A 68,743-nucleotide genomic window follows, 5' to 3' on the forward strand; every position below is an offset into this window, starting at 1 on the left:
TTGATTCCAGCAGTGTAACTAATTACATTCTGCCTGCAAAAAAAAATCTCATTGCTCATGGCTTTTTGGAGAGTTGCTGGCTTGAATTCTTGTATGTTCTCTGCAGCCTGGCTACACGTTTTTTGATGCTAATGGAAAACTGCATTTTATGACTAAGCATCTCTCCTCGCTGAAAGAAAAGCCATCAGGCTTGCTGAACAGATCCAGCGTCGTGCTCTGCTGGTGAGTGATGGGTGTCTCCTGTCTTAGCAGTTGTGTTACACACTCCGCTCTGTGGTCTCAGTGCACGGGAGGTGGGACACGAAACGCCGCATAAATCCCAGGCTCATCTCCATCCAGCAGGTTTTTACACCGTGGCGCTTGCCTCGGGGCCATTCTTCTATCCCAATGCTGAGCCTGCCAACAGTTGAAAAGCTGTTACTCCTAACAGTTTCCTGTCGTGTCAGTCTGGTTAAGGACGATAAGGGGACTGCATATTTCTGTCCCCTGAGAATCACAAGGAGCCAGGTTGGAGTAACATCTAATGTGCCAAAGCTTAGACACCAAAAGCAGAGCTGCCTGCCTTGGAGAGCGTACTGCTGTCTTACTGTTGAACAACAGAGGGATGGGAAGCAGGAGAGTGGTGGGTATTGATCTAGAAGTAGCAGAGAAAGTCACAATATTTAGTCTTGCATAATCAAAAAAAAAAAAAAGAATTCATATAGCACTAGAGAACCTAGAATGGGTTTAACTGATTACAAAGCTATGGAACTTCGTACTTTTCCACACAGAGAGAGTCAGGGAAAATGGTACATACCCTTTATAGCTCCAAATTACTTTATTGGCTCTATGTGTGTTGCAATTCTGCTTTGAGGAAGTCTGTTCTCTGTATGTAAAATAGAGTCCCACTGTGCCCAACTTCCAGCAGGACTCTTCGCATCCCAATGTCAGATTCCTCTTGGTCATCGCGGTAGTACCTAGTTGTACTTATTACTGTGCTGTCCTGACCCCAGTGTTTGCCAAATAAAAGCTTTCAAATCTCTAAAAATGATGTTTCTGAGAAGAAAAGCTGCATGAGAGGTGGCTGTAGTGTCTGCGCCTATTTCACTGACTGCCTTGTTGCTTAGAGTTCTTAGTAGATGAGTAGGAAATGTATTTCCTTGAGGGTTTTTTCCGTGATTCTTCTAAATCTATTTGAAGAAGTTGTTGTCTGGAGGGAGCAGCAAATGAGAAATTGGTATGAAGGCTGTCAGTGATCACGTTGGATTTTTTTGAGCAGCCCTAGATGTCTCACTAATGCTCTATCGGAAGCTGTCTGTATTAGTGTCTATCCAAAATGGAATAGGTGGGGTTAATAAAGTCAAGGATTAGGTCCTTAATCTGCACAAGGACTGCTAGAAATGTAGATTTTTTTTTTTTTTTTTTTTGGTCACATGTTAGAAAAAGGCAACAAAGGACACACATGAGGATTTTTGTCTCTCGGAAGCCTTCTCTTAACCATGTGTCCCAGGCTTTCTTTCAGCTGATGCAGTGGACCTAAGGATCAGGTGAGGATTTAGAAAAACGGTCTGGTTCTCCTGGAAATTAAGAGCTCAGGTGCTGGTAAAGCTGTTGGGTAGCTTTTTTTTTTTTTTTTTTTTTTTTTTTTTTTTAATTTTTATTGTGTTATGATTCCAGAGTTAGGTTTATGTTAACTCTTGGCTAAATGTTCTTGTATATACCCAGTGTCTTGCACGGGAGTAGCCGGGCTGGGCAGATCTGTGCCACTGAAAGCCTATGTGTGGTGTGATTAATTTTGCATTCCTCTGAGAAGAGCAGGAGTTGGGTGTCTTACTGCTCCCAGGCTGAGCCCTGAGATGCTGATGAGTACAAGAAACAGTTGTACGGACTTCCTTGAGGGGAACTGCATGGTGATTTGAAAACTAAAACATTAAAGGGTTTTTGTCCAAACTGAGCCTCTAATGGCAGGTTTTTTAAAAAAAAAAAAAAAAATTTGGTTATTTTTTATGGGTGCAATGAAACTGGACTCTACTTCTTTCTAAGCTCCTACTTGGAACTACTTCTGTGTAAGCTGTGGGCATGAAGCAGGGATGGCAAAAGGTGACCAAGGTCCATCTGCTGCTGTTAGAGCCACGTGCCCTCATCAGAGAGAGAAAAACGGTGGAGAAGCTCTTGTCAGAGCAGGACAATGGTGATGGGAGAAATATTACTGCCTGGAACAGCAGTGACCTCTTGTGGGAAGTGAGGATGGGTGGTTCTGCTGGCAGTTGGCACTTGGGAGTCAGAGGATATTACTGGGTTGTAATTACATCTGTGGCCTTAAAGTGAATGTGGTAAAGGGAGCTTGGATGCTCTTGGCTCGGTATCAGAAACAAACAGCTACAAGTCTTTTCTAAACAGCTAAGTCTCTTCTTCCTTGCCTGTATGTCCTCTTGAAACAGTGTCCAGAAACTCAGGAGAGTAACACAGCATGCATGCAAGCAAAAATCACTGAAGAGCCCTAAGGCATATAACCAGGTTCCCAGTTAACTGTGAACTGTGCCTCAGCTCAACTTCCTAGCCAGCTGCAAAGGCAAAGTAAACACTTCCTGTTGAAGCCTTTTTATTTTATTTTTTTTTAATAAAAAAAAAAAAAGGTTATGTCAGTACATTCTATCTCCTAGTTAGTGGAGGTAAATTTATGTACTTACAGCTCAGCTGATGCTTTGTAAGATGCAGGGTATAGCCTGTGTGTCAAAAAGCTCTTTTAGTAGTTGGTGAGATGAATTCAAGTCAGGAAAAAAAGACTTTCTGTGTCTTTCCACCAAATACCAGGTTGCTTCACCTCCCTGTGCTTTAAGAGCATCTGAAGGTGAAATTCTCAAAGGAGAGTTTTCATTTTGTGTGTTGCTTTAGAACAAGCTGGTTGCTTAGATTTTTTCCTTCTCTCTCCTCCGAGCTACACACAACACTGCCTTTGAATTGTCGTGTAGTTTGCAAATATTTCTGTTCTCTGGACAACTGCAGATTCCATGGGACTGAAGGTAGGAACGTGTATCTGGGCAGAGACAGCTGCACCGCTACCCTGCAAGGAGAAGGGAACAATATCAAGATTACAGGAATGCCACAGGGATGCTGGGTGGTGGATGTCGAGACAAAACCAGAACTTTCATTTCCACTAACTTGTGGTTGTGATTCAGATATTCCCTTCTCTCCAGTTCTAAAAAAAAAAAAAAAAAAATAGTTTGTCAGGTCCCAATGAGTTGTAGAAATAACCAGCTGTCTTGCAAGGCATAATTAAGCTGGTTTGTTAGAGCCACATCCATCACCCCAAAATAAAAGCAACACTCAAAAGCCAGGGTATCCAATGAAGTGATTTGTCTGGATGTTTGTGATACGTGGGCGAGTGTCTTGAGCTATAAAAGTGGGGAAAAGGAAACCAAAGAACGAGGAAGAAGCCAGGAATGTGTAAGAGCAACAACTGGGAATGCGGCCTTGACAAAGTTTTGCCTCGTGGGTTTTTTTGGGTCAGAGGGTAGCTAAAAAAAGCCAGGAATAATCAGTTAAAAAAAGCTATTGGTGTCAGATTGTGTTCAGGGGAAATGCAAGTTGCTGCAACTTCCTTTTCCTATAAAGAACATGCAGAAAGCATCAGACTCCAAAATAAACTTCTAAATGTAAAAGCCTGCTTGGCTGAGGTTTAACTGAGTGGTAAAGGTCGAAAAGGTACGTAGAAAGATCTTGTTTCCAAAGGAAGTAACTTTAACAGAGCAAAGGACAGATGCATCAAGGTGACCAAGAAGCAGCACACCAAGCCTGGATACAGCTGGAGGTTCAGTAAAGAGAATTTTAAGAAGCTCTGAAGTTCTATCTAGCAACTTCTTGGGAAGTGTGGAGTGACTTGTCCTCGGAGGTGAATGTCTGGAGAAGGAGGGTGTTTGATGGCACAAGGAAGGCAACGGAGAGATGGTTCATTTGCGGTGTGCTCTGTGTTCTGACCCATGTGGCCCATTTTGTGCTGTGGCAAAACTCATTTCAATCAATCTGATAAAGAGCTCTAAAGACTTTATTCAAACTGGCACCTGATCCTAGGTAGCCAAGGCATAGCTGAATGTTAGTGAAAAGCTCTTTGTGAACTGGAAGAGGGGGTGTGAAGACTTATCCCGACCAACTGATGGATCCCCAAGGACTTCCAGGAGTCACTAGAAAATTGGATTTGAACTTAGAAGTCAAAAGCAGATGAAGATCATCGAAAGCTTAAGGAGGCAGTGGAACTGGCTGCATGTTTTGAATGCAGCTGGGCAGCGGAGTAATGGAAGAAGTGCTGCAGTGGAAAAATGGGAAAACCTTAAATCTTAAATCCATGTAAGCAGTAGTGGCCCCCTTACACATCTGAGGGCAATGCAGATTTATTTTTTTTAAAGTGCAATATTTTTTTTTTTTTCAGTAAAGTGGCAATAGTGCAAAACCAGAGTTCAATTAAATACTAGTTATCCTGAAAAACTGAGTTGTAAAATGGTGTGCTTTAAATACAAGACCAGTCAAAAGAAGTGATTTGAAATGTTGAGAACTCCTTCTCAGTTTGGAAGATGGGAATGTAAAACTGAAAGGACACCATGGCCAAAAGTAAAATGCAAACACTGAATAATTTGTGGATTTTTTCAAGATATGTGTTGGATGTGTTTGGGTGTGTTAGATGGCTTCAGGGTACTCAGAGAAGCTTGAGTGGGGGATAAAGTTTTACAGGTCAGAATAAATCTTGTTAAAAATTGTGAGTTCAGCAGGGATCCTTCATTGCGGGGTAGCTGGGAAATGATTAAGCTGTTTGAGAGAACAAATCACCTGAAACAATAACCATCTCCTTTGGAAACCGAGCACATCACTACCCACATCAAAGGTGTAAGGTCTGAGTTGTCTGTGTGGAAGCCAGTAAAGTGTCAGGCAAGTTAGAAGCAAACAAGGACGTGCTTTCAACTTGGAAGTTCTTTGAAAGGGAGGGGGAAAAGTCACTTTCTTACCAACAGAAATGTAGAATCTGTTTAACCTGGTAGTGAATGCTCCATTGTGTCTGCTTATCATTTTCTACTTCACAGGTTGCAGGAGTAGCTGCAAGAGTCAGCGCTGGGGTGTTTCAAAGGAAAGAATGTGGAAGGTAAAGATAACACTGCTGCCACCTTGGGAGGGTGAAGGAACCGGGGGAGGATTGCTGCCTGATAACCTCTGATCCTGGGTATCTGATCATGTATGGCTCAAACTGTGTCCCCATGAGTGTTCTGTGAAGTACTGAGATACACAGATAGATTGGGTTGTTTGGTCTGGAGAAGGCTCTGGGGAGACCTTAGAGCCCCTTCCAGTATCTGAAGGGGGCCTACAGGAAAGCTGGGGAGAGACTTTATAAGGGCATGTAGTGATAGGATGAGGGGTAATGGCTTCAAACGGGAAGAGGGGAGATTGAGATGAGATCTCAGGAAGAAATTCTTTGCTGTGAGGGTGGTGAGACCCTGGCCCAGGTTGCCCAGAGAAGCTGTGGCTCCCCCATCCCTGGAGGGGTTCAAGGCCAGGTTGGAGGGGGCTTTGAGCAACCTGGTCTGGTGGGAGGTGTCCCTACGCGAGGTGGGGGGGCTGGAACTAGATGGTCTTTAAGGTCCTTCCCAACCCAAACCATTCTGTGATTCATTCATAGATTCAGTTCTGTGTTGGGAAAGGGTGGGAGAGTTGTGTGCTCTCCTTGGAAGAAGGGTATCAAGTGTGGCTTTTAGGATACAATAGTAAAAAAAACAAAAACAAAACCAAACCAAACCCCCAAAACAAAAAACAAGCAAACAAACAAAAAAACTCAAACCCAACGAAACCACTTATTTTTCAATCAGTTCCTGCTGTGACACTGCACCCGGCAGTCACGGTGGGGTGGTTGTTGCAGTTTTTTTGCTGGTGTTTTTTTGTGTGTGTTTGGTTTTGGGTTTTTTTTGGGTTTTTTTTGTTTTTTTTTTTTTTTTTTTTTAAGTAAAGAAAAAAAAAAAAAGGTTGTTCCTGGGCTGGGGTTGGGGGGGGGTTTGGGGGGTGGCAGCAGGGTGTCTCCCACCGCCTCTCGGTGCGGGCTCCAGCCCCTCCGTCCGCCGGGATTCCCCCCGGGAGCGGCGGGGGCGGCGGCGGCGGGGCCGGGCCGGGCTCACATGACGGCGGGGGGGCCGGGCCGGGCTGCGGGGCTGCTCCCGCCGCTCCCGGCAGCGGCTGGGACCGGAGCCGCGTCGCAGCGCCCTGCCTGCGGGTATGCCCGAGCCCTTGCCCCCCACGCAGCTGTACGCCTCGGAGCGGGCGGTCGTGCTGGTGTCCTGCGCGCTGTCCTTCCTGGGCTCCAGCCTGCTGGTCTGCACCCACGCCCTGTGGCCCGAGCTGCGGACTCGTCCCCGCCAGCTCCTGCTCTACCTGTCGCTGGCGGACCTCCTCTCAGCCCTCTCTTACTTCTACGGGGTGCTGCGGGACTTCGACAGGACCTCATGGGACTGCGTGCTGCAGGGTGCCCTCTCCACCTTCTCCAACACCAGCTCCTTCTTCTGGACCATGGCGGTTGCCCTCTACCTCTATATCACCATCGTGAGGGGCTCGCCCACGGGCACAGGCTTGCTCTGCTGCTTCCACGCCGTGAGGTGGGTGCTGTCGGCTGTCCCGGTGAGACCCTCAGGTTTGGACCCCAAAGGCACCCACCCAGGTGGCCAGGAGCCACCGCCGTTGCGTGCGGAAGGCTCGGCTCCGGGATGAAGTGCCGGGATGGCTCTCGAGTCACCTGCTCTGTTCTTAAGGGTAGTGTGTCCTTCTCAAGTGCCTTTTAAACAGGGATTTTGCTGTCTTAACTAACCAGCCCTGCTTATTTCCCCCCCCACCTCCCCTCCTGAGTGAAGAAATGGAGATGTGGAAAACTTAAAAAATTATTTGCTTAAGGCCACCTAGAAAACTCTCTGGCAAGAGATAGTGACTCTGAAAATCCTGGCTTCTGCTTTCCCTTCCACAATCTGCTCTGACCTCCTACTAATATCACGAAGCTTGTGTTTGCAATACCAGCGTGCTGCTGCCAGGACTCCTGTGTTTGGGATGTGTTTCCGCAGGTCCCCGACTTCCCCGCATCAGCCTGGTCTGTAGATCCTTCCCCTTTTCCCCGGGCAGGTTGCTGTGATGTAGGAGAACATAGTCTACAAGTGAGGAGGCTGCTGGAAAAGCCCTCTGAAGGTTGTTTTGGCGTGTTTGATTGAAAGCGAGACAAAACAGAGCACAGTGTAGCTTTATGTCTCAGTTTCTGCTATTTAACGAGCTGGTTTTCCACATCACGTTTAGTAAAAGCTTTCATTATGCAATTTGAGCTTGTGGAATCATGTGCTACCTCCGCGCTGAGCAAAACAGTGATCCTTTAGTCCTCTGAGCTGCCGAGCTTTTGCAATAAATTATTAAGAGGAATGATCTGGTTTAAAACAAAAAAAAAAAAAAAAAACAAAAACAAAAACAAAGCCATCGGGGCAAGTACTGAATTTTCTTTGGTTTCTCAGTCAAATGTTTGTCACCTTTTCTTTCCAAACAGCATCATTTGGGAGGTGATTGAATTAGAGCTGTGTCCAGGTAAAGGCGGGCCTGAGGAAGATATTAAGGCGAAGCGTGAACCAGGGAGGAGCTCCGGTTCCTGCCCTACCTGTTCTAATTGTCGCCGGGCAGGAAGGTCTGCACAGGAGGCACGGGAGGTGACCGCGCATCCGTCAGGGTACACCCGGCTGCTGGTGGGGACGGTGAAATAAGATGCAGTGAGCCAGTGGATTTCGTTAGGTTATTTCATTTCAAGCGAAGAGAGAGTTGCTCCATAAGAATTGTGGAGAGGACGGAGTGGCGGTAGAGCCCCATGTTGCTGAAGGAACATTAAAAAGGAGTCTGACTTCATTATGGGCGTGCTGTCTGCATCAGGCTACATCAAAGAGTTGATGCAAATCTGGCCTATTTGTAATTTTCCTGTCTGCTAATCGCTTGTTGTGCGGCTTTTGTCTGTACTTTACCTTCTCCATCTGGTTTAATGCTTCTCAGCCTGCAGAAAGAAGCAGGCAAATGCACTGAAATCGTGTTGGCCGTAATCTGTGCACTCTATAGTCTATAAAAATCCTGAAAGATTGCTCTAACCCTGCGAGGGAGAGGAAGGGAGTGTTCAAACTGAACTTCCTCTGGGTGAATTCGCTAGGCTGGTTTTCAGGTCTTCATCGTAAAAATAAAATGCTATCTTCTGTTCTTGGTATCGATCAGGTCCATTTGCTCTGTTTCAAGGGCAATATAGATAGCTTTCTGCGTCGTAGATGACTCCCATTCTGTGCAGAGACAGTGTTTAAAGCTTCTTCCTGCTTTATGATCTGTATGAAAAGCCAGAGAAAGCAAGTGAGGACCTGTTCTCTACTCATCCCCTTGTGACACATCTTCCTTCTTTTCCTTCCCTGCACTTCTGTCGCTACTTGAGAACTCAATCATAAAATCAAATTCTGGACGTCATGCATGGAGATGGCTCCCCCTCACTCCTTCCAGTGCTTCCAAGTCCCTCTGGCTATCTGTCTGCGGTGCTTCTAGCCTAAAAATCTCAGTACCGTGCAGATAGGAACTGCTGCAACGGATACAAGAAGGTACCAACACGTGTTAATTGCGGAAGGCAGGTGAAGGAGACCTGTCTAGGGCAAAAGGAAAGGTGGCAAAGGGCAGATGACATTTTAAGGATTGAAAGATAAGTTTCCAGTATTTTTGTCTAGGGAAGAACCTGGGATTTTTGGATTTGGGATTTCCCCCACCCCAGTCCTCCTTGATAGGTTGCTAATGCAGTCATGCAGCGACCGTTGCCTGAAGAGTCTTTCTGAGACACTTCTGGAAGGGATTCAAGGCAGGATGGAGCTTGGTCATGCGTGTTTCCTATTCTTCTAACTAACAAGCAGTTACTCATAAGGGGCAAGTGCTTGTAAATGCTCTTTTAATGTTGAGTATAACCAGAGACTGTTCTTGAGCTGAGTGGAGCTGACTAAATATATGTTGGAAAGTCAGCGCCTGAAATTTTCTTTTTAGGGAAATTAGGATGTCACACTGGATGAAACCTGTCTAACAGGTTTGTTCCTTACTGATTCATGTGGTAACACATCCCCCTATTCCCCTGCTAGATGAGAGAATTACAGGCTTTGGTTTTCCGCTTGTGTTGAGCTCAGATGAGCTTTGAAAACAAGCTTGCAGTTAGCTTTCAAAATATTTATCTAGTCGTAAGGTGTAAGTTCTGGCATCCAGAGCGTAAATTTCCTGGCTACCTCACTTGTTCTGAACTTCTAAATATCAAATATCATTTAGTTGGGTAATATCATCTTTGCTGTGAGAGTAGTTTATCCAAACTGGGGGTGAGGAATGGACCAGCCCTCACCCTGGGATTGTTTCTTGCTTTGTTTTTGGTAGCAGTCGCTGTCAGCCTGTGAGGTATTTACGTTTCATGATCAGGCTATGCAGATGGTTATAAGCATATATATGCTTACTTTTATATATGTATTAAAAAATAAAATATAGATGTGTGTGCGTATATATATGAATGTGTGTGTGCTTATATGTGTTTATAACCACGCGTATACGTGCATGTATGTCCACGGAGTACTTGGGCATCCTTTCATGTACTCCTGTATTGTACGTCCGAGTCCTCAGTGGTGCCTCACGCACGATTGTGCCAGTGCTAAATTTCAGGACTGGGCTTAAGTCCCTCGGTGTTCCCTGTGCCGTGCAGGGATCTCTTGAAATTTGCTGTGGCTTTATCATTGAGTTCGTAAAAGCTTGTAGGTCAGGCCAGCCAAAGTGTGAGCTCCCTGACTGCTGGCACCTTAGCTTTTATATTCTTGTTTGATGTTTGAGGGGGAGGGAAAGCAAAAATTAAATGGGAGCAGATTTGGTCTGGAGTTCTGCTTACAATGTATGGTTAAAGCTCTTTTCTGAAACGGGATGGATATCCAAAAGACTGCTTTCTTTTTAAATTATTTTTATCTCTTTTTACATAGTAAAAATTCCTGTCCCCAGAAGGAGTCGCCTGCAGGCTTGCTGGCAGGATGGCTTGTTGTCTAACCTGCACAGGCAGGTGACTGCAAATCTTCCTGGCTTGCAAGAGCCTCTGGGAGGGGAAAAAAAAATAAAAGCAGCTGTGCAGCATAAATCAAAATGTGGTATTAACCAATCTGACCCAGGCACACTGAGGACAAGAAAACCAAAACAACTTGGGCTGTGCACTGCTATAGTTTAAGGGTCTTGCCTTAATAGAGGCAGCACGGGTGTTAGTGTGGAAGGATACACTGGGGTGCATGTATTTTTATTAATAGGGGGGACTGTATTAGGGAGATAAGTACTGTTGTATCTGCCTCAGAGAGGGGACTGCCAGCCGCCTTACAGAGGTGTCAGGAGTAGCTTCTTCCCCTTCTCTCCCACACTGATTGCGTTTAGATCCAAGTGTGCTTTTGAGAGGCCCAGCCTACATAATTGCACTGTCTTTGGGGCTCAGAGTAAAATTTCCGCCTTTCTGTTTTCTTGGATCCTTTTAATTCCAGTCTTTACATAAGACCTGAGTGTAGAATATTCTGATTCTTCTGTTCCTTCATTCTTCTAAATGGGTGTAAAGCACTGATATTTTCCAGTGCTTGGGAACCTGTCATTTAGGGGTTCTTAAGAATCATCAAATCACTAGTCTCAGTTCTCCTTTCCAGTTTTGTAAAACAGAGCTGAAGAAGTTCACAGAAACGCCTGATTACTTTCTAGATTGTCTAATTTCACTTTGAGTTTGTAATCCTTTGTCCTTGGTGTTATTTGTAATAGCCATCTGATCCCAATACACTACTTGGGTGAAAATTAGCTGCCTGATGTGTGGCAGTTTTCTTCCACAATCTTCCTTTTACTAGTTAGACACTTGAAGGTGTTTTTAAGTCCCTCGCCTGGTGGTCTGTTAATTCCTGCCACGTCCTCTCTTACTGTGTCGGTTCTCTCTTATATCCCTGCCTAGTAATTTGACCTGGTTTTATCTTCTCATAGAATTCTCTTTCAGTTTCAGGTCACTGTGGAGATCATTATTTAGACAAATTAGTTTCTTAATACACTTCCTTTTTCTTGGTGCTAGACTCATTTGTGCCTGTGTGCCTTACTATGATTTCTTTAAGGAGGTGCCAGTTCTCTTGAATTCTTTACCTTAGTGGTCAGTTCTTCCAAATGTACTGAAATCTGAACGTCTCTGCTTCTGTAATTCTTGTTTTCAGGTAAATCACCATTTTACCAAAATGAGTCTCGAGTTGTGTAGATATTTTCATGGTGGTGGTGGCGGCGATGTTTGGAATGTTTTTAGAAAGCCTGCTCTGATAATAGCATGGGGAGGGCAGAACTGTCCTTAAATAACAACACTGGCTTGGATTAGCACTAGCTGTTCTGAACTGAACACTGAAACGAAATGTTCTAAACGTGCTATGGGGTTGACTGATTTTTTTTTTTTTTTTTACAGCATAATATTTACATTTGTTTCTTGAGTAGGTGAACCCAGGCATTATTTAAGAGTAGGAAATGGAGTTATTTGTGAGATCTAATATCACGGGACTCTCTCTGATTTTTCAGTTGGGCTGTGGAATTCCGGATAATCTGGTCGAGGCAACTGCTGGTCTCCTGCGTAGTCTGATGCATGTGAAACTGATTTTAGGAGGAAGATCCTCTTCATGTTCTCTGCAGCTGCTGCAGGCTGTTGGTGAAAGAGGATTGTGAACCAGGAGGGTAACGAGAGTGATGCAGTAGCGGCTTGGCTTTCTGTGCACCGGGAGAGACCAGGAGGGTTGTGCTGGAAGCTGGGTCTCAGCACTCTCTGAACGGCTTGTGTCATTTATCGAGGAAGTGTCCTTGTCCCTCTTAAGGCTCCAAGAGAACCTTTCTCTGAGGGTGAACACGGGAAGGGCAGGTGATGCATTCAGCTGAACGCAGGGCGGTATTTCGGTGGTGGAGTAATTTGTGAGTTGCACATGACAGCCTAGGGCAGCCCAAAAATTCCGGGGTATTAACAGCACCCAGGAAGGGGCTGAGTATTTTTGCATGTGGGCTCATGGAATTTTTCAGTTCTTGCTCATGGTATTTTTTTTGTGGGCAGCTCGAGCTGCTGAATGACTTAATTCATACGTGTCACCGCAGTTATTTTTCTTCTAAATGCTTCCCTATATTTGCCTCTGCTGTCAAGGGAGAAGCCAAAGTCAAAACACAGCTCCAAATTACGTGAATGTGGCTCCTCTTTGCTTTCTTAGCTTTTTGCTGTTACTGCCAGTGCTTTTCCTTGGCAAGAAACTTGCCCTTTGTCCTTCAGAAATTATCCTTTTGCTCCCAAAATATTGGCTACACCTCCATTTAAAAACAAAACAAATGAAAACCACACTGATGGAATAAAATTGCAGATTTTTTTGTGCGCTGGTCCTTTGTGCCAGGTGTCACTTGGGAATCAGAACGTGGGATTTGGTCGCTTGTTCTGACAGCTGTGAATTGGCCAGCTTGCTCTTGAATGGCTGGGTCCTACAGGATGGTCACCTTGTACAACGCTCAGGCATTGTTAAATCCTCAGCCTCACTTGTCTGCAGGAGGAAACGGGACAAGGGGAGTAGTTGGGATGTCTCCTGTTCACCTCGCTGGACCCTGACCGCTTGCTGTGCCAGCCAAGTTCCAGTTCAGAGTGTGGCACATCGTTATACGTTTGTCCTTCAGGACTGGGGATCCAGGTTCCTAGGGGGGGTCCCCAGGAAGTGGATTTGCAGCCCACATTCATATGCTGTCAAATACCTGTTTGTCAGTCACTCCTTCAGCCTGACGCAGGAGTGTTGATGTTCTGGAATTGGGTATTGGCATCCTGTCTGATGGAGAATCCCTCCCTGGGGTGTGGAGGGACTAAACCGAGTCTGTTCTTGGCTTAACCTTGCTCTTCATCTTCTTTCCTCAGCTGGGGAGTCCCCCTTGGCATTACGGTGGCTGCTGTTGCTCTGAAGAAGATAGGTTATGATGCCTCCAACGTTTCCGTGGGCTGGTGTTGGGTCAACTTGGATGCAGAGGACCGGCTCTTGTGGATGTTGTTAACGGGGAAAGTTTGGGAGATACTGGCCTATGTGACTCTGCCGGTGCTCTACATTCTCATCAAGAAGCACATTAACAGAGCGGTGAGTATTTTGCCACTTTCAGCTTAGGTTACAGAATTGCAGTGTGATTATATCCTCCCGTGCTCTGACGAGTTTGCTGCGTATTTAGCAGCTACACAGGCAGGAATTGCTTCATACACGGCTGCGATGCATCCGGCACCGGGAGAAGCAGTACACCTGGCTGAGCAGCCTACAGCAGCATGACATGGCACAAGAAGGATGTGAAAGCCTTTTGGCAACTTAAGGGGTTATGGGATGTACATGAGTGAAATGTAAATCCTACAGTAAGAATTGAAACAGGATGTGAAGGACACAATTCAGCTTTAGTCAGTCTTCCACAGTTTCGCTTGTACCAAGCCCGAGATTGGCATCTGGACTTGCCTAACCTCAGTCATTTTAGGATCTCTAATGATAGTTTGCATTTATGAATACCTGTTTTGTACTTGCAGCATAAAGCCCCATTTGGGAGTCCGGGCACTGTAGCATTAGGCACCATATGCATCCACAATACAGGAAGACACCCTGCCCTGGGAGGGTTTCAGAATTCAGAGGCTTATTTGCTGCAGTTCCTTGTGCACACAAAGAATCCAGGTATCTAGGACAACATCTGCATGATAGAGAAATCTAGACTGAGAGTGGCAGGAGGAACTACATCCAGAGATTCCTTTTTTTTATATGAGTTTTATTAGGGTAAAAAACTGAAACATCTGGATAGATGTCCTTCTGGAAAATGCTGCCACTGCAAACTTGCTTGCTGTGGTCATTAGGGATGAACACAGATCTGGTTCGGGCAGGATACAACAGATGAGTTGGAAGAACGACGTAGCCTTAAGCAGTAACAAGGGTCCTGGGAAAGGGGTGTTGGGAAGGGTTTGCCAGTGCCTGTCACCATCACCTGACATAAATCAGACAGGACGCCGTGTTCCAGCCGCTGTCAAAGATAGCAGCGTGACTGCCGGGAAACTTGAGCCCCCACCAGACCAGGCTCTCTCCCTCCTGCTCTGCCAGGGATTCTCGGGCACCGGGCTCTCCCGTCCCCGCTCCCAGCCCTGGCCCACAGGAGCAGTGCTGCGGGCAGGCGGTGCTCACCGTTCTCATAGTGGGGGGAGCTGAGGGCTGGAGCAGCAGCACATGGGACCTTCTGGACCGGAGAGTCTCTCTTCTCATCGCTAGGGATTTTGCCAAGCCTGGTACCCTGCTTACGGAGGCTCTTTGCTGGCAGGAGGTCTGCCCCTTCCTAGGAGGAACAAGAGGCAGCCGGGGCTGGGTTTGGGCTGAAGGGGGTTTTGCAGCAGGGGCTCCTGAGCAGTCTGAGACATTATGGAAGTAGCTGTTGTGGGGGACGGGTGCAGGGTGTGTGCTAAGGGCTTTCCAAATGGAAAAGGCTGCGTGGGAGTGGATGGGAAGCTGTGCTGAAAGCCCTCAGCAGGCTTTGACTCAGGCCACCGTGCAATGTTGTCATACAGCTCTGTTCCAGAGGAGGTAGGGTGTCAGGACTGGGAGTACTGGAGTGAAGGAGAATACTATGCATCAGTTGTGTATTCTCTGTCGCCCTGATGGTAGGAGGAATAGTTTTTTGCAGGTCTGCTACCCTGAGATTTAATCTCTTCACCCACGTTAACACCCTGGTATTCAGCGTCATTCAGCATCGTGTGTCCCAGCAGCTGCTCTGGGTTCCCCTGTTCTCCCCCATCCAGGAATCTGCGTGCATCCAGTAGCTTCTACCATAGGGAGGTCTCTTGGGCTTTGCACCTCCAACCACCCTGATCCAGAGCACACATCCCTGATAGATTTTTCTACATGTGCTCCTAGAGAGAGGCTTGATGGCTTGCCTATGGGATCCATGGAAGCCCATTGCTGACAGTATGTGGTCAGCAATCAGGCAGCAGTAGCACACCTGGGCATAAATTCTTTCTGGAACCTGTTGGTTGTGGCTGTGGTGAAGGCCAAAAGTTTGAATAGTTTGAGAAGGGTGAGCCAGACCTTTCCCATATGTATATCTGTGTATCAGGGGGCTTTTCCAAGGCCACACCGTGCATTTACAAGGTGGTAAAGCCAGCAGCGATGGGGCCAGGTCACTGGACCAGCAAAAGTATTTTGTGGAGCACCGCTTTTTTCTTTTTTACATTGTTATGACCTGGTTTCTTGGCAACTGCGTAGTGATGTTTGTTAATATAAAGCTTTAGTGAGACTCTGATAAGGGTCGGATTTCCTTTATTTGCCACTCCTTGGCTTAAGCAGGAGTGTTTATGTTACCAAGGGCAGAATTTGGCTGAAGACGGGTGCTCATAGCTGTGTCCCTGCTAACTTCCCGCAAGATGCAAAAATGTAGTTTGCTTTGGAAAGAATCCCTGGAGCTAAATGTCCAATGTGTGTAGCTTTTTGTTCACGTTTTTTGTCTCCCTCCCACCCTCCACGGAAGCATGCCGCTCTCTCAGAATATCGCCCCATTCTCTCAAGAGCACCTGCATTTCCACCCCGGACTTCCATAGCAGATAAGAAGTTGATTCTCATCCCTGTCATCTTTATCATCCTCCGCATCTGGAGCACTGTGCGATTCATTCTGACCCTCTGTAACTCCCCTGCAGTGCAAAATTCAGTCCTGGTTGTCCTGCATGTAAGTATTTGCCAGGAAATGCATTAGAAGGAGGATCTGGGAGGGAGATAAGGCTTTGTTGCTTTTATATTTTAATATTACTTTTAATATTACTTTTTTTTTGTGGCAGGATGCAGCGCGTACTGGTAAGAAATGCTCATTGCAAGAACATCTGCAGCCTGCAGGGAGGCACTGTCTGGGATGCTCGCTCAGCAATAGCTGTTTCAGCAGCATCTAGTGGCTACAGAGAATAACTGCAGTGGGAGTGTTGGGCAACGCCGGCTGCTTGTGGGAAAAGCAGGCTCAGACCAGAGATTTTGGGGGTCTGCCCTTCTGCAGGGCTCAGCCTGCTCCTCTCCCAGACCAGGCTGTAGAAACAGCAGCCCACAACAGCCATCTGGTCTGATTTGGGGTGCAAGGTTTGATTTTTTCTGAATCTGTTTTTCTCATTTAGGTGGGATTTGCTGTCAGTGGGCAGTGACACGATGTTTGCTCTTTTCCGGGGAGATGCCTGTAGGAACGCACTGGTTAATTCCTTTCTTGCCCTTGCAGGGAATCGGTAACACGTTCCAAGGAGGTGCCAACTGTATTATGTTTGTCCTCTGTACGCGGGTGGTCCGGACTCGGCTGTTTTCCTCCATTTGCTGTTGCCGCTACGATGAGTTGGACTGGCCTTTGGGAAGATCAAACAGCCACTGGCAGCGCCCAGAGCCCCACAAGGACAAGGACGTGCCAGGCCCTGAGAGGACAAAACCCCCACTTTCCAGCACCTGAGGCTGGGCTGCCGACACCTCAGTGCTGATTTCTTCTTCCTTGGTAAAGATCTAGTGTGAGTCTTTCCTCCTGCGTGGCTTCGTGATGTGAGGGGTGGGGGACAGCAGTTGACAGAGAGGGAGGTTTCTGCAGCCGCTGTGGGGGTTCCCTGTCTGGCTCTAGAGCAGCTCCCCGTCATGCTCCTTTGGGGTGAAACCATTTATAGAACTGATCCGCTCCCCTCCCCTGTGAGCTGGGGTGCTGAATGTTACTCAGGCCTGTAAAATGAGGAAATGGACTGCAGCGCTGTCTGGCCCACAAGGGCAGGACACCAGTGAAAACCGAAGAAGAGGAATTAGTGTCTCCTCCTGAATATAAAATACCACGCACACGTACATTTCTTCACTACTGCATGGTTCAGGTGTATTTAGTGCCTCAAGTATTCCTTGTAATGCAACACAATCCCTGCTGCCGATCATCGTAAGGAAGTGGAGGGTGATTCATCCAAGCTTATGTAGAATATCTGTAGGAGCAAAAACTTGACAGCAGCTCTTCATCGTTTTGGGTGCAAGATTGGACAGTGATGCCCTTGCAGGGGTCTGGCTGTGTAAGCGTCTTGTTTCCTTGGGCTTGACCTCCTGAGTGATGGTTGCAGACTTAATCCATCTAGGAGCGGTTGGGGTGCTGTGTGGGTTCCTGTCTGTGAGGTGGATATTGATAGCACTCTCTTCAGTAACAGAGTGCAGCTGAAGGAGGTAAAAACCTGCAGGGCACACAGTGGTAACAAGGGCTGAGTCTGAAAGGCAACGAGCCAGCCCAGCTCGTGGGGCACAGCAGGGGCTGAGCATCCTGGAAAGCAAACTGGGTATCGGGTCTGGTCGGTCTCTGAGTAAACCTCTCACATACATCTGTTTCTTGTCCTCACAGACCACAAAGCTCCCTCCAAAAAAGGATTTTTTTTTAATCCATTGACAATTCTTTTTAATTTGTATAACGAGTTCTCGCAAAAAGAACAGGAGCCTCATGAATTGCCTGGGGAGAGAGGGCAGCTGTTGGGCTCCCGCTGCTCCAGGCACCCAGCTGTTCAAAAGCTGCTCTTATTAGTTTAATTTTAGTCCTGTTAACAGCATGCGGAGCAGTTAGATGATGCAGTGATCTCACGGGACTATAGGCAGAGGCGAGTCCTGCTATCTCCTGAATTGAAGACTTGACATTAACTTTATTATGATATTAGTATATTTAAGTCTCCTTGTATGCAGGCTGTGTAAGCATGGGAAGGTGGAGTCCTCAGGAGCCCATTAACCCATTCCATGGGGCTGTAGAGGGGTTCAGCTCTTTAGCATCACTAGAGTCTTTGAATTGTAGATGAAAGCATCTTATCTCTGGCATAGATGACTTCAAGAGATTTTTGCCTTCTTTCAAAAGGCTTTTTTAAACTTCTAAAAGCTAAGTAGCAACCTTAGTAGCTCAACCTCGTGTTAATCCCATGTGGCTTGGAAAGAGGAGCTACGTTAAAAGCCTCTTGCAGAAAGGCAGGGCACTAACCCTTACATTTTGAGACTTAAAATTGTGCTGTGTTCAGCTTTTTTGAGCCAGCCCTGAAGAGAGGAAGTAAAATTGTCACCAACTTGGCTTAAGGGAAAACAAGACACCACAAACACAAAAAAACCAACCACCCCCTCAAAAAAAACCCTAATCAAAACAGACTCCTTGTTCTCAGTATGCCCTTTTCCATTACAGAGCTCTGAGAAATGTTTTTTGGAGGAATGTGCAGCTCGACAGAATTACATTTCCAGCTCGCAGGGGTTCAGGGAAGCCTGCTGGTTCGTGGAGACCAGCTATTGGCAATAGCACCTACGCTGATACAAGCGGAAAGTCTCTGGCCATCTTCACGTCGGCAAGGACAGAGAAAGAAAAACAGTCAGCAGAGAACTTTTTAGAAGTCCCTGCAGTTCCTAACGCTGAAGCTGACTGCAGCCTAAATGTAAAGGGCGATGGGATAAGAGGGGAGGTGTTGCGCAGAAATGCTTGGCTGCTCCTGGCAGGTCCCCCTCAGTCTCTGAAGTGCAAGTGCAGGGATGGTGCTGGAGGCGGCTCTCCTTGTTTGTGAAGATGTCTCTGAACTCTTTCCTGTCGGGCATGGACTGGAGGATTTTAACTCTTTCTGAAGGTGGCTGAGGTCGGGGTACCTGGCTGTACTTTAGGAACGGGTCCATCATGCCTGTTTTCAGCTGAGGCAAGGTGACATCCCCGCGGCTTGAGCTGCAGCAAGCCTGTTGTCCTGGCTCAGGGCAAACCTGTGCACATTGGCTGTGAGAAGATGGGGCTCTCCTGAATTTTAACTGTATTTCATTTTGAGCAGGTGCGGGATTGTCCCGGAGTCCCACAGAGGGAGCTAAAGCCTGGGAAAAAGCACCGCTGGAGCAGCTGAGCAGACAGAAGAGGTCCCACTCCTCCTCGGCATCTGCTCTTGGACTTTGCTCAGGATCCTCTGGAAGATACTATTTGGCCGTACTCCAACTGCCTGGTTTTCTTCCCTCCTTGTCCTCTCCCTCCACTATAAATCTGAAAAATTGTTTGGGGTTTTGCTTTTCTGTCTGACAAGGCAAATGTATTGTGAGTTCTGGGGTGAACAAATACCATGGCGATAGGAAAACTTTAGTAACTGCTCAACAGGACTACTATCCTGAGCATGGATTCCAGTCCTGGTGTGCGAGGTCTTCCAGGGAGCTCTGGAGTGGCTCCTGTTCTTCACTTGAACGTGGACAATAGTGTGCAAACGTGCTTGTTTTTGTGGTGGTGATGGATGGTTCCTCTTGATGGTTTAGTCCTCCTCCTTGGTGGCTGGGGGTTGTCGCCATCAGGGTTTGTGGTGGCAGCGTGCTTATTGCCTCCTGGGGAAATCTGGACTCTGCAGAACCCCCTTGGTGCTCAGGGATGTCTGGATGTAACTGTCCCAGCCTCCAGCAAGGACAGCCCTCACCAGCAGCAAGGTGGTGCCTGGCTGTGCTCTGAACTCCAGATGTCCTCTGCTGCAGCACAGGCTACCGTCTGCTCCTGCTTTGGGAGTGTCATATCGGAGCTGGGGACGGAATGGGTTTTTTTTTGCTTTTTGGAGATAGTGTTTTACCTTATTTACAGCTCCTCACTTGCTTGGTTTTTTTTTAAACATTTTCTCGCAACGTTTACAAAATAAAGTTCTGTTTCTTTACCAAGACATTGTTCAATCATGTTGTGGTGGGTCAGCCCCTTGGAGAATTTGGATGAGAAACTATTGCAAGATCTTCCTTCAGGTTTATTTTGTGTCTACTGTAAAGACTAAGGCATGTACAGGAAGACAAATCTCTACCTATTTGTAGGTATGTTCCTCTTTTTTTTTTTTTTTTTAATATGTGTAGAAATGTAAACCTTTTATCAGTTTGAGCAACCTGTTCACTACTGTTATTATAGTTCATTCTTACTGACCTATTGATATGAACTGTGGAAAGACCTCTGAGGAGTGTGTGGCTCTCGCTGACCTTATGGACTGTGGCTCTTGGCTGTGTGCGATTACAAACGTTCTGTAATTATGAGATTACAGATTTCACTTTCTCTGGATGAGGCCAGGCTGTAAGGTAGGTGGGACTAACGTTGGGGAGAGCTGGTGCCATCCCAGGACTTGCCCAGATAAGAGAAAATTCAGGTCATTATGGGGGCAAAAACGCCTGAGGCATGGGCCGGCTGACAGCTGAGTATTGCTTTGTAAGCTGCCACGTGTTTCCAACCTGTGAATGAACTTTTCTCGGGATAGGTTCAAACTTTGCCTGTCTCTTGGCTGGAAGCAGCCAAGACCCCGTTACCCCCAGCGTAATCAGCGGTGCTGGGCCATGGCTGGATTCACAACCGAGCGACAGTGTCTGTTACTAGGACTGCACAGTGCTTCCCAGCTGGGGTATCTGCTTTAGCCTGGTTTATAACCGTGCCCAAATTCAACTGGTTGATCTGGACAGGCGAGGAAAGGAGTCCAGATGCTGTAGGCAGCAAGCAGAGGGAAGCTTGTTTGTTCTGCTGGGTTAGAAGTGAGCGAAGGCTCTTTGCGGTATTTTTGTCCGCCTTGTCAGGGGGACTTGCAATGTGTCCTTTGCATCTACACTCTGCCTTCTGACTGCATGACAAGCCCTTGAGAAAAATGTTACCTTTATACACCTATACATACTATCAGTGCTGTTACACTACTTACCAGCACTGTTGATACTGATTTGGTTGTTTCAAAATCCTATTCACCTTTTTTTTTTTTTTTAACCCCTGCTTTTTGTCTTCTTGCCAAGACTTGAGTCTAACTGTGCAAGACGATCCCTGGCTCTGGGAGTGAACCAAGATTCTGTAGTACAGGAGAATTTGGGTGGTGGCAGTTTTACTTTAAAACCTAGAAGTTAGGTGTTTCAAGAACCATCTGTTTGCAAGAAAAGGGTAAATCTTGTTGCTAAAGCAGAGGAGCATCTTAGAAAAGTAATGTCTGGTTGTGCCACTACTATCTTCTCATCATGAAGAACAGTTACAGAGGTGACACCAGAGTACTCTAAAGCTGCCAAACCTAATGTTTTTAAGACTTAGGGTTGCATAATATGAGTTGCTCCTGCTGCTCAGAAGCAGTGGGGATTTCTGTTGTGCTGCACTGAATTCTGTGTATCTTGTAGTCTGTGCAAGCCTAGGTGGAACTGCAGAAATTAATGCAGGGTGGCATGAGCTGGTAAAAGGCAGATCTTGGCTGGCACAGTCGAAAATTCTGTCCTGGATAGAGAAGTGAACCCACTAAGGTCCAAGAGGGCAGCGTGGGTATTTTGACAGTTGGGTGCTTCTGCTGAACAAAGTACAGATGGAGATTTAATGCCCAAGCATTCCAACACTTTCTGAAACATCTTTGGGTCACCCAACCCTGCCAATAGAGAAAGGACCACACAGTTCCCAGGCCAACTTATCACATCGTGGTATGGTAAGTTTACAGATCGGTCTGCTGCTTTGTTTTTATTTTGGGGATGCATCTGTGTGGCTGAGGCTCTTCTGAGATGGTCTTTGAGGGCAGCAATGGAAAAGGAAGAAGGTTGGCAGGATGCTACCTGCCATTGCCTTTGTGCAGCAAAAATAGGGTCTCGCTCACCTCTTAGTTCCAGAGCTTCATGTCTGCTGCTGTTTCCCTGCAGAGTGTGCTTATTTATCCAGCAACCTCCTTTCCTATTGCTAGGGATCAGACTGCCATATCTACCTCTTGCTAAATTGGCTGGAAGTGATTTATGCAGCTGGTAAAGCAGTATCTGTACATGACTTATTTGCAGGCAAATCATTTACTGAAACTATTGTTTGACCTTGAGGCCCCAGTTGTAGCTCAGGACTGCATATAGTATTTAATTAGCCTCAACAGAATTATGCAATTCCTTACGAAAATGCAGGTGAGAAGGCTGCTAATGTCGTACTCTGACATAAACTGTGGGATGTCTCCTAAGACGTCTCCGTACCGCAGCATTGCAATCAGCATCCCTGCAGCATGGCTGGCTGCCAGCTCCTCATCTAACCATCTCTTTTCTATAGCTCACTGCTAATGTTCTCCAGCAGACTTATTCTCCTGGAAACTAAGTCTCCCCTCTTAACTATTTTTGCCAAAGATATCAGGATTTCTTAGGATCCAACTTTGAGCACAGACAATTGGGCTGAGTGTAAATAGTTCCCTGTATATGTGCATGGGAGCTCTTACCATGTGGTGGAGAAGTGCGGAGGAGAAAAGATGCAGAGTTGAATTAATGTCCTCAGACAAACACGCTCTGGGGTGAAGAGCAGATGTAAGAAGCTTAATATGGGCTGTAGCTGAAATTGAGAATGTGCTTGTAAAATGTCTGTGAAATCAGCTCTCTCTACTTTTTACTGGCTCTGTTCTTTGCCCAAGTCAGCAGGTTCTTGGCTGTTGAAGAAATTACAGCCCTACAATTGCTTTGAAAGTCCAAGGAGTTCATTCACCTTCCTCTCTCCCTTCATTGATGCCCTCCAAGATCACCCCAGTGCCAATTACTGCTTTACAGATGTTGTTACTGGATTCTTGCTGTGATTAGCAAATACTCAAAGTGTTCTGCTGCCTTAAGCAAATATTTACTCTGGTGAAGGATTTCTGATGGCAAACATACATGTCCTGTTTGATTTCTGTACATATCAAGATTATCCCTTTAAGTTCAGGGAAGGGTTTTAAAGACCGTGGTAGAGAATTCTCCTTTCTTATGGCTACTGAGGGTCAGAGTGGGTGTCATTCTGCCAAGAGCTGCAGAAGAATGATACTGTCTTTAAAGAACAGGAATGTCATTGAAGAGGTTTGTCCTCCTTGCAATTTCTCCACTCCTGGGACATAATGGCTCACTCTCCGTTTTTCCTCTTCTGGCCAAAGATCTGTGAAAGTGAGAACTAAACCAGTTGCTGGGTGAGCTGTGACCTGTCCCGTTTGTTTTGGGGTGCTTTGAGCAATGTTTGAAGGTAGCGTGGGGGGGGAAGCTTAGCAAGCTCAGAGTGTCTGGGTCAGCGCCGGCTGGCTACAGTCTCTCGATGGGAGTGCACAGGAAAGTAGAGAAACACGAGTTATGGGTGAAATGAGTATTTTTGCCCCTCTCTTCAGTTAAGGCACCGTGTGATAGGTGGGACTATGAAGCAGGAGCATTCTTGAAGTGTGATCCGCTGCCAGGATGTCCTAGCAAACAGCATCCTTAAGGATGTTAACTTATAACAAATGCAATAAAAGATAACAAGAAGTCTTGGGACTGAGTTCCACTGCCCTGAAAGCAAAAGGGCAGTTCCCCTTCCTATTTTTAGAGCAGAATGCTTTCACTTGGAGGAAGGGAGGCTGCAATCATGCAAGGAATGCATGGAAGACATGTGAATAACTCATGTTGCTCAAGAGGATGCATTTTTTTTAAGCTGGCTGTTAAAGGCAGAGGGGCCAATAACAAGATTTGGCTCAAGTTTCTTCGGTTGCTGGAGGTATCTTTGAACTTTGCATTTCTCTAGAAACTGTAGTTGATTATTAACCAAGTCCTGTACCGTTCAAAGTAGTCTCATATTGTGGGTGGTTAATACTCAGCCAGAAACATGCGGCATCCCTTGCCTGTAGAGATAAAGGAATTAACGTGCTTTGGTGTCAAAACAGCGTGTTCTGTGCTGTCGAAACAACAAATCTGAGAGGATGAGCAAATTGGTCCGTGCAGGGTAGGACAAGGAGCAGTATTTCGGCCCAAAGGCAGAGAGGCAATTTGTGGCTGTAGGAGGGTTAATGCAGGTCAGTTTTATGGCTGTGGCCAAGGCAAACGTGCTCTCTGTTGCCGAGGTTACTCCCACAGAATGCTCCATTTTCACCAGAACGCAGCAGTTGCTGGGCAGCCTCCTCAGCTGCACTGTCCCCAGCTGCCCATGAGCTGCAGGGTACAGGAGCAGCAGCTCTATTGCTATAGACTCGTCTTGTCCATCTACATACAGCTGGGGGAAAACAGCTCCTTCAGCAGATTTTGTGATAAATCTGCCCCTTCTAGTTGGAGAGATGAGCCTGTTTCCCCTGTAGCTGGGCAGCACCTCTGGTTTGAGTCCAGATCTGGCAGAAGAAGATCTGACCTAGCGGCGACAGACTTGAACAAGGAAAAGAAAGAGAAGACACGCAAAAGCCACGCAGAGAAGGGGAATGGTCAGACAACAAGGTTGGCTGATAGAGCTTATCATTGATTGGATGTTTTCTGAAGTCACAGCGGGGTTTTCTGTGTAGGGCGTTTCCATCCCCTACATTGTCTGTTTTGGCTATAAAAGCCTGGACTCAGCATCTGCGATTCAAACACCAAAATGAAGTTGAAAGGAGAGAAGCGGGAGAGCTCCAACTCCGATGAAGATTCAAAGGGGGTAAGTACGCCAGACTCTCTACTTCCAACTTCAGCCTCCCAGAGATGCAGAGGAAGCTATCTGAGATCTGCAGGTACTTGTAGTGGAAGGAGAAGACCAAGGTCCTTTAGGCTGCCATGCCCACAACTGGTCTCACAGGGGGAGCAGAGATGCCCGTGTTCTTAAACCCAGTTTATATTTGTCTGCAGTGGAGCATTGCACTGAGTCTCCACATTTTCTTTCTTTGTCCGCAGCTGACCTACCACGTAACTTCTGTGTGTGGCTTTCCCTGTCTGTGTGAGAGTTTTTCTTTCCTACGTTCTGATCAGTTCTAGGCTGCAGATGCTTCTGGATGGGGGCTGCCTTTCACAGCAGCGTTTTTCGTGGAATCTTGCACAACGCGACGCTCGTGTATTCCTAAAAGTGCTGAATGTGAATAATTAACACCAGTGACTCTTTTGAGCTCCTGGGATTTGTTTAATGAGAGCAAGGCAGCCTGCTTTTCATCACCAGTGTGAGAATTTCAACAGTCTGCTCCTAGAAAAATGTAGCTGGCAGCTTCAGCTTCCTCCTGGTCCTTGCTCTGAATTGAATTTTGATCTGCAGTGCCTTAGACTCTGCAGATCTCTGGAGGTGAGCTGCTGGAGCTGCTCAGGAATATAAGGAGTACCAGCAGCTATTTGGACAAACGTTCGATTCGGGGAAATGACAGATCCTTCATGTCAGACCCGACTTGAGCGTTGGGACATAAAACCTTGCAGACATCAAGGCTAATGATGGTGACAGAAAATTACACGTGTCTGAATGAAAAATTACTTTATTGACATAGCAGCAATGAGATACATTATGAGCTATTAAAAAAAAAAAAAGGCAACACACAAAAAAATCCCCCAAACAGTTCAGTCAACACAGTAGGGCCAGCCTGAGGACTGAATAACAGCTAAATTGTTGCAAAAAGTGAGTGGCTTGTAACCCTGAGGGCTGTGTACCCACAAACGTGGCTGGTGTTTGACATTGCTCCAGAAGGCAATTTCGCCCTTCTGTTTGACTGCAGAGCGCTGCTCTCACGGCCCACAACCAAGCCCTCGCTGAGCTACTTGGATAAGTTCTAATTGGCTTCAGTGGCAATCGGATTAGATCCATAAACGGCTTGATCCTGAAACGTGGGAGGCAGAACCAGCCAGCGTGTGAAAGCAGAACAAATGAGCAGGAAAGGGATTTTGCCACTTCATGCAAAATCCTTTCTTTTTAAAGCTTTCCTGTGCCAATATCCTGTGTTATTTCACTAACCAATTTACATGTTGGAAAAAAGAATAATTGCATACAACTTTTTCCCCGCAGGGTGGTATTTTATGCAGGATAACTTAAAAATGATTCATCATCTAAATGACCCATCAATACCAGGAAAGAGTAGTGTAATGACTATGTGCAAATCAATCAGAACAAAATGACTTAAAATGGAAACAACCCATTGGGCTTCCTTTATAGAGTAACATGGGGTGCAAAGCACAGACGGAAAGTCTTGGGGTGTTTCATTATTTTTACTGAATGCCATTTATGCCTAAAAGCTAAACCTGCTTCTGAGGTGGTGTTTGTGTGTTTTCTTTCCCCTCTGCAGAAAATGACACTTTTGCTCGCGCTGGTAGCGCTGATATCTGCGTTTGGCTCTTCTTTCCAGTATGGGTACAACGTGTCGGTGATCAATTCTCCAGCCCCGGTAGGTTGGACTGTGGAGCGGACCATGCCCTGGGAGTAGGTTTACAAACAAAGCAAGGCACAGGAGCGTAACGGCAGGTTATGGGTGGGCAGATGCTCCTACTCCTCCGTGCTTTGAATCACCGGGCACCCAGTGAGAAGAGGGTCCCCAGGAAGGGAGAGGAGGGCATTAAGCTGTTCGTTTGGACATTTTCCTCCCAGCAGGGATGGGGCACGAGGAATGCCTTCCTTTCTGGAAACCGGGCAAATCCTACAAGGCAGGATAACTTGTTGGAACTATTATCCTGTCCAGGCTTCTCCACCCCTCTCTTGCATTCGTTTTACAACTCGGCCATTCTGGTTTTTATCAAGATGTGTGTAAAGCTTTATGGCATTTGTTGTTAACTAGCTTTTACAGTGTGAAAATTTTATTTACGGTACTAAACATGTTCTGCGTTTCTTTCTAGTACATGCAAGACTTCTACAACCAAACCTACTTCAACAGGACTGGAGTGCCTATGGACAGTGCCTTCCAGACATTGCTCTGGTCCCTCACTGTGTCCATGTTCCCTCTGGGTGGCTTGTTTGGGTCCCTCATGGTGTGGCCTATGGTCAACAATTGTGGCCGGTACGTGAGAGTGGTGGTTAACATACTTCACCAGCAGTTTGCTGGGTTCAGATAAGACTTGCCTCACTGGTCACTCCAGTTTGCCGAGCACATCAGGAGCGTGACTGTCACATACGCCTTGATTGTAAGGCAGATGGGCTGGTGATTAGTTGCTGGACTCAGCAATATGTGTTGTCTCCCACCTGTAGAAGAACTTATATGATTTTAGTACAGCCAAAGCTGGGCTGTACGCTGGGCACACAGCCTGGTAGAGAGCAACCATGAAAGGATCTGGACCAGGATCTGAGATCGGGCCCTGATTGGGTTTCCTGAAAAACTTCAGCTCTTTCTTGAAGCCTTCGTTCCCTGCAGGAAAAAAATGGATCACCATTTTCTCTTTGATTAGTCTTTGGGATGGTTGTTCGTTTGAGTCTTGGGCAGTGTAACACAGGGGGGATCTAACTGCTCCTGAGACCCTAGAAAATATAAACTGAATCTGTCTCCTCTATTACTTTGCAGAAAGGGCACTTTGCTGATAAATAACCTCTTCTCCATTACTGCTGCAATCCTTATGGGAACCTCAGAGCTAGCAAAAACCTTTGAAGTAATCATCCTTTCACGTGTTATCATGGGAATATATGCTGGTAAGTGAGAGGTTGGGTGGTGAAAGGAGAGCAATAAATGTATTCGTAGCTATGTAAAGGGTTTTTTTTATTCTCACAGCAGATGGTTTTACAGGTAGCGCATTTTAGCCATACGTCTGCGTAACAGTGCTGTATTTGCTGGAATAACAGTTGTCATTTCCATGTTGCAGAACTATTAAAGTAGTGAACAATGGCAGTGAGACTGCAAATTAAGATGTACAGAGGAGATGTGTGTCTGTAGATGCAGCTATCCTCTGTAATAAGCATCTGCTAGGCACTGGAGCTCCAATGGCCAGAAAATCTGATGATGATAATCTGTTTTGCCAGATATCTTAAAGCAGATTGCCTGCCTTATTTTTTTTGTTTGTTTGTTTTGTTTTTTAACATAATCAGAAACAGAATAATCCTTTTAAGTCAAAGTCATTGGAGACAATGCCAGATCCAATAATCCAGTTCTGGAGCTGCCTGTTCTTCCTGAAGGAGAAAAGAAAGGTTAAAAGTGAGAGCGAAGGGTTCGGATTCACTGGATTTACAGCAAAGGCAGTGGGAAGCCAAGGAGAAGGGTGTATGTGAGTCGCTGGTATAAGCGGCTGTATTAGAGCCACAGTAATATGGAACAAAGAGGAACCCAGTGTGACTGGGTGCCCCGTGCAGTACCGTGCTGAGGGTGCCCAGAGCAGGTTGATAAGGGTCCTAACAGCATTTAGGCTCAATTAACTGGCTTTGGGCTGGTGAGACTGACACACTCTGTGGTTTATTAGTGAGTGGGGATATCCTGCGAAGATAAAACGAGAAAACAGGAAACCGACATAGGAAAACAACCTGGTCTGGAACATGCAGCAGTTGCAGTTGGTGAGCTAAGGCAGGGAAATTATCTGCTCCGATGGGTCTGCTTTGGCTTTTGATTCTCCTAAGCCTGGCAGCTGCTCTTAGCCCTGGTTCTCTGAATAAGTACTAAGGGACCTGTTAAGTGTGATCCCTCTTTTCAGTTATTTATAACTGATAAAGGAATCTGGACTGGCTGTCCTGACTTGCTTCACAGCTTGACCTCACTTGAACTGTGGCCGCTGTGGCTGGGTAGGGAAGCTGCTGAGCCAGGGCAGCCAGCCCCTGAACTGAGAACTTTAGAAATGTAAGATCAGTGTCTCAGGTGGTCATTTGAGTCCAGGAGTCTGGGTTTTGCATGCTAAGATTTACACTGTAAGCACGGGAGATGGCAGCTCTCTGGGGTTACTGTGGGTAACCACGTGATGGTCCTCGAAATAACTTGTCCTTATAGTGTCCTATTAAAGTAGAAATACCTACTCCAGCACGCTACCTGTAAGAGATCTTAAACCAGCAAAGCTCTCTGCAAATTGTTACTGCACAATTAAAGGAGTAGTGAATTTCTAAAAGCCGGCAAGAATTCACATCCCTCCACCCTCACATGTTTGGATACTGATTTCTTTTGTTTGGTCTCACATGAGGGGGGGGAAAAGGAATCTTACTGAAGCTGGTGAGTGTGTTGACATCAGGCAGCTGCACGTCTGACTTTGTTCTCTAACTGCTAGGTCTGGCTTCCAATGTGGTTCCCATGTTCCTTGGAGAAATATCACCCAAAAATCTGAGAGGTGCTATTGGGGTAGTACCCCAGCTCTTCATCACCATTGGGATCCTTGTAGCTCAGATCTTTGGTCTTGACAGCATCCTTGGGACTGCTGAAGGTAAAGCCCTGACTCGGGACTTTTCTGTGGCCTCCACTGGGGAAAGATTTCTCCCAGTTGTCCTCTTGTCTCACTTGTTGCAGGCTGGCCCATTCTGCTGGGGCTCACTGGGATCCCATCACTAATCCAGCTCCTTGTATTGCCTTTTTTCCCTGAGAGTCCCAGATATCTGCTGATACAAAAGGGCAACGAAGAGCAAGCACGACAAGGTACAGTATCATCCTTTAATGAAAGGGGAGGTGGAACGGGATAGATCTGCCTGTCAGACCTGACTGGCAGCAACCAACAGTGAAGTGAGTGTGAAATTCTTCATTGACATGTTGCTGGTGGATGGAATTCCTGCAACGTTGCTCTTTTCTCTGCGTGTGTGAATCCCTGACTTCCCTCCATGGAAGCACTGCTGCCCATGGCTTACATGTTGTTCTGTCTCAACTGGAAGCAGGAGAGGTCACTGTAGACCTGCTCTCTGGGGTCCATAACTCTCTTTTCTCTCCCAACTAGCTCTGCAGAAGCTGAGAGGCTGGGATGATGTGGATGATGAGATAGAAGAAATGCGCCAGGAAGACCGGTCAGAAAAGGAAGAAGGACAATTTTCTGTACTCAGCCTGTGCACCTTCAGAGGCTTGCGATGGCAGCTCATCTCTATCATTGTCATGATGATGGGCCAGCAGCTCTCTGGGGTTAATGGGGTGAGTGGGAAGGCAGGTGGGAAAGGCCAGTGGGGTGAGTAATAACGGGATGGGACATCAGAGTGGGTGGTGTGGGGCAGTGCTGACACAGGAGCTAGAACCTAGGAGTACCCCTTCAACAGGGACACTGGTTCTGCATCACGCTGTGGTGGGCTGACCCTGTTAAGGATAGTTTGGATGCTTTTAGAGTAAGGTGCTGGTGCTTGGATCCAAACACCAATGTCTCCCAAAATGAAAGAATTCAGTTCTTATGCTTCTGTGCAGCAGTTCCAGGATGTAAAAGCAGCCAAAATGGGATTCCTGTGCTCTGCTTTTGGCCCCATATAAACACAGCTGTGGTTTTGCTGCAGGTCTTCTACTACGCAGACAGAATCTTCCAGTCGGCCGGCGTGGATACAAACAATGTTCAATATGTCACTGTGTCGATAGGTGCCATCAACGTCGTCATGACTATGCTTGCTGTAAGTTTCTATGAGGGCTCTGAGTGCTAGCTTGTCCACTCTCCCCTGTCCATCACTGTTTAAATTAGATTATGTTATTTACACATACCGTCAGCTGCTTTGCACAATAGCTGTCCCGCCGTGTCCCTTGGATGAAAGCAGATGATTAATCGTGCTAATTTCTCACATGCCTCAGAAGTTTTCAATCTCTGGTCTCCAGGCTGATCTGCCCTGCTTTTGCTGTCCAGTGTTAGCACACAGGGCTTCCATGCAGTTCCCCAAAGAATGGCCTGCCTATTCTCTTAGTGTTATATCCAGCTTTTTGCAGTTCCTGCGTGATTTCCATCATCAGTAGATGGTGGAAATTCCACTGAATTTCTTAAAAGCCAAGGACTACCTAACAAATTTTGCTGGGGAAAGTGCTGTTCCCTAGGTGTCTGGTCTATCTGTCTCTTGTATCTCTTTCAGGTTTTCATTGTGGAATCCCTGGGGAGGAGAATCCTTCTCCTTGCTGGCTTTGGGTTGTGCTGTGTCTCCTGTGCAGTGTTAACACTGGCCCTCAATCTCCAGGTGTGTAGTTGAATGGCTTGGGTGATCCTACCTGTGAATTTCTGGACCTTCCAGGGGATGGGCCATTTGTATATTTTGAAGTTGCTTCTACTCTCTGGTGGGGAGGGGACAGTATGAAATGTCTCCATACTTGTGTATCTACCTAAAGTAAACCCAGGAAACTCTTGTGATCTTGCTTGTCTGAATACTACTTCCAGTACATCATGCTCATAATACCCGTTGCATCCATTTGTTGGAGGCAAGGATGTGATTTTTTTTGTGCCTAACTATGGACATATCTGGCAATGGGTGACACTGACTTGAGAATGTCTTCAAACCTTACCACAAATAGTGCCTTGAATGTGTTGGTGATGTTTAGATAGGAACTACATCTAACCCACAATTAAACTCTTCACAGACCACTGTCTCATGGATGTCTTACCTCAGCATAGTGTGTGTCATTGCTTACATCATCGGACATGCCATTGGAGCCAGTAAGTATGGACAGTCTGGTCCAGCTTTTCAAATGAAAGGCTTTGTGGAGCTAGTCCAAGGAGGTCTAATTTCTTCTCGATGTGGCCGTGCACCTCACTGACTGTCAGCCAGGCTTGTGTTCCAGTGAGGCTGTGTCCGCGAGGCAGGGGAGCGTCTGCCTTTCAAGAGGAAAAGCAAAGGCACAATCGTGCTTGTGCCCGAGAGTCCCGCAGCAATATCTGGAGCAAAAATACGCTGAGATAGTGAGCCCTACCAACTGGGCATAGATGTTGTACGTTTAGATCTACAGGCAACAAATCGAATTAGAAGCAACTCAAATGATACGCGTGGCCCTGCAGATCACTTGGCAGAAAGGAGAGGTGCAGATAGATGTGGGTATTGGAAAGGCTTTGTCCTGACTCAGCTTCTTAGCGTGGTAGAGTTGTCTGGCTTGGAAAGCCCTGCCAGACCCTTGCTGGATGCAGCAATGTGGTTTTGAAACTTCTGTAGAGGTTTCACTGGCAGATGGAGTTACACACAATCTTTCCTTTTCCATTTATGCCATCAGGCAGAGTGAAGCGCTGGGGGCAGGGAGATGGCTGGAGGACAGATTGCTGGGTTGCTGGACCTGTGGCCTCACCCCGTTGATGAGAACACGGTCTGATTCTGCTTAACAATGCCACGGGGCGGCAGTGCAGGGCAGGGGCCTGGGGGCTTGTCCCACCACTCATTTCTCCAACACCTGCATGTGTTGGGGTGTTTTTCTGGTTTCCTTTTTTTTAAGAAGCAATCACCTGCTTCGTTGCTGCTCACAGGGTGCTCTCTGGAGACACAGTCCGTGTTTATCAACCTTATTTTACAGTTTGTGTGGGAGAGGAGGGGTTCATGGTTAAGGTGCAGCCATAGGAGAAAAGAGTTTGATTACTGTGTGTGAGCATAGGAAAGTCATTTAGTTGCCGTGGCTTTTATTTATTTAATCCCTTATTTGATTTATTGGGTATTTCTAAACACTAGTAGTATAGAAACCATTGTCTGCCACTGAGATGAACGCTGTAATCTAGAAATTCAGAGTGGGGGAATTGCCTTTGGGATTTCTGAATATGCAACTACCTTCCAGGTCCAATTCCCTTTGTGATGATCACCGAGATGTTCCTGCAGTCATCCCGGCCTGCTGCCTTCATGGTGGGTGGGTCTGTGCACTGGATATGCAACTTCACCGTGGGGCTTGTGTTCCTCTACATGGAGGTAAGATGTGATCACACGACAGGGCAAGACTTTGGCTTAAAATTAGTATCTTCACCCCCGTGTTCTTACAGAGAGCCTTTTACATCCTGAGAGCTGCAAATGCCCAAATCCATGGTGGCTTCATAAATCCATGGTGGTGGTATGAGAAGACAGAATCTAGAACCACCCCTAACTTCTAGTTTTTCAACTTAAGATATGCTCACATCACTGTGGCTGCTTTTTTTATAGCTAATGCAGGGTTCAGCATGTCCAAATCGTGTAACGTAAGCAACTGGAGTATTCCTCTGATCCCTGCTCTTCTTTTGTTGCCCCTAGGCTGGACTGGGGCACTACAGCTTCCTCATCTTCTGTGCCATCTGCCTCGCCACTATAGTTTACATCTTCTTTATTGTTCCTGAGACAAAGAACAAAACCTTCATGGAAATCAACAGGATCATGGCCAAGAGGAACAAGGTGGAGATTCAGGACAACAAAGAAGAGCTTGCGGATTTCCACACTGTCCCAGGCGGGCAGACAGAGAAGAAAGAATTCTCCAGCGTTGAGCTGTGACCCAGCTCAGTGACACAAGACAGCACTTGGGCTGAGTTTTTGTCAATCGTGCAAGGAGTCCACTCTATTCCTCTGAGGCACTGCCATTCATGTATTTGAGGGTCCAGCATGAGCGATGCCAGGCCTTTGGTGCTCTGGGGTGAAGAGAGTCATTTGTTCTGAGGTACTTTGTTAAATGGGTTGATAGTGGCATTTATCCTGTCAACTTCTGTCCTTCCTTTGTGTGCTTCAAAGGACTGCTAAACTGGAAATGCACATCACCACAACCTCACCCCCACCCTGCTCACCCAACTCTCCTTCAGATCAAACCTAGTCTTCAGCTGTTGCTGATGAGTCCTTCCAAAGCCTTATCCTTGAGGTTAGGAGTCATCCATGCGGCCGATGCTTATTCATTGTCAATTTATACCCATTTGTTTCAGCAGTACTCTAGTCTTTTAGTTATTTAGCTCATTTCACCCCCTAGTGTTTACATTTCAGTTGCCAAAGAGCAACAGTCCCTCTCTTAATCCTTTCATAACCCCCATATCTCTATTCTGTACATGTGAGCCAGTTGGACCTCATTCATCCCCTAGAGATACCATGGTATTGAACCCAGTAAGAACCTCCCTGCTGCGTTGCAGGAGTCAAACTCAGGTTGTCTCCTGTGCAGTGGGCCACAGGTTGGAGCCTGTGTTTGCAAACGTGTCCAAATTTATCTTCAGCTTCTCACGTTGAGTTGCTTAAATTGAGTTTTTGAAATAACTCAGCTCTCAGGTGCTTTAAACAACTTGAAAAAGTCTTCAAATGGTTTAGAGCTTGGTCCTTCTACTGGTTTCTGGTTGCATCCCCTATGGGCACCATTCTACCTGAAGGCTAATTTGGTTTGGAAAAGCTCTGAGTCTGAAGAACTAGTGCTGACTCGCAGAAGAAAGTAAAGTGCACACTGATAAAAACCGAGGATTTCTTAAAGTATTTATTAGTTTAATGGGTTTGGGGGTTAATCATGGCATAATTTAACATGGGGAAATTACATGTAGTTAATTGTTATATGGGACTGCTCCCCTCTGTTTTGAAAAAAGCAGAATTGTGTAGCAGCCCAGCATGGATTTTGTTGGTGGTGGAGATAGCCCTTCACATGATTTACTTCAGCGTTAAAAGATGAGTTTTATACCTGCCCACAAACTTGTGATGTATACATGTTGGAAAAAAAGGTGTTCCTATGCTCAGTCTCTACATCCATTTACAGAAAAGAAGGTGTGCCACCGATCAAAGCACAATGATTGTGTAGGACCACCCTTTCCTGTGTCTGCCCTTTCCTGTGCAATCTGTCTGTGGGGGAAAGGGTGGTGATTTGATGGTGAGAAATGGGAAGGAAGGATGCATGCAGGGAAGATGGTGGAAACTGAGAGTGGGTGAAGAATGTGAGAGGTATTTTACTTGAGAACGTGGCTCCTCTGACCAAAGAGAGCGGCTCTTTGGCACGTAGGAAGATCTGTGTGGTGGCCTAAGTCAAACTCCTGGAAGGGATGTGACAATACAAGGTGTGGACTCTGCCAAGTTCCACTCTATTCTTTGCCTCTTCCCACTAATGGAGGCTTTGCTCCCATGTACCTACTTGGAAAAGTGACCTGGAGCACTGGCAGGTGTGCAGAGCCTATACAAAGCAGAAGGAGAAACAAGCAAATAATCTAAGTTTTCCTCAGTTTCCCCAACAAGCAATTTGGATTCTTCTGCTGCCTTAAAACAAAAAAATAATAAAAAAATTTGGGGTCACTGGCAGCTGGTGTCAGACTCCAGAACCACCCCACCCAAGAGGGTCATAGAGGTTTCTCCCCATGCTATGATATCTCCCTTCAGTTGCCCTGGTTTGCACAGTGCAAGTGCCCGAACATCTGCAGGACTGAGAACTTGGCCCCACAGGTTTACCTGGGTCATCCATCCTGCAAAACCATTGGAGAATGTCCCAAGAAGAGTGTCTCTGTCTTTCCCAAGGACAAGCGTCCCTCCAGCCTGGCTCACATACCCCTTCTGGATACTCTTTGCTTTACCAGCTGCTCCGTTGAGCCATAAATTCGCCATTCCGGACTGGGAGGCCCATGCCATGCAGTAGTGCAGCCAATCTTGTGCCCTGTGGTACAGGGGGAAGCTGATGAAATGGCCTCCTATCCACAATCCCACGTCTGTGCCCACAGTCATCACCAGCTCGTTATCCCTCTCCTGTGTGGAGTAGGAAAGAACAGTCTGACTGCCAGCGTGCTGGGCTTTTGTCCAGAAACATAAGGTGAAGGCTTGGAGAGACATGTCATGGAGGGGATGAACCTCCACAAAACTCTCAATGTTTTCCACAGGGAAGTAGAAAGCTGGAAAAGTGCTGTGTTTAATACCTGAAATAACCAAAAAGCCAGCTGTTACCTTTCCTGCTGTGCTTATAAATCAGCCCAAATCCTGAAGGATACACTCATAGGATCTGGCAGGGCTGTGGCAGTCTTGGCTGTCTTGAGCCACACACAGTTACTGGCATTTGTCACAGACAGGGAAGGGGCTTGAAATGATGAAAAACTTAGTTCCCTCACCCCATTGTTTGGGAAAAATCACTTCCCCCCACCTTCCTCTTTTCTTGAGTAAAATAGAGAATATTATTTATCCTAGGGGAACTGTGAGCTTAAATCCCTCGCTGTTTGTAAAAATGTGCTTACACGTTGCAGGAGAAAGCTGCAGTTGCTGTGAGAGTAGCTAGGTTAGAGGTAGCTTTAATGATGCTGCAGCTGAAGAATTTCCACCAGCAGGCCTAGATATGGGACAAAATTCTACCTGCACGTATTGGTACCAAACCCATTAATGATTTAGGCCATCAAGGACAGCAGGACATGGCCTCTTCATCCTTAGACTCAAGAACAGATGTGTGTTTCCTACCTACGTGGCTCACTCCGTTCAGCAACTCTCTCTTCATGTCTTGGAGCTGCATCTGGATTTGTTCCAGTCTGAGGCTGAATTCTTCTGGATGGCATTGTTCTAAAGCAATCAGACAGCTGAATTTACGGAAGGCCAGGACCTGCACATGGTAGATTTTCTGCTTTCTAGTTTGTAGAAGGTTTGGGGGAAAACCTTTGTTTTAAAATGCAGTGTTTCACCTCCATATGGTGCCTGGCTGATCCATGCCAGAGGTCTTTCTACAATGGTGAGTGTATCTTACCCCCTATGGATGCAGACACACCTGAACCTAGTATTCTTGCGTGGTGCCAGGTAGTACCACTTATCCTGCAGAGCTGTGTGACACCGTTGCAGTCAAAACAAGGGGCTGGCACACAACTTACAGCCACCACAGCACCATTTCTCCTGCAAGTTGTGTTGGCAGGGAGCAAAGAGGCACATGGGCCATCTCTACCTGCTGTGCAGGGACACTGCTGCTCCTGGGAAAGGTGATCCCCCACCATGCCTACCTTGAGTGACTTGGCCATAACTCCTTCCACATAAGTTTCTTGCCCCTCCTGGGGGAAATCCTGGGTCCCTGCTGCTGCCCGCCCTTACCTTGGGTGGGTTTGGCTGGGAAGGAGGACTCCACCACCCGCCCATTGAGGGGCTGAGCGTGCCGGTAGTCGTTGCGCAGCGTCCTGTTTTGCCAGTCCAGCAAGGTGTTCTCCAGGAGGCTGATCTGTGAGCGATGCAGGCTTATTATGGAGGGAAACGGGAACAACGGCTTTGCCCAGAAGTGCCGTGCAGATCCTGCAGCTCAGGATTAAACCCAGCAATTTGTTACAGACGAACCCACAGGGTCCCTTGCTGAGTATTAGCAAGGGAAAGGAACAGAACATGAGGGCTCTTATCAGCTAATTCATGATAAAGATATTTTGCCTGAAGGCAGGTTTTAACATCTGCCTGATTATATGTGTGGAGGGAGATTTTGCTGCTACCCTGTAGCGTACTGTTTTCTCACAAGTGCCTACTAGCCTTCCCCCTGCCAAAAAGAGTATTTCTTTTTCAAACAAGAACACGCTGTGCTCCTCCACTACTGTAGCCTCCACTTTATCTTGTTCTTCTCCTAGGCAAAAAAATGTTTCTGATGCTTCTCTTTTATTAAGGAAGATGAATCACTCTGCAAGACTCAATAGTAAGTTTATTTTACTTGTGTTACTTTTTCGTGCTAAAGCCTTTGTCCTGACAAGGCAGGCAGAGAGGAGAGAAGAGGATCCTGCCATGTGACAGTACTCAACTGCTGGGACAAGCGGGGTGACTGCCCAGTGCTCCTGTGCACCCCACAATGTCTTCTGTGATGCCTCTGCTGGAGCCTGGACGAACCCTCTCCTGTCACACAGCCACAACTCACAGCAGCCCACTCCTGAAATGATCCCAACTTTGTAAGTGGAGACAAGAAAAAACCTGAAATACTCTTCTAAAAATGTGCCAATTATTCTGTAATTATTTTAACATTCTAAATGGCTCTTTCAAGGTTTGCGGGGGCGGGGGATTGGACTCTCTTGCAGCAGTTTTTGCCTTGCTGGTTCTGACTGGTCTCTTCCTTTTTATAGTGCTTCGGGATAGTCGTGATTAATTGAGCTTTGTTTATTGCTCATCAGACCTCAGGTAAACCGCTGCTATACAAAAACTGGCCCTTGCTGCGATGTAGCATCACTGTGCCACTGCAGTCACCTGTAATTCCACTTGCCTAGGAGTCTGTCCCAAAAGCTGTGTGTGAGAAATGCCCTGTTAGATCCTCTGTTCCCAAAAATCACTGGAGGACGGAAAATGAGACTTGTGCAGAAAGGTGAAGTGTGGAGGAAAGAGAAGCTGCTCTGTTTGGTAAACAGCTATCGCTTACCTGTGTGTGTGACAGGACAATGGGAGAATGAAAGATGGTCCAGGTGACACTCTCAGAGCAAGGTGGGGTTGTTAGTGAGCCCTGGTACCTGTAGAAGTGTGAGAGGTTTTCTGGCAGCATGGCTTGGATATCCAGAGAAATGAGCTTTGTTGATTGACCTCAAAAGGAAACAAAGAGGCAATATTAACAATTAATGGGGAGCAAAGAGAAAGGGGAGAGAGGTGTTAGAGCTGGGTTGGCAAATCACTATCGTAGAATAGCTTGGGTTGGAAGGGACCTTTAAAGGTGTGAAGTTGTGCATGGCTGAGGATGCTCGGCCATGTAACTGCAAGCAAAGCCACAGCAAAATGCCTGTCCCCAGACCCAATAAATATGCACAGGTTTTGAGAATATCAAGGATGGAGAAAGGTATTCCCAAGTCTTACCTGCAAACCTGATTTTTGCCAGTTTGGAAATGAATTCGCTGTAGTAGGTATTCTCGAAGTGCCCATCCTAAACACAGCATAGAGACTTGAATAAAAGGTTAGTGACCTGCCTGTCCTTCTATACTACTAATCAGCTCAGGGGACTAATTGATGAATTGGGAGACAAAGAGAACAGACACTATCATGGATCTCTTGATGAGCTCAATAATCCTAGGCATGATGAGGTACGTACACATAGACCTCAGGTAGAATAATGAACTATGAGGATCTTTTTTCACCACTTCCAAATCCACACAAAATTGTGTTTGGACTGTGATTTTAGTATAACTAGTGGTCACAGACCGGCCTCGCTCAGCAGCCTGGGCAACAAACCTACCGCATACAGGAAGGCGAGCACAGCCAATCCATTTGATTTGTCTTTGGCTTCTTCAAAGCTGGAGTAGTCAGCTGAGTTGTAGTGGACAATGTGCAGCTGTCAGAAGAGGGACAGGGGTCATTTAGCAAGAAGTGATAAATGGCTTCCTCGGTGCTTTAAAGGACCCAATGGGAGAGTCACCATCCCAGTTCCTGCTGCTTGTCCCTCACAGCACAGTCAAATAGACCTTTAGGTTAATAGGTTTGTGATGAATGTGGAGGAATAACTCCATTTTTGAAGGATATTAGTGCTATTGGAATGTTTTTTCGTAGAGTCTTCTGCACTACCAGGCTCAGCCCTTGCATTGCACCAACCAGCTGCACTTATAGGGGCCCTGTTTCTCCCACTTGCCTCTGCATTCCTTCCTGCAGGCTTTGTGGGCTGCAGCATCCCATTTCCCAAGTGCCAGACTTGCAATGTGCCCTCCCTCCAGCCCGCTCCGTTCCCAAGTACCTCTGCAAAGTATCTCATCCCGTCTATGGTGTGTTCAGAGCCGCTGGTCTCCAAGTCCAGGCCACCCCAGTGCAGATGCATCTGTACAGCTGTGTAGAAGCCTGGGAGCCCTCTGGAGATGTGCATGGTGGGTGGCAAATCAATCTGAACTGAAAAAAATAGGACTGGAGTCAGCAATGGGTGCAGCCTTGCCCATTCCTGTTGCCGCACTGACAGTGCCCAGTGCTTTCTGCGAAGAACGCCCTCTCTCAAATTAAGCCGGCACGATCCTGCTCGGGGAACTGACTCCAGTGTGTGAAGCTTAAAGTTAGGTGTGCTTAAAATTTTTCCTGGCCTCAGGCTCCACAAAGACCACGCCAGGCACAAAGATGACTGGGCACTCGCTGTGTCTGCAGACTCTCTTTCCATCTGAGCAGCTCTGGGTTTTTCCTCAGGCACTAATAAAAGTGCTTTAATGCTCATCTCTCGCGCAGTACATCACATCTTGCAGGGCTCTGCACAGATTTGTTAACGACTTTTATTTCCAAGGAAGAAAAGGGGGATAGAAATCAACAAAGTGACTGGCCTCATCTTAACCTGTCATCGTAATTTCCAGTATTCTGGACTCTGCATTTTCTAGGAAGAGGCACACGGGGCCAGGGCCCTGTGAGTTTGAAAAGGCTGCCTTCAGTGCTTGAAGGATTTGTAGAGACAAATCTCTTCGCTTCTCCCTGCCAAGAAGTATTCACAAAGAGACTATGAAACGTTTGTCTTCCTGCTAATGTACTGCCACAAGTCTTACATTATGTTAATAAATATGCCAAATCTAGGAGTGAAAATGGAGAATTGCCTCATCTTAATGAAAGCCTAAAAATAGCAACTATCCTTGCAAAACGTAGCACAGTATATATGATTCATTAGTCATAGTTTGGGTTTGTGAGAAGCTTCTTTTGTTTTTAAGCTGTTTACAGACAGACAAGATGAAAACATGTTTCTTTGTAATATCCCAGAGAGCCTAGAGTGGGGAGAAAAAAACCCCATCTACTTTTTATGGAAGATCTCTGCTGACTGCCTTCTATAATTAAGGTTATTTACCTCAAGTACCTTATTATGGTTTCTACATTGTGCAAAACACAGCCAGAGAATTGCGTTCTGAGTTGATGGGAAGCTTAAGCCTTCTATAATATAACCTTCATGCAAATAGTTTGCTGAAAGCATGAAGGTAGGTAACAGCCCAGTTTGCTTCTACTTAATCACCAGTATAAAATGCGTGTGGAAAGTGTGACTGCTCTGAGCTGGAAGTGCCTTATTCCTGCTCTGCTCTGCTTTTGCCAGGCCCTAGGAAAATCAGCTGGGAATCTGAGTGCAGCTGCCCCTTCCTCTTGTGTTTCTGCTCTGCAATTTGGGCTGTTGTCCCTTATTGCCTTACAGCTCACAGCACACTGTGAGCCAGCCTCTCTTCCCAGCTCTGGCAAATGAGTTAATGAAGGCCACACTTGAGGTCCCGGTTCTAAGAAAAAAAAAAAAATCTCCTGCTGGAGGAAGTTGCACGCACCCTGCACAATGACATTTTAACCTTCCAGAGCTCTGTGTGCCCTCCCTACCTACTACAGCACTAATCCTGTTTAGAAAAAAAGAAAGAAAAAAGAAAAAAAAGAAAAAATGGAAAAATAAAGAAAAAAAAAAGGAAAAAAAGAAAAAGAAAAAAAGTCCAAATGCCAAATACAAAGGGCTTCATTAACCTAAGGTTATCTGTGTGAGTGTGTCTGCACAGATGTGGTAGATAAGTGCAAATTCCTTGTGCAGACACTCTGCACTACTGCAAATAGGCTTTATCAGGTGGGATTTAGCCTGGTAATTACACAACTAGAGAGGAAGTGTAGCTTTTTTTCTCAGGCGAGACACTTGGGCTTAAGTCCCTGAGAGCCTGTAAGGAGAGTCCTGCTGATAAATCCGTCTCCTGTCCCTTTCAGAGCTGGTGATGTGGCCCAGTGGAATATTTTCCTTGAGATATTTCTACCCTGTCCCATCTCACTGAAGGCAGTAGGAAAGCCTAGCCTGACTTCAGAGCTGTGAATAAGGACAGTCATTTTGCCTTTGTGCTTTACTAAAGTGCCCTGCATCAGAAAATCACTGTTTTGATGTTAACAAAAGAACAGGAAAATACACATGTGCAGTCAGAGATCTGAAAGCTAAACCTGCAGGAATTAATTTGTAGGCAGTCAGGGTAGCAATGCTGACATGAGAGCTTCTAACTGAATGTTGAGCTTGTGTGGGTGACAAACAGGAGTACTTACTCATTCTGATTTTTAGAAATACAATCACAACAGTCTTTCTCTGAAAGGCACTATGTCTCTCAGCACTTCATTTCCTTGCTCTCACGCTGTACTTCTCCCTCTGTTACAGAGGGGAAGAAAGGACTGGTGTGTGGGATTACAGAGCTACCACCTTTATGTTCCAAACACCTTCCCCAAAATACTCATTCCCTCCCCACTGCAGCTATTAGAAAATTCTCTCATTGCTCATCTGTAGTCCAAAAGCATTATCCCAACAGTACCAGCTGATGAATTATTTAAACAATGAATTGCAGGCTGCAGGAGGGGAATCCAGGATCTCCTAAATCATAAGCCTTGCCCAGAGACCCGTGTGGCCACAAGGCAAGGCTTTTAACCCCTGCTGTGCTTCAGCTTCCCGAGACCTGAAATACTGAGCCTCTGACTATAAGGGGGGGATTCTCCTCTGTCCTCCTCCTCTTCACTTTGTGTGACCTACACCCATGCGAACCTCAGATGCAAACTTGCTACTGAACTATTCTCTATTCCTGTCACTTCTAGTTCTTATCATTGCACAGGGGCAAAAGATGCACTTTCTGAACGCAGAGAGGAGTCAGTGTGCACCAAACACCATTAACTACTATAGTCCTGCAGTCAGTGCACTGAAGGAAAGGGTCAATCTATAATGCTCTAGCTGGCTTTTATCCCTTTTTAATGTCTAACAGAAAATATCTTGCAGAACTATAACTGCCTGTTATTTCTCTGGTTTATATTTGCGTTTCTGGAGAGATTTCCTGTGTGATTGGGGAAAACAGCAAAACTAGGAGAGCAGAAGGAGATGGCAAAGCTAAGTAAGGTGAGTTAAAAAAAAAAAAAAAAGGGGTATTGTCTGTGAATAGCATTTCAATCAGCTAAAACAAATAATCTGTTCCTGCACTGTCATGAGCTTGACATCCTCCCAGGACATCTGCTCAGCCAGGGAAGAAAAAACTGCCTATCCCTATGGCAAAGCTGGCTTATTCCACCGCATTTCAAGCTAGTGTCACTTGCTGGCCACAAGAGGTTTGTGATAATGTTCTAGCTACGGCAGAGCGCTGAGAGGAACATGCAGGAGCTGTTCCCGTATCCTGAGTGTGCTGGGAGAATACATACATGAACTCATAAAGTTTCCTTTATGCCCCAAATGCAATACAATAAGTGCACGCTGTACTGCCCAGGTGAATTCTCCAGAGGAGACACCATGGCCCACTTTATAGTTTAAAAGCAGAAAGCTGTCAGGTTCAGGTATTTCTTCCATCAGCTGTCCCAGCGGAAGACACGTTCTTTCTCCCATTGCATTCATTGTAGGACTCAGCCCAGTATGATGCACAGAAACCTGAGCTCAGCAGTGCAGGATGAGAACAAAGAGGTGTGGATAAAAGGGTTGGGTTTTCAGGGCAGACTTACCGCTAAAGACATCAGCATTTCAAAAATGTAAGGCCTTTTCTTTGCTGCTGCTGCTGGCCTGTTCCCTGCACTGTTGGCTGCCAGCATCACCCATTGTCATGGAAACGGGGCATGGGAGGCCCCCGGGATGCCACATGTGCAGTGATCCGTGCGTGTACCACACCATGGCTGGGGGGCAAAATGGAGCTGGAGGGGACAAGCAGCTCTTGCTTCCTTGTACCTTAGAGTTCTCTTTCTGACAGAAAGGTGACCGACAGGACCAAATAAACCCCTTGAGCTGTATCCCTGATTTCTGATTCAGGCTGCTCCTTTGCCAGCAGTGACTTCTTCACCAGCTCCTTGGTTTAGGTAGGTAACAAGAAGGATTCCCCCCCGTCTTACCAGAGTGACCATTGTTGGTCATCGTGAAGTCCCCTTGCAAAGGCCCATCATAACCACTCAGCTCCAGCTGCAGTAACTGGGGGTTGTACCTCACTTTTTTCCTCTGGATGTCAATCGGAGATTGGCGCTTGCCAGCACAGTCTGCAAACTGCTTTCCCCAGTGCTCTTCATCCAGCTCTCCTTCTGGGTGGAGAAGAAGCAAACCAGGTTATTAAGACATGGTGAGAACTGCTGTTAGCTCAGGAGAAGGCAAACTCTCCTCATTTGCCACCACGACGTGCCAATCTAGTTATTATAACACCAGGAGCTGTAGCAATAAAAGGTTGCTCTGCCTTCCCTAGAGTGAAAATACACATTATTCTGTCTGCAGGACAACTGTGCTGCAAAATAAGAAACCTGCATTGCAGTAATGGCTTACTGATCGCTGGCGACTGAACCTCCACTGAAAGAGAAGCAGGGTTTTTATAGAAATGGGGATTTAAATGGCTCTCAGCTGCCAAAGGTGTGGAATCAGGTTTTTAACCAATGTGAGAGTGAATAGGACCAGGGCAATAGGTGGGAATTCTCTGCTTAGGATTGGGAACTGGCAGCAAATTTGCTATTTTTAACTAGGGAGAGAGCTAAACAAAAGAAGAATAGGGGTGAAATGGTTTAAATAAAAGGAACCTTTTGTATGTTCTCTGGGATAGGAGTAGTCTGGGGTGGCTTTGATGTCCTGAGTGTGGTTTTTATTAACAAAACCTCCTCTCCTGAGCAGAGTGCTATGCCTCTGCCTGGCACCCCCTTTTTACACACAACAAATAATGACAAAGTGATTCTTGTGAGACAGATCCTGGTGTGGAATAGGACCTGAGCGTCCCAATTTCAGGATTCAGTTGATTGCTCTGAGCTCTTGAAGCCCCTTCAGCCCCCAGGCCTAATAGCCCCTAAAGGTCCCCCTTTGACATAGGACTAAGAACTAAAGGTCCTGGATTCACCTGCGGGTGCTCATCATCTCTGCAAGTATTTAGTGCTAAAAACCTCCTGTGGTCACCTATGGAGGGAGCAAATGTGTAGGAGACCTGGCATGCCAGATGCTCTCCTTTTCCCAATGGCTCTAAGCCTCTTAGCCCTAATTTGAATCTTTCCTGCAGAGCTGTGGGTGCTGCTGAAACTATTAACAAATGCTTGAACCCTTCCAGGCTATTTGCCCTCTCCATAGTGCTATATTTAGGACTTTCAGTGCAAGTAGAAATTTTGATTCTCTCTCTGTCATGGCTGTGACTGACAATCAGTATGGAAACCTTTTCTTCTTCACCCCAGAACTGCAATATATTGATCCATGTCAGAGTCACGTCTGTCTGAGACAAACAGAGCTAGAGCTAAGGAATAATCATTGTGTGATTGCTGAACTCGCTGACTTCAAATCCTGCAGAGATGGTTTGGAAGGAGAGGCGATTGTTTTAAAAATAAAATAGTTCAAAGCTACTTCATCATCTTCCTAATTTTCAAATTATTACAAGTACAGCCACACCCGGGGATTTGTTACTATTTGCCAATTCTTTTCTTTTCTTTTTTTTTTTTTTCATTTAAGCAATGTCAGTTTGCAGCTATTTGTTTTCCTGACATTGATTAAATATGGGGGTTGTAGGAGATGCAGACAGCACGGCCAAAAGAAAATCCAGAGAAAACTTCTGCAAACAGCTTAGTGTCCTAATTGCAATATTGCATCTATTCAACAATATCCTTTGTTTTAGCTTCATTCCCAGCCCACTGAAGATCAGAAAAGGATTACCCTTCACTCAATGGGCTCTGCAAACAACCCCCTGAAACAAATGAAAGATCAGATAAAATTTCACAAAACATATAACTACTTAAATAAGCACTTCTTCGTGATCTGTACCACATGGGATATGACAATAAAATAACAAGCAGGCAGTATTTAAAGCTTTTTCTTCCAGGATCATCCAAAGGGCAGCTTTTATTCTAACACACTGAAAAGATTTTCCCCATTGTTTGAACCCGGTGTGTCTGCCAACGCTGACAATGTGTCCTAACCACACAAAGGAGTAAAAAGGGGTGACATTGAAGAAAATCACTTTCAAGACACGCAGGCATCAATAACGTGGAATAAATTAGCTGCTCTGTGGAGATCTTTCACTAACGGAAAGAGAGTCAAACTGAGTGTTGCTTCTGCGGTACAAAAAGGATGGGAGCATCTTTAACAAGCTGGCAGTCGGTAGCAATCCCAAAACAGCCTCATTTTTCATTACCTTTGTACGTCCAGTGCAGTAGGTGAGAGCAGCTGAGATGCAGCAGGAGTAGGTGGAACAGGGCAGCTGAGATCCACATGTCCCTCGCTGTATCTGCAGTCAGAACCAAGGCGGGGAGTGCATTTCTTTAAAAATCCTCAGGAAGCATAAAAATACTAATTTACTCTAGGTCTGGGCTTTCCAGCACCCATCCCACCCTTCTCACCCACCCAAAACAATAACAGCAAACAATGCCACAGAGATATTTTAATTGGAAAGTCAGCTTTAAACGCTGGAGGCACTTTATTGATCCTCTGAACCCGGCTGTCCGTGCAGACGGAACAGGTTTCCCCGGTGGCCTCGGAGTCACAGTCTGACCCCAGCAGCTACAATACTCTCAGCCTGCTTTTCCTGCCCGTTCTGTCCTGATGAGCAGGTAGGAAAGCTTCATTGCAAGTATGTGTAAAACAATGCTTCGTAAGAAAAGAAACCTAACACAGCTCTCAAACGCTGCCTTGAGGTGGCCAACTCCTTCCTTCTTACACAGAGGAAGGAGCCAAGGCAGAAGGCATTTAAGGGACTGGTTTACAAAAAAGCATTCACAATCTTATTAGAAGTCAAAATTCTAGACACTTGGCTCCTTTGAAAATCAGACTTCTGAGGCCAGATTTAAAAGTGCTCCACTCCTACAAGCCTGGTATTTCAAGGCGTTTTGCTTTCAACACCTTCCCAGCTCACTGAAAATCTAGTTTTGAATGTGACGGATTTGTAACCTTTGGAATATTCAGAGCTCTGAAAAACTGTTTAGACTGTTGCAAGATACAGGCATGATACAAGATGCCGAAACTCTGGTGAGTTTTTAAAAACACATAGAGGAATTAAAATAAAAACTAAGTGTCAGATGTCTAAATGCTCTTGCAGACTTCAGCAGCTGCTCTGTACATCTTCCGCCACTTGATTTCCTTAAAAATGTGTCCCAACTAAATGATTGCCCAAGGTCCAGTGAAAAAGGTAATTCGGCAGACCAGGGAACACAACAGGGATCTTCTGCTTGCCTTTTTGTATTCTGCTACGAGGCAAATGTCATTCCCTTTGAAAAGCCTTCTCCTCCCCCCAAGAATGACACACTACCGACAGCCCTTTCTGCCCAGCACTGCTTCCCAACCCCTAAACCCACGGTTTAATGACAAAAGGGGAGCGGAAATCTCCCCAGGAATGGAATTTTCACCTAGTGCTGAGCAGAGCTACAGCCTCCACCAAACGCAGTACGACTTTGCTGTTGATTTGAGGTGACGGGCAGCAATATTAAACGTTTGGCAAGAAAGCTCAGAGCAGCGAAATCTCAGCACTTTTGTTTGCAATGTCTCACTTGCAATAATGTTTGCAATTATTATTTTCAGCAAAAAGGTCTGTAATAACAGCAATTCAACAATAAGAGCCATAGGTGAGTTATGGCTTTCATGTGAACTCAGGCTTTCATGTGAACTCAGATTTCTAGGATTAGACTGTGCTGAAGAATAGAAGCAGGTTTTTTATTCAAAATCTTGTTCTTTGCAAGTGAAATGTTACCATTAAAAGGCCTTTCCTGGTTTGCCGTTTTATGCAGGGCATATTTAATCTTCGGGAACTGCTGTAATATCGAGTTGATTAACCAAATGTGTTTTTTTCCCTTTCTCCCCTAAAGAAGTCATTTATTCTGACAGTTGCACTGAACTGTGTAAGGACTAAACTAATCAAACATGCCCTGCAATGCACTTCATAATCCTTGTGTATCCAGTTGGGTAAAAAGGCTTTGAAATTAGCTGAGGGAGAAATTTTGGGGGTTTATAGCAGTTTACACTCCGGGATTCCACACAGCAGCTCGTGAGGGTGTGAACAAGAGTCAAGAACAGGCGGTCAGCCCCGCACCAAAGTCTCCCTCCCGTCACCCTGCCCTTGTGTGTGTGCGCCAAGGGTGTTTAAATGGATGTCACTTAGGGACAAGCCATTTCTCCTGCCTGCGCTTTATCGATCAGCTCACCCAGTCAGCACAAAGGATTTGAAATGAATCCCATTCGGGAATGTACTGGTGCCAGGAAACTGGAGATGACAGTGAATTAATTTTTAACGGGGCTTTTGCAACATGCTAAAATTGTGACATTTTACTTGGCATCAGCAGGAGCTGTGGGTGCTCAGCACATCCACAAACCACATCTCTGTTAGCTCAAGTGAGCTTCCCCCAAATTAGTGGCTACTCTGGAAGACACAGCAATCTGGAGAGAGGATTTACTCAGGGCACCGAGTATGAATTTGTTTTGGAGTTATGACAGAACAATAATTATAATTAAACTCTTCAATTGTAATTGAATATTAAGCTTCTAACTACAAGCTGAATAATACGGAAGGAGTCCTTCTCCTGTAAAACGTATTGCCCACATCGACAGTTGCTTATTGGTTCTTGGAGCTATAGATTTTTTTTTAGTGTATATGGTATTAAACCTGGCTGGCTTGAGTCTTGTCTTTATGAGTTGTCTGTTTTGCTACCTCAGTATAATTGCTAGAGAGAAGTATGGACGTAGTGCCTAGAAACTCCTGATATCACAGCAGGACCGTGCTTGAAGTAAACTGGTGTTTTACAGGGGAAGAAGACTGTAGGCCTAACAGGAACCATCTCTGCACCCAGATTTAGCCAGTGGGAAAATCTCATGTCGGATATCTCAGCCATGAATGTTCTTGGCATGATTTCTTCACAAAGACAGGCCACTTTCACACAGACACAGATATACAGACTTCAGCCTCCCCCCTCCCGCCCCAACTACAGTAGGAAATAAGCCTTTAATCCCACATCATTGGCTTCCATGCACTTCACTTTTATCTCTACAGTTTTCCCTGACTCTTTGCCATCTTTTAAATCCTGCTTCTCCCAGGCTATTCCCTCTGTCCTCACTGGCCTAAAGCTCAGCTCAACTCTGACTTTCAGATCCATTCTGAGTATCGGTAGCCACATTAAAACCTTGACGTCGCATTGAAGTAGCTGGCTCAACGCCTCAGTGCTCCTTTGACCCAGAACTTGAAAGGGTTAACTCCTTACCCTCTGAATCAGCAGGAATTTCATCAGGGGTTGCAGTAATAGCTGCATCACTCCCAGGTCCAGCAAACATTTGACCAGAAACAGGAATGTTTGATGTGGAACGGCTGTTTGATGTGGGACGGACAGATTGCCTTCAATCAGGCTATCTAGGTTTTTGTAAGTGAGTCTAAAACCTCTTCAATAGAGCTCTCCCTGCTGAAGCCATGCTGGATGAATAAAAGCGTTTAGAGCCTACACAAGTTTTACGAAAGACAAAGAGCAGCTAGTGCTGGTGGGCCCAACCCATGAGTAAAGCTGGAAATAGCCGTGCGGGCTGAAACACGAGATCCTTTTATTCAACAATGCCCGTAAGATTTTTACATCTTCCTTCCAAAAAACTGGCCCTCGCTTCTTTGAAATTTTGCCCGTGCTTTTTTTTTTTTTTTTTTTCCTTCTCCCCTTTTTTCCCCTGGCTTTCAACTACCTACAGAGACCACAGAAGTCAGAGATAGAAAAGCGACACAATCCCTTTAGGCCTCCTTCTTCTTATATAATATTTTGATGTGCTTTGCTAAATTCATCTACTACCAACATAAATTCAGCTACATTAGTTGATTCTACTGAAGCTTTGTGAAAGGAACAGGCTTTGAGGCAGTCATAGGATCATAGAATGGTTAGAGTTGGAAGGGACCTTAAAGATCATCGAGTTCCAACCCCCCTGCCCTGGGCAGGGACACCTCCCACCAGACCAGGTTGCTCAAAGCCCCATCCAGCCTGGCCAGTCCCAGACAGACACTGGAGGTTTCCACCAGCGTTCCTAAAAGCAGGATTGTGCCCCTTTTAAAGCAGAGAGGTTTCCTCAGCAAATTCCATTTCATGGTCTAACAGATCTCAGCATTAGCTACCTGCAGTTCATTGTCAACCTAAATTTTCTTTTGCTCGGTTTCAGCCAATTACTCTTAGTTATAGATATAGCCCTTGGATTGTCTTAAAATACTTCTCCCTCTTTAACGTCCACATCACTTCTGGGTTGTTATCACCTCACTGCACCACCAGCACAAGCAGCCTTTCGCTCACCATTTCCCCAAGGTGGGGAAAAGGACAATGGGATGCTATAAAAAGAGGAGAACATGATCAAATAATCCCTCTTCGATTTCATTTTCCAGGAAATGTAATTACAGTTCTCATAACATCTATATAGGTCTGCTCTGCAGACTTTGCTGAAAGGGACTTCATGTTCTGGAGCCTTATTTGAGACTTTGAAAAAAACAAAATGTGAAGGGAGGGTTAGGAGGAGGGAGGTCAATCTTCCCTCTGCATTTAGTGTGAGGTACGCAGGAACGTGGCCTGAGGATGTGGATTGAAGGAGTGTCATTGAGAACTGGCCTAGGAGAAATTTTTTCCCTCATACCAGGGCTCTGTGCTGTGGACTGGATCGTGGTGTCCTAAAGAAGGAATAATTCAGTGACAAGACAGCATGTGCAAATACCTGTCCACCTTCTCAGGCACCACGTTATTAATATTTTATACATATCTGCACCTCCTTCCAGAAAACATTCATTTTGCTCCTGATCTCCCAGTGTAATAACATGCAGAGGAAGCACAGTTGCTGCTCAGTCTCTTCGAAAAGCAATATTAGCAGTGCACAAACACGGGAGAAGACCCCCAGCCCCTTAACAAACAAACGCTCTTCACAGAATAAATAAGGGCTCTGGAAATGTGGCTGTGTCCCGCTGCTGGGTAAGCGCTTTTCCTTTCTTATTTCAGCTGCATTGTGTGTTGAGCAGCTGTGACATCCAGTGGCCAAACACAATACAGTTGGGTTTGATATAGAATTCTTCATACATGGTAACAATAATAGAGCCTTTCCATTGCGCTTTTCATCTACAAAGAGCTGCATAAACAGTAATTCATTAACCCCTACACAGCTCTGTGAGAGAGATGAATGTAGTGACCCTAAAAGCACACGTGAGAGGGGGAAACCACCCTCCACGCTCTCCACAAGCACGGCAATCCGTGCTCTAGGGAGGTGAAAAGCCTCCTCTAGGGCCAGAAAGCAGGACCTTCACCCACCACTGCAGAGCAGCTGCTGGGAGATAAGGGATCAGAAAGGTGCAGCTCATCCAGCATCTGATGAAGAGGCCACACCTGAGGGAAGGGCTGTGCTCTTTTTCCCTAGAGCAAGAGAGTCTGTAGTTTTGGGGGAAAGCTATTTGAGAGGGCACAGCAGGACCAGAGCTGGTTTGGAAGAGATGTTTTGTCAGAGGCCTGGCCGTAAGAAAAGGCTTCTGCAAGGATTTTTCTGAAGACATCAGAGGATTTCATTGATAGATGTGGAAGGTAGGGAGCATAAACATGGATTTGGATTACGGAATACAGTGGTGGAATCAAAGAAATGTGACCATAATGAGATCCCAGTGATTAATTGGGAGTCCTGTTGTGACAGGTAAAGTGGAAGATACAGAAAACAAGAAAACAAATCGGTGGAAAAGAGGAGCTGGGTCTCACCCATGGATCAGGGCATCCCAGACTGATGCTAGCAACTGTCTGTTCCACAAGGAAAGAGAGAAATGGACCAAGAGATGGGTTTTCACAGACCCATGTTAATGGGGAAGAACAGAAGGTATAAAGTCTCTGATGGAGATTTAATCATAGCATTTCGTGTATTTCAGACTTTGCTCAACTCTTTGCCTGTGCTTGAGATATGGCCCGAGGGAGCCAAGTTGGTGGCCAGAGCATGTTTGCTGAGCTGCTGGCAGTCTGGGAGAGTGAGTTTTCAGGGAGCGTTACAGGTGCAATCATTCCATGTCCCATAGAAGGTAAGACCCAGGAAGACATGTAGAAGTTATGTGCCTAGGTATGAGTTTGCCACCTTAAGCTTCCTTTCTAGCCTATGCAGAGAAACAGCCTTGATACAGATGCTGTGTTTAATAGGGATGTCTCTGAGCTCAATCCAGACATGGATTTCCGTTTGATTATAAAAGCAGACTTGCATGACTCAGAGATCCCAACTGCGCACAGCTGCACCCAGTTTTCGGAGATCAAAAAATCAGTCCCCGCTTTCCCCAAGTCGTCTGTGCCCCAGCATTTGCTTGCTCAGACCTGCAGTGGTGTTTTTTGCTGCGGGCAAGGTCCATGCGGGGACATTAAGGAAGAGCAGAAGCGCCCACAGCCCCTCCTCTCCCAGTAGCTCATCACCACTGTGCTCTGCCTGAGCAAGAGGGGGGAAGACGGTAGGAGCTAAAAGTGATTCCCACGAGAATGAGGTCAATTTTTAAGGCAGAAAGACAACATGAAGGAAATTTAAATCCTACCGTCTGCGCTGTACCTGTTCTGTGGCAAGAGAATCCTGCTTGATAACCCTCGTGCTTTGCATAAGAATTATGCACTCATTAAGGAAACAAATGAGTTGTTATTGGTTTACCCGTACTGGTTTTTTCACGTTGCCATTCTAAAAAAACCCTAAATACCAGATACAATTTCTTAATGGCTAATCAATTCCTAGCTTGCTTTCCCCTTTATAGCAGAATATATTTCAATGTGAGAGGGAAAGGGAGTCTCGAGCACCCTGTAAGAGGCAGTGCGAGACTTGCACACTGGCCTCTATAATGGGGATTACTTAATGGTTTCGTCATGGTTTGAATGAGCAGCTATGGCCTTTGGACACACAATTCCTGGCAATTAATATCCAGCTGGTTTTAAAGCTTTCAGTTTCACCTCAAATCCCCATATCAGGTCATTAGCTGCTGGTAAATGCACTCATTGGTATTAGCACCCTGATTTGTGCATTGGTTCACTTCCAAATAACCCTTCACCATCACCTGAAAATGGATGTAGTAGTTTTAAATGTAGGGTAGCATTTACAGTAGTTAAAAAATAGTATATATTTTTCCTATTCCAGCCATCTTACCTGCTTTTTTGTTGTTGCTGTGGTTGTTGTGCAGTAATGTTCCGTTTTAAATAAAATATGTTCAAAAGTATTCTGCCTAGTACAGGAGTGTCTAAGACAGCTCTCGTATATTCATGCAGGCTGACGACTGAGCCATGCTGCGTATTCATAGCTGCACCCAAACCCACGTCCACAGTATCACTCCTCAAAAATGGCCAGTTAGTCTAATGTTACCTGCATTTTCAGCAGCTGTTAAACCCTCTTTAGTACTAAATAAACTCTGAGCTCCCATTTCATAGAAAATCAGACATAAAATCCCCTGGCCGAGGTCTGTAAGCCCTGCTGGCTTGAAAACTGAGGGACAGTATTTTCCATAGAAAATTTAAATCCCAAACCTACGGAAGCCAGCTGGAATTGGAGAAAAATCAGAGACCAGACTGTCAGGTGAGAGAGCAGGCTGAGGTTTTGTCGCTCCGATAGCAGATCTTCACTGACAACTCTTCCTTTAATTTTTGTGCTGTAATTGCAAGTTTTCTATATGAGGACCTCTATGTGAGTCTAGGTCCTTCCCTTACAGACCCCAGTCATACTGATGTTACTTTCAGACTGGCTATTAAAAGCAGGAACTGGTGGCTTTTAAGTCATTTTCAGGACACTAACTAGCCCATCTCTCAAATCCTGGGAGAAGACAGGAGAATTCAGAGAAGTGATGGAAGTTACAGGCATTAAGAAGGACATCGGGTCCATCATCTCAAGTCATTTCATTATTCATGTGCCTAAAACCCGTGGTGTTTAATCGCAGAGTTAAGCTGTAAGAAAAAAGCATGACAGAAAAAGGGGGATGAGACGCACGAGAGAAGGAAGTAGAGTCAGAGGAGGTTTTGAATGCCTGGAAGAAAACATCTTAAATAACCACTCAATAATTTTAATAGATACCCAGAAACAGCTTTAGTCAGACTCTAGCATTACCTTTCCAAAGAACGTTCCTCAAAAACGCCACGGTCTGCAGAGTCAATGATGAGAAGGAATGTGAGAAACAGGGTGCTGGCTTCTGCATCCGCTCGCCTTCCTCCGGAGGATCTCACCTTGGCTGCGGTGACGTAGTAAGGCAGCCAGAACGCCTCGTTCACGAGGCCACCTAGAGATGCAGGACTGCTTTCCAAAAGGAAACCTGTCAAAACACCAACAGGCCGGCACTTGCAGAACTGTTGGCTGGAGCAGCGGAGGGTGGTGCGTACGCAGCGAGCCAGATACATGTTCTTCAAGGTGTTTTATGAGGCACTGGGGTGCAAGAGAAGTCCCCGCGGTGTTCAGGAAGCGCACTCAAGGTGCTACAAAGGCTCACACCCTGGAACGCACCCCACACTGCATAATGGTTATTAAGCATATTAACGCACCGGCAAACAAGTCCCGATCTGTGGTGGTTCTGCTCCCCACCTTGGCATCCTCAACCGTTTGAACCAGTGATTTCACACTCGCTCTCAACTCTCCTGCCCAACCGCTTTAACCAGGGAAGGAAAAGCCTGGAGTAGTCAGCTTCAGGTGCTCACGAGCCTGCTGCAAGCAATCACAAAACTTACATATATAATATTACACTTATAATTTTACTGTGGCCTGTAAAGCACAAGGAATGACTAGGCCTTGCAATGGAAGGGGAGCCTGATCCCAAGAACTGTTTTCCGTTGCTGGGTGGTGGATGCCTGTATGCCAGATCCGTTTTTTCTCCATCTGCTCCACCAGCACGTTACACCAGCGTGTTAGTGTACTGGCGTGGGCTGTCAAACTGGGTTACAGGCTGCAGTGGCTTTATGTTTCCTAAAACTCTCTGTTCCCAGTGTTCAACCCATTAGCCATACATCCCCCTCCCAAACCATGAAAGAAATGTATTATTTTAAAAGAGTGCCCCGAGTATTTGATTAACTGGTAACAAGCCCGGATTCCCACAGCAACTCATGCCAGCTAGATATCTCATAGCCTTAGGGATGCTCAACATTTTCTTTAAAGAAAGAGAAAAAGACAAATCAGGCAGGATACATGACTGAGCAGTGGCATTTTTAATATCAGCTCTGACTTTTATTTTAATATGTATGGTAGAATGCAATTTTAAACCTGCTGATCCAGGAAAAATTATACCAACACCTGAACGGTGCCAGACTTCTGATCATGGATGCCTGATCAATGCTGCCTCCAGCTACTGTAGTGTCTTCAGCTGCGCCCTCTCTCGCGGACACGCGGTTCAGTGGAGCGGACACGGCTCTTGGCACGGTGTCTGTGGCCAAAACCACGGGTGAGTCCTGTCTGCCGGGGACGGGACTGTGCGAGTAAAGGGGGGGATGCCGTTTCTCAGCGCATGGCTTGTCGCTCACACTCCAGCGGAGGGAATCTGCTTGCTTTGTGATGTTTTTGTGGTCACAAGGAAAGAGCAGCCAAGGCGAGGGACAAGTGGGAGAGTTTAGGCTGGTCTTCTACGGCCAGTCCTCTCCCACAGCTTTGGTTTGATTGAACAGGAATACTGAGATGCAAGAGCCTCAGTGCTCGGCCTCCCAATCCAGACGGTTTGCTTTACCCTCCACTTCTGCCCACCACCAAGCTAATTATGACCTTTCATAATAGGGCTACAAAGATGATTAGGGGCCTGGAGCATCTCTCTTATGAGGAAAGGCTGAGGGACTTGGGTATTTTTAGTCTAGAGAAGAGAAGGCTGAGGGGGGGATCTGATCAATGCTTATAAATACTTGAAGGGTGGGTGTCAAGAGGACGGGGCCAGTCCATTTTCAGTGGTGCCCAGTGACAGGACAAGAGGAAACGGGCACAAACTTGAATGTAAGAAGTTCCATCTCAACATGAGGAGGAACTTCTTTACTTTGAGGGTGGCAGAGCACTGGAACAGGCTGCCCAGAGAGGTGGTGGAGTGTCCTTCTCTGGAGATATTCAAACCCACTGGATATGTTCCTGTGCAACCTGCTCTAGGTGGACCTGCTTTGGCAGGGGGGTTGGACTAGATGATCTCCAGAGCTCCCTTCCAACCCCATGTGATTCTGTGTGAATATGTCTTCTATTCCCAAAGAGCACCCTACCTACCATACTTCACTGTCAGTCTTTGGCACAACTATTACAATGTCGAATTTCCCTTGGCCTTAGGCTTTCCTGTGCTCCATCTTTTCTAGTTCATTATAAGGCTCAGCCCCTCTACGTGATTTTCCATGCACAGCAACCAAGGGACTTTTACAAAGAAAAAACATGGTGGAACATCTCAAGTCCATCGGTGATTTCCAGCATCTGATGACTGAGGAGTGTGCTTTTGCAGGGACTGCTCCCCTCTCCTGCCTTTGCACCAGGAAGGGTAAAGCTCCATGAGAAGTCGGGAACTACTGCCAAGGACACAGCTATAAAGGGTATGACATGCAGTTTTGGGGAGGTTGGCACTGCAAAGAATCATTTATTTATAAAGTGACAGTTTAATTCCGAGGGCTTTTCCTGGCCAATACTGCTTTATCTCAGCTGTGTGCAGCCCAGCAGCGTTTCAACCTGATTCATGGCTGTGCAGCCCACATCAATCTGCAATCCCAGCAAAGCAGAAAAAGCACAGAAACCAGCAAGGGGTGCCGCTCTGGGCGCGTGGACCATATTGCAGGGCGACAGAACAGCCTGGGTTTCAAACGGCGTCTCCTCGCTAGGGGTCATGCAGGGGGGGCTGGTGGGGTCCCGTGCCAGCACGGCGTGCTGGGGGAAGGCGGCCACTTCAACCAGATTTCCTTTGCTTTTTATTAGACTTAAAGCCTGTCTCGGGGCGGAGGGAGAGGGAGGGGGGGAATGTTCTCAGGAAGGAGAGAAAAATGTGCCCAGAAGCAATGATCAGTCGGAGTCAGGCTGGAAGGGCCAGGCAGTTCTGGAGCAAGCACAAACATAACTGACTCTGCAAGCGAGGACATGGCTTTGTGCAGGGCAGTCAGGATGAACCGGGCACTGCCGGACCCCTGGAGCCCCTAGACCCCAACTCCAGGCTTGGGGAACGTCACAGGTTTGATATTATGTGCTCAAAACACTGCAGAGCCAGGCCCCCATCAGTCTGAAGGCAGGCTGTGTAGTGTCAGGTGAACTGAAAGGCTGAGGGACTTGGGTCTTTTTAGTCTGGAGAAGAGAAGACTGAGGGGGGATCTGATCAATGCCTATAAATACTTAAAGGGTGGGTGTCAAGAGGATGGGGCCGGTCTTTTTTCAGTGGTGCCCAGTGACAGGACAAGAGGAAACGGGCACAAACTTGAATGTAAGAAGTTCCACTTAAACATGAGGAGGAACTTCTTTACTTTGAGGGTGGCAGAGCCCTGGAGCAGGCTGCCCAGAGAGGTGGTGGAGTCTCCTTCTCTGGAGATATTCAAAACCCACCTGGATATGTTCCTGTGCAACCTGCTCTGGGTGGACCTGCTTTGGCAGGGGGGTTAGACTAGATGATCTCCAGAGCTCCCTTCCAACCCCAAATCATTCTGTGATTCTGAGTAAATGGGAAGAAGCAAACACAGGGGAATTGGGAGTCCCCGTGGGATTAGACACATGGGTCTGGGCCACTCGTCCCTGCTCAGGGCTTCACACTCTCACATCTGGGTATGGTGCTCTGCCTTGAATGGGAGCAATCATGTCCAGGATTGAAGGCTAAGGGCATGGGAAGGAGAGAAGGGCCAAGACCGTGCCTTTCCCAGGTCAGCCTATGGCCTTGTTCAAATGTTTTGACCTTGCAATGGGATTCCCCTCATTGCAAACTCCCTTCTGCAGTGCAACGTGTGACTATCTCTCAGATAAAAAATCCTGGAAGAAAGACAGGCTCATGAGAAGCATGGGCACAGCTATATGCCACAATGAACCCACAAAGACCTTGTGTTACAAACACAATTTTTCTAACGTAACCGAAGCAGTATATTCCCTGGGAGCCATACCATCGGAGAGAGCCTGGAGGAATGGTGGCAAGCAGGGCTGAGGGGGACAGAGGCATGTTCCCCCACCAGCACCTCACACCCCCACGCTCCAACATGCCAGCACAGAGGAGATGGAGCGGGACCTTGCCAAGCTGGTCACAGGGAGCACCTACTGCCAAGAGGTGGATAAATAAGTCCAGGAAGAAACAGGATCCCTCCACAGTGCCGCAGCTGGGAACAACTCATGTGAGTGGTCATGTTCTCATTAAACACCATGACACGTGGTTACCGCTAAGTCCATAGAAAGTTGAGTATTACTTTCCAGGGACAGAGGCTTTGCCGATCACAGGGCACCCAGTTCATTCAGTGGTGCATGGTTCATGCTTCACCATAGTGGAGCAGACTAAATAATTATCAGTGAATAATTTGATGGCTTTTTTGAACATCCATGGAGGACCTGGAGCTTTTTAGGAGTGTCAGTTGCTCCATTTTGGCAAAGCCTTTAACTCTGTGGCCTGGTGTTGAGCTCTGTTCTGCTCCATTATTTTTTTTTTTGTCACACCATAGTGTTCACGCACGTGTCTTTGGGGCTGTTAAAGGAGAAGCTGCTGCCCGAGCATTCACACCCCATCCAAGGAGTGACACACACACCACCCCAGCCTTCAACTGCCCGGACCAGGGTCCCTTCGCAGCGGGCGACCCCCCCTGTGCCCACGGGTGCCCCTTCCGACTCCTCGCACACACACTCACTCACTCCGAGGTGTGCTCCCTCCTTCTTCAGGCTTGACCCTGGGTCTGGCTTTACAAAAATACATAATTTAATCGAAAGGTACAGCAGCAGGATCAGGCCAGGCTGGGTGCCTCCAGAGGGGGATGTCGAACAAAGAAATCCCTGGGCAATGATACCCCTGCGATAGGATGAGGGGTAACGGTTTTAAACCGGAAGAGGGGAGATTTAGATTAGATATTAGGAAGAAATTCTTTGCTGTGAGGAGGGTGGTGAGAGCCTGGCCCAGGCTGCCCAGAGGAGCTGTGGCTGCCCCATCCCTGGAGGGGTTCAAGACCAGGTTGGAGGGGGCTTTGAGGGACCTGGTCTGGTGGGAGGTGTCCCTGCCCAGGGCAGGGGGGTGGCACTGGGTGGTCTTAAAGGTCCCTTCCAACTCTAACCATTCCATGATTCCACGAAATCCCTTCTCCCGCTCCCCGCCAGCGTACGTTCACGCAGAGCCCACGTGCCCCACGGACGTAGGGCGCACAAAGGGATCCTTGGCTTGGCACGGCCCCGCCAGCAGAGGAGCCCCGTGGATGTCACCCCCTCACAGCAGCCCTGTCCGCTCCCTGCCCGTGGGCCCGGCCCGGCCCTCCCCACGCACCCGCGTCCCGCCGCCCCCCCCCCCCAACACGCGTGGGGCCGCCCCGCGCCCTCCCCGCCTGCCCGGGGATTTTCCACGAGCCGACCGGGCAGCCGCGGCACGTAGCGCACGCACCCCGAGCCCGCCTCTGGCGCCAGGAGGCTGTAGCCAATGGGAGGGCGGCGAGGGGCCGGGCCGGCCAATGGGAGACGGGAGAGGGGCTGAGCGGACCAATGGAGGGCGGGAGGAGGGCGGTTCATCTGCGTGGGGTGGGCTATAGGCCGGCGGCCGCGGAGTCGCTCCTTCCCAGTCAGAGGTGAGGCGGCGAACGGCACTGTGCTGCGGAGCTGGGCTGCTGGGCCGAAGGTGAGTCTAGCAGCGGCGGCGGCAGGGCCTCTCGGCCGACCGCGGCCGCAGCCGCCCGGCCTCCCCGGTGTTGTCTGTGGGGCGGGAGGTCCCCGGTGGGGGCTGCCGTTTCCCTTCCCCGCGAGAAGGAGGCCGCACCGGGCCCTGCCTGCGGGCCAGGCCGGGCCTAGGCAGTTTCTGTGAGGGGATGATGGCCGCTATGGGGATGCTCGGCGCTGCGGGGGTGCTCGCCGCCATAGAGCGCAGCAGTCGCATCGTGGGGGCGGAGGGAGGCCTGCGCTCGCCATAGCCCCGCCAGCGTGCGCGGGGGGGGGGGGGGGGGCGGGTGTGTGGGTTAAAATGGTCTGGGGAATACGGTGGGTCAAGGCTTCTTTCAAAGGCAAGGTTTAACCTCTCTCTTTTAATCATTAACAGTTGCTCTCGGATTGCGTGTTGTGATTTGGACCTTCCCCCCTTTAGTGACAGTGGATGTCCTTCAGCTTCGTATCACAAATATTTAACGTTTGATGTCAGCACTCAAACCTCGATGCCTTAGGTCTTGCAGTGGGGTTAACTAAGTACTAGCTATCTCAGGGCAGCACTTGTGGGGAGAAGCACCTGACAAATTAATGTGCATCTCTGGATATTAAGGTGTGGGGGGGAGGGGGAGCCTCTTGGCCAGCTTGCCTCGTGCAGGGTTGCCAGAGAGGATCTTGGTCTTTCTCCTGTTCCGTTACATGGCTGCTGAGTCACAGGGCAGGGCTATGACTTTCTGAGCCTGGCAGGAAGTAGTGAAGTTTGTCATCCAAACCCACAGACTGAGGCAATGCAGTTTCAGGCCTCCATCTTACTGAACAACGAGAAGAGAAAGTGGTTCAACCTGTATGTGACTTGCTCCCCGCTAGGCATTATTTAAAACACATTGTATCATGTTGCGGAGCATAGAGGTCCATTAATACCATGTGGTATGTGAAGTGATAGGATGGGAAGGTGCCCTCGTTGGTCCACACTTGTCCAGTTTTTAGGGGTGCTTCAGCAGTAGAGTTGGTACGTTAGTGAAGTGCAGTTATAAGTTAGCATCTGGTACAGTGAGGTCAAAGGTCTAATGAGCAGTAAGCTTTTTTCAGAGTGGTGATGGTATGAGACTTGCAGTCTTACAGGACTTTAAGCGTCATGTAAGACTTCCACTGATAACTGTATGACAGTTAAGTAATAAGACACCAATTAACTTGGATAGTTCTTATGGCCGAACTTTAGTGTTGTTTTTTAATGGCCATTCAGGTGCTTGCAGTGATTGGGTTTTATGCTGTCTTGACTTAGGAGAAATGTGGCTGCAAAATAGCTCAGAAGTACAGCTTTTGGTGATAAAGTTGGCTATAAACAAAATCTCTGGGAACTGTTTGAAGTTGGAGTAGTTAACACTGGTGTTAGAGTACTGCATTCTCTGTGTAGAGGACGGGATCAGATAGGATGTAGGTGGTGATTTCTTGGACTCTTATTTGATACTGAAGCTAATGCTCAGAACTGGCAGTGATGCAGTGGGCTGTAATTTAGCCTTGAAGTAGGTAATAATGTGTGCCCCTGGGAAGGCCAGGAAAGCTAGTGTGTGTGGTTCCTCCCTTAAAGGGAGGCACTGACCTTGCCAACAGATTACAGTACAAAAATGTTTAAGGCAATGCATGTAAATACCAATCTGGTATTTGTGTGGTTTTGGCTAACTCCCATCACCGAGCACAAAGGTCTGGAGCAGGCAGCGCTACTGAAGAGCTCTCTTGCATTCAGTTAGCATTTCCACAGCTAGACCTGGGCATGGACTGGTTCTCACTTTCTGCATGCGTTGACTGAATTGGATGAGGCAGAATACATAATGCTCAGCTTGTGATGAGCTAAACAGCATCAGATTCTTACCCAGGAATAGCTCAGTGGGAAAACTGTTTCTTAACACAGAAGTGAGGGGGTTTGAAAAACGAGCCCCCCAAAAAAAAAAGTGTGAGGAATTTCTGGAATGGTGCAGTGCTGTGAAATGCCTCTTTCTAAAGAAAAGGGAGGGACTGCGGGAGAGGTCACTGGTCAAGGACGCTTGAGTAATGTCAAACCTGGCAGACAATCCCAAAGGAAGCTCTTGCAGTGTGTATTCCTGAAGTGCCACCTTCTTTGTGAAGGTGAACAAACAGTTCTTGTGTTGCACTAGGACTTCCTGTGAGCTGGCTGTGCTTCCAAAGAATAAGGCACCTAATGTTTTGTCGCAAAGCTATGTTTCCGAAAACGAAAGTAAGGCATAGCATGTGCCAGCCTAACAAGCTCTGAAAGCCTTTTTCAGATAAATGAGGATTTTTCCTATTAGCCATTGCTCAGTGCATGTACAGAGAGATAAGCATTAGTGTGGATGGAACTGATACCTGGAGAGTTGCAGGGATTTATTTCTAGTTTATATATTTACTGATTAAATTAAGTAGTGGCAGCATGAAGGCTGGCTTGAACTAAGTTGTGTCGCTTCTTAGGTTAGTCATATCATCTGTCAGTGTGTGGGTCTTACTGTAAAGCAGGCAATAGATAAAATCTTTGAGCTGTCTTGTAAAATTATGCTGCTTAGAGGCAGGGACTGGAAGGAACACTTTAAAACTGAGGGGACAAACCAAATGGCTACCTGTGTTTTTAACATGAGGAGGGAAAATATGCTGTGGGGGAAGAAAAAGTGTATGACGTTAACACACCACCACCCCCCCAAACACACTCTGTAGAAGCAGCCGTAGAAATAAGGTCCTGTTTTCTTAACTTCACAGTAACTGCAAGAGATTCGTGACCATTTCTGTAAACAGGGTTACCACCCACATGAGCTTGCCAAAAAAACAGCTTCCAGATCGTTCTGCTTCTGAGGCTGAGCTTTCTTCTCTGCAGATGAGCTGGGTTTGGTGCCAGTCAATGGCTTACAGGCATTCGTATGACTTGATTTTTAAAATGTAGCTGAGCTTACATAAGGCCTTCCTTACTGCAATTTTCTTAAGGAAAAGTATATAGATATGTGAGAAGGGGGGAGGAAGGAAGTATACAGAAGATTGTTGTGCTTTTTCTTCCTTTTAAGAGGAAAAGCTATTCCTGTAAATACTCGAGACAGGGTGTAACTATTAATACAAGCTCTTAATTAGAGCTGGGACTGTTTCTATTTCAAGATAGGTTACGTTTGGCTCTGAACAGCTGCTGTGCATACTAAGAACTGTTGCACTTCAGTCTTCTGTTGAAAGAATTCTAACTAGTAGCAGATATTTCCTGTATTAGGATTGCTTGGCTGCTCTTATGTAGTGAGGTGACATTCCCCTGGATCTCTCTGGAAACAAAGCTTCTGGCTTTAGACTGTTCTTCCTGCCGAGGTTGAGATTTCTGTCCTCTCGACATCTAACTCTCACAAAGTATAAAATTTTTTCCCAGTTGAAATAGTGTGAAGTAACGTTTTTGATCTGCAGGTGTTACTACAGGATATAAACGTCAAGCTGATGCTGGCAGCAGCGGTTGCTGCGTGCTGAGAGGAGTGCAAGGCTCGTGAGGTCCCTGGGGACAGTGTCTGAGGGGGTTTCTTTGCCCTGGCACCCTTGGGCTGTGTGGGAGAGGGGTCAGGCAGCAGATCTCTGGAGGGGTGAGAGTTGGGTGGTGCCAGCTCAGGCTGCTGGAAGCCGCACATAACCAGCCTCTCAGGAGCACCAGCAGCCAGGGCATGGAAACAGGGAGTGGGGTCTGTTGGGACCGGCATCAGCAGTTTGTGTGGAAGGGTGTGCTGTGCCAGTGACTGGGCTGCTGCCAGCTCTGCTCACCTGCAGGCTTAGCCTGCAGCCTGGTGGTTACCCCAACACAACCGGTGGCTGGTACAAGCCTACTCAGAAGCTTTAGGTCTCCACTGAGTTAGAAGGATGACATCTTTCAAAAGAATTACCATTTCATTAGTGGACTTTATTTTTTTTTAATAACTTTAAGGGGACTGTGACCTGCTGAAAGAAAATGGTATCCGCCTGCAAGACTGTGGCTGAAACCCAAACAGAAGCACTGCAGCTTACCTATGCTGACATCTCCACCCAAACAGTCCTCCCAAGGGCTGGAATAGATGTCGGTACCTTAGATTGTGTGAAGCTTCAGTGTCTGGAAGTCCCCCCTGGCACATTAAGGGAACCGTGGAGGTCATAGCTGCAAGTGCAACCATGGGGAAAAACTCCTTGAACAAATAGCTATGTTACAAGAAGACCTCGACAGGCAGTGGAAGAGATCTGAGCAGGAGAAAAGCAGGTGGCATTGTGCACTTTCCCAGGCTGAGCCACTCTGGTGGTCTCCTCTATTGTTCCAGTCAGAGGAGGGTCTTTTGGGAGCGGATAAAATTTACTTGACCAAGTGGCGCAAGAGCATTTTTGCCAACAAGCTGGCCAGGCTTACAAGGAGAGCTTTAAACTAGACTTAGTGAGGGGGAAAGAGATGGAGTCTTGAGTAAAAAAGATGAGGCTTGTTATAAAAACTTGACAGGGTCAGTGGCCCAGCTGAAGTGTCTCTATACCAATGCGTGCAGCATGGCTAATGGGAGGAAGTGTAAGCCCCTGTGCACCTAGAAAGCTATAATCTAATTGCTGTCACTGTAAGGTTAAAACTGAAGGAAGGTAGATTTAGTTTGGATATAAGGAAGAAATTTTTTGTGTTGAGACACTGGAGGAGGTTGCCCAGAGAAGTGGATACCTCATCATTGGAAGTGTCCAAAGTCAGGCTGGATGGTGCTTTGAGCAACCTGATACAGTGAAAGATGTCCCTACCCATCGCAGGGATGTTGAACAATATGATCTTTGAAGGTCCCTTGCAACCCAAACCATTCTATGATTAATGCTAAACTCTTCTTTTCAGGTATTAAAGATGTCCATTCTCAAGATTCATGCCCGTGAAATCTTTGACTCTCGTGGGAATCCCACTGTTGAGGTAGACCTCTATACCAACAAAGGTGAGTGCTTAGCTATAGATGTTTATTCCTTTCTTGTATCTGATAGAACTGAAGAGGCAATCAAAAGTATACACACTGTCCTGTTCTAGCACTGGAATTGTGCTTACTCTTTACTCTATGCATCTAACATGTTGCTGAGCTTGCTATGGGACTTGCCAGAAAAATCTCTACCTCATTCTACTGGGATGAATCTGCTGAGCTGAAGGTATTGGCCTGGACAGTGGAGAGCTTTTTGAAGTGTGCTGCTTCTTACAGTCTAAATTGTGCAAGTGTTAATCCAAACCTGCCTTCCTTCCCTTGCCTTCAGTGTAAGCTGGGATAGCACTTGCAGACTCTGAGTTAACGAGGCCTTCATTGCTCTCCTTAAGCAGCTGCTAATGGTCTTAGTTTTCAGTGTTCCCTCAGCTCTGTATGACTGCACTTGAAGTTTAATTCTTGATTTGTCTAGCAGTCAGTTTGTGTAATGAAAGTGTGGTCTGCTGCAGAGTTGAATCTTGGGTAATGGTTTCTTCTCTGTGTAAGTACTCGGGCATGACTAAACAACTTGTCGAATTGGGCTTTAGCATATAACATCTTATATTTTTAATTGTTGTAGGACTTTCCCTTGGTTTGTTACTTGTTCATCCCACATCTGATAGGATCTGACAAAGGCATTGTGCGCACACATACCAGTTTGATTTGGTGGAATGAGCAAACACAATAGCTGTAATACACTAACTAAATAGCTGATCTTTCTGCCTCAAAAGATTAATGCAGTCATTTAATGAGATTGCCCTTGCTAAGCTCTTAGCTGTAGTGGGATAAGGGAAAGACTGGAGACTGAAGTTGGCATCTTGAAGCACAGGCAGAACAGACTCCAGTGTACAGATTTGCTCAGAGTTCAGCATCCTTGGCTGGAAGAATGAGCGGTCTGGGTGGTTGTCCTGTTGTCAGAAGAGTTTAGAACTCATATTAACAAAAGAGACCTCCTAGTTGTCCCTTGTATGCTGTATCTTAGATGAATTTAGGAGTTCGCCTGAGCTCAAAAGTAGATTATAAAGCTACCTTTTTGGAAGGGGAATGAATTACTTTACTAACTGTGTAAGTGAGCAGAGATGTGGGTTTGAGATTACTTCCATCCCTGGAGCGGGAGAGGTATGCGGTAGGTTGGGATGGTGTATGGGTGGAGTATGTTTTGTGGGTTTGAATGTGCTAAGATAGTTCTCTTTTTCTGTTGTTACAGGTCTTTTCAGAGCTGCTGTTCCCAGTGGTGCTTCAACTGGAATCTATGAAGCTTTGGAGCTTCGTGACAATGATAAGACACGCTACATGGGGAAAGGTAAAGCTGAATTTTGGTACCCAGTTTTGCCCGTTAAAATGGCTGTGTTGCTGCATATGTTTATGCCAGATTGTAGCGGAGGACATGTGGGCCGGTTGTATTCTATACAAGGCATGGCAATTAAGCAAAAGCAATGGAGATTAACAGTGCGATGATAGCAATGCATACAGCATGTAGGCTGTGTGGCTGGGGCAGAGGTAGAGCACAGAGTGCTGGATTTTCCAGGGGACAGAGTGACTCTGCCTCCAGCAGTGCAGCTGCGTAGTGGTGGAGCTGACTGTACTTCCATAGCTGGGTACGTGGAGCTGGGACATGCCAGCTGGGTGATAATGTCTCCGGTACACTGTCCCCAAACATACTTTGTTACGCCACTCCTGTTGCCCTGCATGTAGGTGCATGTCAGAGTACAGAGTGCTTTAGTAGTGTGTCGTAAGAGCATCCAAACTACCTGCTCAAAAAGGCTAGGTGATACTGCAGCTACTCAAAAGATCTCTTCATAGACTCAACTTTCAAAGAGCTATTAAATGCATCTGCTCTGGCACTATAGTCTTTAGATCCCAGCATGTTAAATCCTGAACCTGAGGTTTATGCCAACTGCTAATGTGCAGCTTTACACTGGTAATCGTGGAAGATACTTTTGTTTCAGACAGCATAATAGCTAAAGCCACTTTAGCTTTTTGTCTGTCATTATAGATATCCAGGATACTTAAGTTTGTATTAGTAGTGTAATATTTTAGTTGTCTGGGGACTTATTGTATGTTCTGAAAGGAAACTATAAACGCAGCGGTCACCAAACTGGCTTGGGGACAACTATGGGGGAAAGTGAGTAGCTGCATACAAGATGTCATTACCTAATAAACATCCTAATAGTAATTCTTACCACTACTCTAAGAGCTTGGACAGTCAGGACTCCTTTTTAGCTTGCTGCTGTAAAAGCATTGGTGATGCCTTCTAAGTTACAGAGATCAACTTGTGGCTGGGAGAGAGAATTACTTCAAACTTTCCTGCCAGTCAGGTGAAAGGAAGCTGAAATATTTTGTGCCTATTAAGAAAGAGCAGTTAGAGTGGGTAACTACTGAACTGAACTTGAAGAGCCATGTCTGAGGAGATTTGTGGTTGTTATTACTGTAGCAAAGAATAAATTCCTAGATGACTGAATATCCCAAAAGGCTGAAGAGCTTATGCTGTTTACCCAGGGCATTTTTCCTTGGGAAGAGTAAATGAGTACTTATTTCAGTGTGTTAAATGTGTGTGTGCTTAGACCTGTTAAATCTGATCCTACGTTCTTCCTGGCACTTCGCTAGAGAGCAGTCTGAGCTTCTACAACAGGCATCACAGCTCAAGGGTTTTGTCAGCCGGGGAATAACATGAGTTATGAAAAAATGATCACCAAATGGTATGAGTTCCAAATAGCTTGTAGGTCATTTGTAATATAAATCTGCGGACTTAGACCAGTTAAAAGGCAATTAATGTGTTTCAGGGTGCACTTAATTAGCATTCACCAGTTCTGAAGCTTAGCTTTTTGGAAATCCATGTGCAGGGATGACAATATTCCTTAGGCTCATACTGCTAGCTGGCAAATGATGGTCTCTGCTTATGGGGAAGAAGCAAGTTCGTACTGGAACTGCTCATTTATGCAGTGGTGGGTCCACATAGATTAAAAGGATGGTGCTGTTTTCATGCTTTATTCCCTGTGTGAAGCCAGGAGGAATTGATTTCTGTGCCTGCATCCAGGTACAGAGGCAGTGTATCAAGTGTAAAACGTGCTAAAGTGATGCTTTAGCAATGTTACACAATAACAGTAGATAGTAAAATGCCTGAGTTGCTGCACGCTTAACTTCTGGGGAAGCCTTTTTCTGTCCCGTTACTCATCCATTCTAGGAGTAGCTTATCCTAAGACCTTTTCTAAATGCTGTCATTTAGCCGCTCGAGGTTTGGGTCCACAATGGTGTTTGCAATAGTGTAGAAAGACCAAATAGAGCTTTGCTGGCTGATGTGCACTTTCCTCTGCCCTTTGAACCCTCTTCTTCTTACTCTGCTGTTCACTCGTGTCACTTGCTGACTTGTAGGTGTGTTTACCTGTTTGTGTCTTTCTCTTTCTTGCATGACTGGCTTTGTTTCTGGCTGTGAGTCTTCATCTCTTCCTTGATTCTCTTGTCCATTTCGCTTCTGTCAGGTGTATCCAGAGCTGTTAAGTATGTTAACGAGTTCCTGGCGACAGCATTGTGTACACAGGTAATGGATGTGCATTCAGTGCAACCTTGTCACTTGGATGAATTTCTCCAGTGCATGGTCTTGCAAACTAACATTGCAGCAGGCATTCCTAGATGATGCTTACTTCATGCAACTTCCATTCAATCGAGGTGACCTCTAAGTGTTTAGATTTGGCTGGAAGCTCAGGTTGGATCGGGGTTTTGAATAGCATGAGGTGGTATTCTTGAGATGTTTATTGATACTGAGATCACCTACTAATGCCTGCATAACCAGTGTGGTTGACCAGTGTCCAATTTGCTTGTTCCTTCCAGGTGTCTCAAAAGCTGTTGAGCACATCAATAAAACAATTGCGCCTGCACTGATTAGCAAGGTAGGAGCAACCTGTCTTTTGCTAACATCAGCTAATGCCGGTCCAGTGTGTCCTAACCGATGGGTTGTCTTAGAGACAGTTACAGGAACTGTATTACATGGGGGGGTGTTAACCTGAGTGCATGTCAACAAACAGACCTACAGCAATCGCTTTACTTAATGACTGCATATCTAACAATCAAAACAATCTCTAGCAGCCCAGTGTTGTAATGTGCAGAAATACTTAAGCACCTGGGAACTTCAGTGGTGTGCAGTTAAACAAAAAGCAGCATGTGTCTTAAAAGGGTGGCTGAACGAGGGGAGGGACTGGATTTTATCCAAGCTCGCTAATTTGGAAGGGGATCTGAGGGTATGTTATTAAAACCTGCCTGAGTGAGAGTCCTCTTTGTGGGTGTTAAGCCCTTGCTAGAAAGGATGGTGCAAAACGAAGTAGTGATGCATGAAGTGGTTGCACATTCTTAGTGACAATTCCAAGCACCGTATATTAAGTTACAAATGGGTGTATGTTGTGAGCAAGTCTTTAAACTTGTACTGAAGGGGGAGGGGGCATAAACTGGCATGTTCTGTGTCATGCCAGGCAGATAGCAGTCTAAATGTCAGGAAGTCAAGGGACATCATAGCCTTGCGGCTCTGGATGTGAAGAACAAAACACACTTTTGATGTGTCCAACTTAACTGTCAGCCTTGGTCCGCTGGAATTGACCAGAAGATGCTTCCAACTCTAACCATTCTATGATTCTATCTTGGATGGGGCTTTGAGCAACCTGGTCTAGTGGGAGGTGTCCCTGCCCATGGCCGGGGGGTTGGAACTAGATGATCTTTAAGGTCCCTTCCAACTCTAACCATTCTATGATTCTATGCTGCTGTGTGATAATGCCAAGAACTAGACTCTTCAGATGTTGGTAGTTGCCCTTAAGCAAGTCTTGATGCTTGCTAGGAAAAGGAAAATGCAGTGGGTAGGTGAGAGTGTGTAGAGCCACGTTTGGTG

General features: G+C 46.5%; 4 protein-coding genes across 8 annotated transcripts in view; 3 read left to right on the top strand and 1 right to left on the bottom strand.

Moving 5' to 3' along the window:
* Nucleotides 1-6,139: 6,139 nt before the first annotated feature.
* GPR157 (G protein-coupled receptor 157) lies at nt 6,140-19,946 on the top strand. Of its 2 annotated transcripts, none has more exons than XR_012463613.1 (5): nt 6,140-6,605; nt 12,935-13,148; nt 15,550-15,744; nt 16,276-16,552; nt 18,839-19,701. XR_012463613.1 is itself a non-coding variant. In XM_074161628.1 (5 exons), exons 1-4 carry the CDS (start codon nt 6,229-6,231, stop codon nt 16,495-16,497), a joined length of 1,008 nt encoding a protein of 335 aa, XP_074017729.1. In that variant the 5' UTR covers nt 6,140-6,228; the 3' UTR covers nt 16,498-16,539; nt 18,839-19,946. The 2 variants fall into 2 exon arrangements, 1 of the variants encoding a protein (XP_074017729.1); XM_074161628.1 differs by having other exon boundaries at nt 16,276-16,539; nt 18,839-19,946.
* Nucleotides 19,947-24,315: 4,369 nt separating this feature from the next.
* On the top strand, nt 24,316-33,896 carry LOC141473936 (solute carrier family 2, facilitated glucose transporter member 5-like). Its single transcript, XM_074161576.1, has 12 exons — nt 24,316-24,372; nt 25,970-26,068; nt 26,514-26,674; nt 27,173-27,297; nt 28,848-29,000; nt 29,084-29,209; nt 29,502-29,689; nt 30,040-30,150; nt 30,598-30,699; nt 31,097-31,172; nt 32,270-32,397; nt 32,713-33,896. Exons 1-12 carry the CDS (start codon nt 24,316-24,318, stop codon nt 32,944-32,946), a joined length of 1,560 nt encoding a protein of 519 aa, XP_074017677.1. The 3' UTR covers nt 32,947-33,896.
* Nucleotides 33,897-34,695: 799 nt separating this feature from the next.
* CA6 (carbonic anhydrase 6) lies at nt 34,696-45,420 on the bottom strand. The gene is made up of 9 exons (XM_074161450.1): nt 45,366-45,420; nt 43,114-43,296; nt 39,035-39,183; nt 38,543-38,638; nt 38,167-38,233; nt 37,742-37,899; nt 36,454-36,577; nt 35,839-35,937; nt 34,696-35,309 (listed from the first exon to the last, which is right to left on the bottom strand). Exons 2-9 carry the CDS (start codon nt 43,133-43,135, stop codon nt 34,696-34,698), a joined length of 1,329 nt encoding a protein of 442 aa, XP_074017551.1. The 5' UTR covers nt 43,136-43,296; nt 45,366-45,420.
* Nucleotides 45,421-58,821: 13,401 nt separating this feature from the next.
* The window catches only part of ENO1 (enolase 1), a 14,937-nt gene continuing 5,015 nt past the window's right edge, over nt 58,822-68,743 (top strand). Inside the window, exons 1-5 of one of the 4 annotated variants that reach the window (XM_074161661.1) lie at nt 58,853-58,910; nt 63,762-63,855; nt 65,078-65,173; nt 67,350-67,408; nt 67,699-67,757. Coding sequence is in view for 3 of the 4 variants with exons in the window: in XM_074161656.1 (XP_074017757.1) it covers nt 63,771-63,855; nt 65,078-65,173; nt 67,699-67,757 (240 nt within the window). In the remaining variant the exon portion in view is untranslated. Of the gene's footprint in view, nt 58,911-63,761; nt 63,856-65,077; nt 65,174-67,349; nt 67,409-67,698; nt 67,758-68,743 lie in introns of those variants that run through there. The other 3 variants (XM_074161656.1, XM_074161659.1, XM_074161660.1) reach the window with 3 other exon arrangements.

This window comes from Numenius arquata, chromosome 20 (assembly GCF_964106895.1).
Source record: "Numenius arquata chromosome 20, bNumArq3.hap1.1, whole genome shotgun sequence".
NCBI classification, from domain to species: Eukaryota; Metazoa; Chordata; class Aves; order Charadriiformes; family Scolopacidae; genus Numenius; species Numenius arquata.

What these genes read in the sequence shown, in the direction of transcription:
- LOC141473936 (XM_074161576.1), top strand. Translation starts at nt 24,316, where the DNA reads ATGAAGTTGAAAGGAGAGAAGCGGGAGAGCTCCAACTCCGATGAAGAT. An exon ending in CACTGGCCCTCAATCTCCAG is followed by an intron (nt 30,700 to 31,096) that starts GTGTGTAGTTGA and finishes AACTCTTCACAG; the next exon opens with ACCACTGTCTCATGGATGTC. An exon ending in CGGACATGCCATTGGAGCCA is followed by an intron (nt 31,173 to 32,269) that starts GTAAGTATGGAC and finishes ACTACCTTCCAG; the next exon opens with GTCCAATTCCCTTTGTGATG.
- GPR157 (XM_074161628.1), top strand. Translation starts at nt 6,229, where the DNA reads ATGCCCGAGCCCTTGCCCCCCACGCAGCTGTACGCCTCGGAGCGGGCG. An exon ending in TGCTGCTTCCACGCCGTGAG is followed by an intron (nt 6,606 to 12,934) that starts GTGGGTGCTGTC and finishes TTCTTTCCTCAG; the next exon opens with CTGGGGAGTCCCCCTTGGCA. An exon ending in AGAAGCACATTAACAGAGCG is followed by an intron (nt 13,149 to 15,549) that starts GTGAGTATTTTG and finishes CCTCCACGGAAG; the next exon opens with CATGCCGCTCTCTCAGAATA.
- CA6 (XM_074161450.1), bottom strand. Translation starts at nt 43,135, where the DNA reads ATGACCAACAATGGTCACTCTG. An exon ending in GGCAAAAATCAGGTTTGCAG is followed by an intron (nt 37,900 to 38,166) that starts GTAAGACTTGGG and finishes TTTCCTTTTGAG; the next exon opens with GTCAATCAACAAAGCTCATT. An exon ending in CCCAGCCAAACCCACCCAAG is followed by an intron (nt 35,938 to 36,453) that starts GTAAGGGCGGGC and finishes TGATTGCTTTAG; the next exon opens with AACAATGCCATCCAGAAGAA.